The 72,089-nt window shown below is 44.5% G+C and overlaps 1 protein-coding gene and 1 long non-coding RNA gene across 3 annotated transcripts; one reads left to right on the top strand and one right to left on the bottom strand.

Moving 5' to 3' along the window:
- The first annotated feature begins 36,649 nt into the window (after nucleotides 1–36,649).
- On the top strand, nucleotides 36,650–64,393 carry wif1 (wnt inhibitory factor 1). Its single transcript, XM_070901606.1, has 10 exons — nucleotides 36,650–36,821; nucleotides 37,663–37,802; nucleotides 46,362–46,470; nucleotides 50,673–50,813; nucleotides 51,952–52,047; nucleotides 54,046–54,141; nucleotides 56,673–56,768; nucleotides 59,594–59,689; nucleotides 62,738–62,833; nucleotides 63,335–64,393. Exons 1-10 carry the CDS (start codon nucleotides 36,683–36,685, stop codon nucleotides 63,454–63,456), a joined length of 1,131 nt encoding a protein of 376 aa, XP_070757707.1. The 5' UTR covers nucleotides 36,650–36,682; the 3' UTR covers nucleotides 63,457–64,393.
- A 3,772-nt stretch (nucleotides 64,394–68,165) lies between these two features.
- On the bottom strand, nucleotides 68,166–70,664 carry LOC139281444 (uncharacterized). 2 transcript variants are annotated; one of them, XR_011596878.1, is made up of 3 exons: nucleotides 70,588–70,664; nucleotides 69,354–69,514; nucleotides 68,166–69,091 (listed from the first exon to the last, which is right to left on the bottom strand). It is a non-coding gene; the product is annotated as an uncharacterized lncRNA (long non-coding RNA). The 2 variants fall into 2 exon arrangements; XR_011596877.1 differs by having other exon boundaries at nucleotides 70,543–70,629.
- Nucleotides 70,665–72,089: the final 1,425 nt, after the last annotated feature.

Genomic DNA, 72,089 nt, shown 5'->3' with positions numbered 1-72,089 from the left:
TGGAGGCTCAAGACAGCACAAAACATCCTGAAATATAATTTGTCATACTATATCAGGGGGGCAATTTTGGCCGAATACTTTAGGCACTAAAGAGGTAAAGAGGTGGCCAAGATGGGGTCTTAAGATATGGTTTAGCCCACGTTTGGCCATCTGCGCAAAAGAGTTAAAGCCAGCGCCAGTAACAGCTGCCCAGAGGATGGTTAAGGGGCGGATTGACAATTAAATTGCCTGCTGGTGCTCATTAAAGAGGCGGCATGCCATTTTGGTGGCTAACGCTTCATTTTACGACCTCTCCTAACAGCGACCAGCTAAACAGGAGTAAACAAGTCGTTGCTGAAAATTTCGAGTGCTACTTAAAGGTATACACCTTTTATTGTTCATTTGCCGCTGAAGGTTTGAAGAGGACTTTTGAAACACATCGGGAGACTTTCTGGGACACATTGTCAAGACTTCAACAATATTCTATCAACATTTATTCTGGAAATTCTCTGAGGACTTCACCAAAAAGAACAAGTGCTGTGCTACTCAACCTTATTGGACATCTTATGGGAGTCACCAGGAGAAAGGGAGTGCTTCGTCACCAGCATCTTGTAAGGGGACACTTGTGGTCTGCAGGAGGAATGGGAGGAGGAGATGAGGCCAGGCAGAGCAGCACCAACTGCTGCAGAAGAAGGAGACAAGTGGGCGAGGTGGCCTGCATCCAGCCTGCAGGTACAGGACATCCCTACTCCTCTGGACTTCATCTACCAGGACCTCCAGTGCTGCGTCCGAGAACCCATGCGTCCTCTCACTCGGTCCCTGAGCCACCCTGAAACCTGCCGCTGTATGTCAGCCAGCCCATTCTACATCTTCAGTAGAAATAGATGCATGGAGCCGACATATTTTGCTGCTCTAAAATTTTGTCTAATCAGCACTTGAGTGCTAAATCTGCAGGTGTCTGATTTAGCGCCTCCAGGCAAGTCCAAATTATGGTAATCAGCAATTAGGAGCAAAATTGCGTGTTAAAACCAGACCTTCAAACAGGCGTGTTTTATTAGCACAGCATCCCTTAAGCGCCTGTTTTCATCCTTTGACCAATATCCTTTGACCCTGATATCTTTTTAGAGAGGAACAGTATGCAATGGCATAGCATTTCCTGTTCAGGCATAAACAAGGCAGGAGTCGGGCAGCATAGTAATCTGCTGACATATGGATGGGCTAATTCCACCAGAAATTCTGAAATCAGCCTAATTATGGGCTCAATTTTGGCCCACCCCTTTTTTCGGCACACTTACCGGAGATGTGCTGCTTTTCTCCGTTCAGAAGTGAGCTGAAAAAATTCCTCCCTACTTTGGCCGCTGTCCGGCCTCCTCCCTGTGGTCGCACAACGTGGCCAGTCAAGTCGCAGGTGGAGCCAGCGTCTTGCGCTGAAAACAGTGCCGGGACGTCTGCACATGTGCATTGGAGTCAGGTCGCGATGTCCGCACTTGCGCAGTAGCACTGAAAGTTGGCAATCAACCATTTTTAAAGAGTTACGTAGCTGCTTGTGTTTTGGTGCCAGAAGAAGTGCTGTGGAATGAAATTAACTGCTGAATTCAAGAAGCAAAGCTCTGTTTGTTAATATCAGTGCTGCATGCCTGCAAAAGTTCCAGAAGGAGTGCTGTATTTCTGAAAATCATTGCATCATGCAAAATAAGGACTGTGTGTTTGGAAAAATCACTGTGTGTCTAAGGGCATTGGAAAAGTGCTGTGAGTGTCAATACAGCAATGCAACAACGTGCACCAAAAATGAAGAATTTCTTGCTTGAGATACTAGTTAAAGTCATTGAGAACAGATGGCAGGAGCGGGATACCAGCAGAGGTCGCACAAAAATGCCACCCAAAGAAATGAAGAAACGCTGGAATCAAGTTGCAGTAGATTTCTGCGCAATGGTGAACACCAAGAAATCTGGAAGCCAGTGTAAAAATAAATGGCAGGACCTTGGCCAAGTAGTTAGTGTAAGTAATATTTTCATTTATTCAATGCAATTGCAATTGCAATTGTAAGTGTGACCAGCAGGATGTCCGCACTTGCGCAGTAGTGTCCCACCCAGCAGAAAGACATCCTCTCTAAAAAGTTGCATTTTCATCTTTGCAGAAGAAATTGTCCCACAACAAAAGGGAAAGAACTCGAACAGGAGGAGGCCCGCCAAATCTGCACCCACTGACACCCTTGGAAGAGAGGGTCGCTGCTTTGATGGGTCCTACCTGGAGAAAAGCAATCAGTACAGCACAAGCTGGACCCACATGCGAGGGAGAGGGTAAGTCCTGAAAATTCATCGTGGCCCTTCAAATCTACCTGCTGCCTGGCCTGCGATGTGTGAGCCAACTCATGCCACCCATCCTGCCCCCTCCTCTGCTGCTAACCATTTGACTGTTCTGTTATATTTTGCAGAACCTGATGCCAATCGTGAAGATCCAGAAGAAGATTCAGACACAGACGAGTCTGAGCACAAGAGCATCTTCCAAACCAACCCTGCAGACCAACATTGGGGGGAGGGGATGGAGATGGATGAAGTGGACTCTGTTGTACTGAATATGGAGGAGGTCGCGTTAATGGAGTTCATGTTGGGAGCCCCTTCCATGACTAGTGGTTTGAGTTCTGGTGCGACATTCCTTGGTTTCAGCCAATCCATGATTAGTGGTTTGAGTTCTGGTGTGACATTCCATGGTTTCCCAGTGTCCGAGGTTGAGGGTCCCAGTGGCAGTGGGATGCAGCATGGAACACGCAGGGCCCCAGTGTCCCAGCCTGCACCTTCCACTGGCGGGGGTGCCACGAGGCAGACCCAGGGTGAGGGAAAGGAGAAATCGACCACATTCTCCTGAGATACAGATGTGGTTCAGATCATGGCATTGAGTGGGGAGAGCATTGACCTTACCCGATCACTCGTGGACACCATGAGTGGGGTGAGTAATGAGGTAGCGGGATTGTCGGGAGAAGTAACAGTAATGGCACGGAAAATGGGAACGATGTCTGGGAACATCAGTGAAGGAATAGTGTCCATGAGGGAGGGAATGTTGGAGATAGTGGAAAGGACGACACTGGCAATGACACAGGCCATGAGGGAGGGCATGTATGAGTCAGCTGCTGCAATAAGGGAACACACCCAGGCCATGCACCATTGACAGAATCAACTGCCACTCCCACTACAATCCCCGCACCAGCCCCTGAAGAGACCCAAGCCGGATCTTCCACATTAACACCTACCCGCCCCCCCAACCCCCCCACCACCCATGAAGAAGTGCACATTCACCGAGGTGTTAAACTAAGGGGGATGAGAGTTGGGTGCAGCCTTTCTTTGCTGTTGTTGTTGTTGTTGATGTTGCTGTTGTAAATGTTTTCAAATTGAGTTTTTTGTAAGTTATGTAACTTTACAAGTTTATAAGTGATCTTAAAGTTTTTAAGGGATCTTAAAGAGTCATATTAAAGTAAAGTTTGATACAAGAATAATTTTATTACACTAAAGTTAAGTACATTGTAAACTTTTGAATAAAATATATTTTACATTAAAACTGAATCATGTTCCATTAACATAGAAACATAGAAAATAAGTGCAGGAGTAGGCCATTTGGCCCTTCGAGTCTGCATCAATAAGATCATGTCTGATCATTTACCTCAGTATCCCTTTCCTGCTTTCTCTCCCAACCCCTTGATCCCCTTAGCCGTAAGGGCCATATCTAACTCCCTCTTGAATATATCCAATGAATTGGCATCAACAACTATAATTAACACAACACAACATTTAGGAACAGCTCCAAAAAGTAAACATGTCCCTCAGGCATCAGTAAAGTGTTCACGGATGAGCTGCTGGCGCAAGGCTCGAGCAATCATTAATGGAGCACGATGGACGGCCCTCCTCCGCTGTCGTGCTCCGGCCTCAGGCACTTGCATGGTTTCCTGATCGTCGTCATCATCCTCCTCCAGCTCCTCCTCTTCCTGCTCATCACCTGCATCTTCCACATCATTATCATCAGCCACTCTCACCGCAGGTGGGTCTTCTTCCACTATCAGTTGCTGCTGTCTCATGATGGCTAAGTTATGCAACATGCAGCACACAACAGTGAACTGACCGACAATCTCAGGGGAGTATTGCAAGTAATCTCCGGAATGGTCCAGGCATCGGAAATGCTGTTTCAAGATGCCAATGGTCCTCTCTATGATGCTGTGCATCGTAATGTGCGACATGTTGTATTGATGGTCAGCTTCCGTCCGGGTTACGCGTAGGGGTGTCAAGAGCCAGGTGGTCAGGCCGTACCCTTTGTCTCCCAGTAGCCAGCTCTGCCCCTCAGGCTGTTGCTCAAACATGTCAGATATAACGCTGTCGCGTAGGATGAACGGATCATGGATGCTGCCAGGGTATCTTGCATTGACTGACATGATGCGATGCATGTTGGCACACACAAGCTGCACATTCACGGAGTGAAAGCCTTTTCTATTCCTGAACAGCTCGACATTCTCCAAAGGTGCTCGCAAGGCGATGTGGGTACAATCAATGCAATCCTGTACCTTTGGGAAGCCAGCAATCCTTGAGAACCCCACAGCCCTGTCATGGATTACTTGGGCGGTCATTGGGAACTTGATGAAGTAATTCCTTTGCGCATACAGTGCAGTTATGACCTGGCAAATGGAGACATGTATTGCATGTTGAGAAATGGCGCACACATCTCCAGTTGTAGCTTGAAATGATCCCGAGGCATAGAAGGAAAGTGCAGCTGTAACCTTCACTTCAATTGACAAAGCAGTCGGCGTTCTGCTTCTCAGCTGTAAATCTGGTCTCAGCAACTCACAGATCTCACGGACAAATTCTCTGCAGAAACGCAGCCTTCTGACACAATCTGCATCACTCAGGTCCAGGTACGAACGCCTAACTCGAAATTGCCGAGGTGGGTAAGGCCTCCTGCCCAGCAACCTACGGACTCTGATGTTCCTGATGTGATGAGCTCTAATCAATTGTCTCCTACGTAGCACAATGCAGAACGCTCACAAAAGGTATGGCATTGATAGCATTGCCCCAATAGTTAAAGTTAAACTTTCAAAGAAGGTCAAAACAGCAGGAAACCAGACAGCACAGGTTCACAGTTCTCTCTCTCTCTCTCTCTCTCGCCCCCCAAGGTATGTATATGGACCACACCCAAAGGTCTTTTGTCCTCTCCTTTCCCCCCTTGAGTCTCTCCCCCTCCCCCCCTCCCCCCCAGCCTCTCTGTTTGCTTGCTGCAGCCTGTCCGGTGATTTTGTTTGCTGCAGCCACTCTGTGTGCTCCGATGTCAGCAGTTCAATCGCTCCCGCCCCTAGCCCAGGCCGAGTGGCCTCCCAGTGCGTTGTTGTCCCGCCCCTAGCCCAGGCCAAGTGGCCTCCCGCAACGGCCGCCCGCTGCCTTCCCGGGCTGAGTTTTAAGATGAAGGTGGGCCTTACTTCTATTTTTTATTTGTTATTGAATGCTTATTACTTTTTGTACTTTGTTTAGTGCTTTGTAAGTCTTGGTGCTTTAGGTGCAGGTCCTCTCCGCTTCCCTCCCTCCCCTATCCCAGGCCGAATGTACCTACCTGCGCTGATTTCTTAACTCTCTGCAAGGGTTTCCTGAAGTGGCCACATACGCTGGTCTAAATAGATTTGGATTAACTATTAGCTGGCCTAAATGGGCAGAACTGGCGTAGGTGGCTGGTAACGTCCCCTTTTGAGAGAAAAAAAACTAAACTAAAAAAATCGTAACTAACTCACTTACACTAGTGCAAATTGAATGTGCAAAATGGGGATTTTTAAGATATTCCAGAAAAATGAAGTTACTCCCCAAAAAAACAGAGCAACTTCTGGCCAAAATTGAGCCCTATAATACTATCTGTGAGCTCTAGACCTGAGTAGCATTTGCTACTGGGAGCTCACTGAGTTGTAGGCTGGAAATCCGGTGCCACTGCATAATTTAAAGGCATACAGCAGACTACATTTGCTGCCAGTAAAATTCAATTGTGAGAGCCTCTGACCCAGTAAAAGACAGCTGAAAGAAATTGAGCAAGTCCCAGAATGCCTTGTTTTACAGATGTAGCTATAGAAATGTTTTTGAAACAAATGAGCCAGAGGAGGGGCCCCTTATTAGCAATAAGAAGTCCAAGTTCACATTCAAGCTGCATTTAGTGCATGGGAGGAGGTAGCAATGCATGTGAATGTGCCATTCAACATTCAGCTGCCTTGGAAGCAATGCGGCACAAATCGTAATGCCCTCATCAGATTAGCCAAAGTACCATTAACCATCATTACATTGCATTCAGTCAAACATGCATGTAACATAGAGTTTTCTCCCTTCACACTATCTTACAATATTTTGAATGCTTACCATCAATGTCCTGCACCAACTACTTATACCTATAGATATTCCTTCATTCATATCCTTAAATGCACTTGTCCAAAACAAATCCTTCCATCCAATGTAGCTGCATAACACATGTACACGTAAGCACACCTACTGTGGACTACATGGTGGCAAATGATTATTACTTTATGTTTTCCTGACAATTTAAATGTTTCACCTCTGCTACTGTTTGCGGGAGAAGATTGAACGTAACAAGAGGGAGAAAACTCACACCAGAAGAGAGTTCCCCAACCTATGAAGTCTTACCCTATATAGGGAAGCAACTATTGAGCTAATAAGCCAAGAGGCCACTGGCAACTCAGGATTTGGGGAGGTTGGAGGACTACCCCTAGCTCAGGGTTAGAAACATAGAAAATAGGTGCAGGAGTAGGCCATTCGGCCCTTCGAGCCTGCACTAACATTCAATAAGATCATGGCTGATCATTCACCTTAGTACCCCTTTCCTGTTTTCTCTCCATACCCCTTGTTCCCTTTAGCCGTAAGGGCCATATCTAACTCCCTCTTGAATGAACTGGCATCAACAACTCTCCGCGGTAGGGAATTCCACAGGTTAACAACTCTCTGAAGAAGTTTCTCCTCATCTCAGTCCTAAATGGCTTACCCCTTATCCTTAGAGTGTGTCCCCTGGTTCTGGACTTCCCCAACATCGGGAACATTCTTCCTGCAGCTAACCTGTCCAGTCCCATCAGAATTTTTTATGTTTCTATGAGATCCCCTCTCATCCTTCTAAACTCCAGTGAATACAGGCCCAGTCGATCCAGTCTCTCCTCATATGTCAGTCCTGCCCTCCGGGGAATCAGTCTGGTGAACCTTCGCTGCACTCCCTTCCTCAGATTAGGAGACCCAAAACTGAACACAATATTCCAGTTCTCTTCTCATGCCCCTTCTTCTTGCCCTATTCGCTCACTTATTAACTAGCACCATGTGCCTCACTTAACTGTGATCTGTATCTGTAGGGTCCTCATTGTGACAGCCATTGTAAGCTTAGCTCCTTTTCTCTTTCTCTAGGCATGGCAGCGGAAGCAGAGTCAGGGTACCAATGACACTGAAATAACCGGCACCTCACAGCATGCAGCGTCACTTACTCCAGTCCTCCAAAGCCGATGCTCGGACTCATCAGCCTGGGAGATTTTGATATCAGATAGAGGAGGGCACACTGGCTGATACACAGTGCATGAACAGAAAGGAATGATAGTGTTCGAGGAGCAGGAACCTGCAGGCTGGAGGGCAGCTTACGTCTGTCCTCAGCAGATGAAGCCAGAAACTTGCTTAAAAAAAAATGATGCTCTGTGAACATCAAAATATCGCTACTATCATTAGAGAATGTGCCAAGCAACCTGCAACAGATTATGGATAGTGTGGAGGAGTCCCCAACATGCATCTGTACATTGTTGAATGATGAATGTGCAACATTGCAATCCACAAAATATAGTGTGGCAACTCCTGGGGCATCTGCAGTGCACCACATCATGACAGAAACCCACTGCATTGCTTGTTAATGTTCAGACTGTCTGCCAAAGAGGACTTAGGCTCGAATGCACAACAGGCTATCTCCTCCAGCAGGTTTGAGGATTGGATTGAGAGAATCATTGATCACAGCTTCATCAATGTCATTGGTACTTTCAGAACTGCTGTCACACAAATCAATGTGCATGGTGAGACAGTGCCCAGCAGCAAGGGCATGGCTGCAATGGGCAGGGATGAAGATGCTGCTGTCTCTGAAGACAACAGCACTTCTGGACATCCTCTGAAGACTCTGTGTGTAACAGAAACCATGATCTTATTGAATGGCAGAGCCGGCTCGAGGGGCCGTATGGCCCAACTGCTGCTCCTAATTCTTTTGTTCAGGCGTGATCAGGTAACCCATAACTGTAGAATTGACAGAGGCAGTAGCTTGGCCATGTGAAGAAACCATGACATTCCCAAAAGCACAGTGATCTCACATATTCCTGCCACTGCTGGAGCACCTAGAAGAAGCAATGGATTAGATTGTAAAGCATTTCAATTGTACACTGGCAGCAAGGGAAGCACCAAGATGCTAAACACTAGACACACGCATATCACTTTTAGAGGAATAAAATGTGGTTTTACAGAAGTTATGCTGGTCTTGAATTTCCACGGGTCTTCTAGTACACTTGTACCAGAGGTCAGGCAGGGGTATGGCAATAGGCCTGCGAAACCGGATGGAACCTAGATACATCGGGTCCTGATCTGTGCATCTAATGCACATAATGGGGGTCTTCTTTAGGCAGAACTTCCATCTGCTCCAAACATGGTACCCTGCATCAGAGGGGTGTGCGGCCGGGAAGGGGGGAGGGGGAGGATTTCCAGGTCAGGAGGTTCCTTTGCTGCAGCCCAGTGAGTGGCTGGTACATTGTTTGAAAGGAGGTGTACTTGCCTCTCGACCGGTGTAAATGTGGGCCCCTTTGGGGTCCATGCTTTGATCTTGGCATGTATCCCTGAAGTCAGAACTACAACACTAAGGAAATCAGCCCCCTTTACAGGGGAAGGGGATGGGGGCGGGCGGGGGGGGAGGATGTTGGTAAGCCTCATCCAACTAGGATGGTGTGTCTGGGCATTCAAGTGTATTTTCAAACAGTTGGCCTCCCCCTCTTCTTCCACTCTGGTGGATTCCTGTGATATAACCGCAGCTAGCATTATGTTAAAAAAAAGAGAACTTTCTGCTGATCTCACATACTCGAGCAGGATCAGAGGCAGAGATTTCCAGCAGGCAGATCAAGACACTTTGAACAGGATCAAAAACCATGAGTATTTGAACCCACAGTCTCCTGAGCATGGTCTTGTTATGATGTTGGATAATGTTATTCTTCACCTCGAACAGATTGATTATAGAACCTGGTAAACAAAGGAAACAAATAGCCAGCATTACCAGTTTCAACCGGAATCCTGTTGTCAATTTAATTAGGTTATAATTCAGTTCTGGCAAATCTAAACAGCCTACCTTGTAACATCATTAATGGCCACTCACTCCTGCAGTACAGTTAGCACTCTCTTTTGACTAAACGTAAATACGTTGAATGCTAGACAAGATTATCGTGTACAAAAGTAATTTTCTTCTTTCATGTCCTTTTCACTGATTGCAAAAGCCACTTGGAAGATAGTCTTGACCACTGACTCACCCCCAACCACTGTTAATAACAAGTGATTAACTGGTAGAAGGTATGATTTAGGCAAACAAAGTTGGACAATATCAGTTTCCCCATCTCACGTATTTCCATGTGGCAAACTTGACCAAGGTGTGGTGAAAGGCTCAACTGATCCAAATGGGTCTGACTGCCAAACCGCAAACTTGGACCCTTGACTTTTTGCTTGGGAGGAAAAATGCTCACACATGTGAGCTACTTGGGTGATGGTTAAAGTCAATGTTTGAAAGATAATGAATGTTGGCTTCTTTAACCTAATAAAACAAACATTACCTGTACTTCTGAAAACACTGGTGTCCTGCAGAGGGCTCCCTCAGACCAGAAGCACGTTCAGTTAGCATTACTGCTCCTGACCAATGGCATTGCAAGGCTGTTCTTTTAATAGTTTCAGTTTGATCCACATACTTTAAAACATAATACTATACAAGACAGTTCTTTCATTTGATAACAACTCAGTTGATTACCGTCATAAATTTGAACATTTTTGATGTGTTTATATAATTTTTCAACACATCATAAATATTAAGCTGAAGGTTTTGTGGCAGGCTGAATAATCCCATTGTGGTTTGAATCAAGTCCACATAAAACATTCAGTTCTTTGATGCTGACAAATGCAGTAGCGTGTTTGACATTGAATACTTTGGGGTAATTTAATCTTCTCACATGGCTCTTGTGGAAAATAATTGTTTTTGAATGTTCTTTAAAAGGGGCAGTCTCAGTATATCAGGAAGTTATCAGGTAAATGCATCTCCTGGAACAGCTTTCGCTGAAAAGGCTGCTGCAGGGGCATCGGATTGAGTACTGTAGCAAACCTGCACTACAAAAGGCATTGAGGGCAAAACTGGTCTTTTAACAAGGTGTTGTGCCTTGTTTCCTCCATAATTAGCATTTGGTAAAGAAATCGCTTTCACAGAAATCACACATTTCAAAGCTACGTGTTTCTGCAATTTTGGTAATGGGCCGTTAATTATGAACAACAACAAATTACATTTATATTGCATTTTAATGTATAAAAACATCCTGGGATGCTTAAAATTTGTACTCAACAACATTTGGAAAATAAGGGGCTGAAATTAGCCCCCGACTAAGAGTAGGCGCTCTCACTGTTTGTGAAGATTTTTCTCCGCTCCAATCCATGGTGCGGAGAATCGAACAATGTTCAGGTTTTGGTATATTTGTTTTGGCCAGGGCGGGTGCCGGGTCGTCAGCGGGGTGGAAGTGCCATTGGATCAGGTCGGCCGTCGCACCGAGTCATGAATGCTGCGCTGATGATGTCAGCGTGATGCGGATGTGCCGCTTCGAGCTAACGCATCACAAAACGTCCCTCCCCTTCAGTTAAAGGGGCGGGCCGCTGCAAACTCTACACTGAGTTTCGTTAGGCCACCAGGGAGGGTTTCCGCCGGGCCAGTGGCCAGGCACCCAAGAGTGGGTGCCGGGCTGCCTGTTTGTGGCCCGGCCGAACTCATGGCCACTATGGTCAAGCCGACCTCAGAGTCCGCGGCAGCGCGCCCTCTACTTTAAGGGCGGACACGCAGCCCAGGCACACACAGCTTCCCGCAGGGGAAACCTGTTAGTGGCACCGACTGGCAGCGGCTCCGCTCCCATGGGATGATTTCCAATGGGGCAATTTCCCGCGCGGGACGTAAAGCAGTTGCCACCGGTCGGAATTTTTTCTTCAAAAGGGGGCGTGTCCAGCCACTGACGCCTGATTTCAAAGTTTCCACAGTGAAAACGTACTCCAAACTAAAGTAGAATGGAGCAAGTGAAGATTTTTGTAGAACTGAAAAAACCTGTTCTACACATTAAAAAATCAGGCGCAGGTTACAAATTAGGCGTCCAGAACGAGGTGGGGGGGGAGGGGGGGGAAGGGAACTCATTAAATTCTACAATAAATCTTTATTTATACTTCTACAAATATTATACAAATAAATCCAATCTGAATAAACATTTATGAGCAAAGAAAAGATTAAATAAACCATCTTCCTACCTGTGTGAAAGTGCTTCAGCCAGGGAGAATTCTGCAGTCAGCCTGAGGCGCCCGTTCTTTCCGCGGCGGGGGGGGGGGGAGGGGAGAGGAGGCGCCCGTTCTTTCCCACGGTGGGGGGGAGGTGCCCGTTCTTCCCGCAGGGGGGGTAGGAGGCGCCCGTTCTTCCCGCAGGGGGGGTAGGAGGTACCCGTTCTTCCCGCGGGGGGGGTAGGAGGCGCCCGTTCTTCCCGCGGGGGGGATAGGATGCGCCCGTTCTTCCCGCGGGGGGGAGGGGAGAGGAGGCGCCCGTGCTTTCCCGCGGGAGGGGGGGGAGGCGCCCGTTCTTCCCACGGGGGGGGTAGGAGGCGCCCATTCTTCCCGCGGGGGGGTAGGAGGCGCCTGTTCTTCCCGCGGGGGGGGGGGGAGGGGAAGGAGACAGTGAGAAGGCTGCAAGTGCTGATGCGCTGATGTGCTGATGGCAATGTGCTTTTATTTTTTAAAATTTCAAAAATTAAACAGCTACAAAGCACTACAAAAATGGCTGAGTGCCAATGTTTTTTTCACACCGAGCATGCGCGAACGCTCCAACGCGCACGCGCAGCGTTGCCGGCAGGAAAAAACTAATTTAAATAGTACCCGCCCCCTCCCACTTACAAAATCGGGGCGAGTGTAGGCTCCGCCCCCCTGCACGCCGCGCCAGGCAGACAAGGAGCTGCAGAACGCTCCAGAATCGCAATTTTTTTTTTTAGGCGCCATTTTAGGCGCGAAAAATGGGCGCCCAGCTCGGAGGGGCGCCCGTTTTTTATCGTGTGGAAACTTGGGCCCTAAGTGTCTAAATGAGGTAGAGGTACAGATACAAATCAGTAAAAGTATCTACGCAGGTTAATAAGGCCCTAGCAAAAGCAAATCACAGAATCATAGAATGGTTACAGCACAGAAGAAGGCCATTCGACCCATTGAGCCCGTGCCGGCTCTCTGCAAAGGCACCTCCGCTAGTCCCACTCCCCCACCTTTTCCGCGTAGCCCTGCCAATTTTTTTCTTTCAGTACTTATCCAACTCCCTTTTGAAAGACATGATTGAGTCTGTCTCCACCACCCTTTCAGGTAGTGCATTCCAGATACTTACCATTCACTGTGTAAAAAAGTTTTTTTTATGTCGCCTCTGGTTCTTTTGCCAATCACCTTAAATCTATGTCCTCTGGTTCTCGACCCTTCTGCCAATGGGAACAGTTTCTCTCTATCTACTCTGTCCAGACCCCTCATGATTTTGAAACTCCTCATGACGCCTCATTAAACAAAGTACTGAGGTTCATTTATAGAGGGATAGTACTGAAAAGCAGAGAAGTTACATTAAACTTATATAAAACCTCCGTTAGACCACACTTGGAGTACTGTGAACCTGTTATATATGTAAACCTGTAAATACCTTGTGTAACCATTAGAGGCCTCATCCCCTGGAGTCCCAAGGGATCCCACAATCCCTTGGGAGCACCTGTACTTAAGGAGACCTCACAGGCTGGAGAGGCACTCTGGAGACTTGTAATAAAAGACTAAGGTCACACTTTACTTTGAGCTCACAGTATCTGGTCACACTCTTTAGTCATACATAACAACTGGCGATGAGATACAGATGATGAACCCAATGATGCAGAGAACAGTGGGCATCCTGGAGAAATTTTCGGAGGGAGATGATTGGGAAACCTTCGTGGAGTGACTCAACCAAAACTTCGTGGCCAATGAGCTGGAAGGAGAAGTGAATACTGCCAAACAAAGAGCGATTCTCCTTACCGTTTGCGGGGCACCAAAGTATGGTCTCATGAAAAATCTGCTTGCTCTAGCGAAACCCACAGAGAAATTGTACGATGATTTGTGCACACTGGTCTGGGAGCATCTGAACCCAAAGGAAAGCGTTCTGATGACGAGGTCCCGGTTCTACACGTACAAAAGGCCTGAAGGCCAGGAAGTAGCGAGCTATGTCGCTGAGCTAAGACGCCTTGCAGGACATTGCGAATTTGAAGGACATTTGGAGCACATGCTCAGGGACTTCTTTGTACTTGGCATTGGCCATGAAGTGATACTTCGCAAACTTTTGACTGTAGAGACCCCAACCTTGAGTAAAGCCAGAGCGATAGCCTAGGCGTTCATTGCCACCAGTGACAATACCAAGCAAATCTCTCAGCACACAAGTGCTGCTACTAGTACTGTGAACAAAGTAATGTTGTTTTTGAATCGCAACATACAGGGCAGGCCTCACATGCCTGCAGCTGCACGTCCGCAGATGTCTCAGAGTCCACCATCAAGGGTGATGAATGCTAGGCCATTAACACCTTGTTGGCACTGTGGGGGTGATCATTGTTTCCATTCATGCCGCCTCAAAGGATACGTTTGCAAGGGCTGTGGAACAATGGGACATCTCCAACGTATGTGCAGGCGAGCTGCAAACCCTGCTGATCGTGCAAATCACCATGTTGCAGAGGAGGACAGATCCACGGTGGATCACGACGAACCAGAGCCTCAGACCGAGGAGACAGAGGTATATGGAGTGCACACATTTACCACAAAATGTCCCCCGATAATGCTGAAGATTGAATTAAATGGACTCCCGGTGTCAATGGAGCTGGACATGGGCGCGAGCTAATCCATTATGAGCAAAAAGACTTTCGATAAATTGTGGTGCTGCAAGGCCTCAAGGCTAGTCCTGACTCCCATTTGCACTAAACTGAGAACTTACACAAAGGAGCTGATTCCTATAATCGGCAGTGCTACCGTAAAGGTCTCCTACGATGGAGCGATGCACAAGCTACCACTCTGGGTGGTACCGGGACATGGCCCCACGCTGCTCGGCAGGAGCTGGCTGGGAAAGATACGCTGGAACTGGGACGACGTCCGTCAACGACACTTCGTGTGCCCAGGTCTTAAACAAGTTCTCCTTGCTGTTCGAACTGGGCATCGGGAAGTTCCAAGGAGCAAAAGTGCAGATCCACCTAATTCCGGGGGCGCGACCCATCCATCACAAGGCGAGAGCAGTACCGTACATGATGAGAGAGAGGGTGGAGATCGAGCTGAACCAGCTGCAACAAGAGGGCATCATTTAGTTGATTTAATTCAATGAGTGGGCCAGTCCAATTGTTTCAGTCCTCAAGGGAGACGGCACCGTCAGAATCTGTGGTGATTAGAAGGTAACTATCAATCGTTTCTCCCTGCAGGATCAATACCCACTACCAAAGGCAGACGACCTTTTTGCGACGCTGACTGGAGAAAGACGTTCACGAAGCTGGACTTGACCTCGGCCTACATGACGCAGGAGCTGGAGGAATCATCGAAGGGCCTCACCTGCATCACACACACAAAGGCCTCTTCATTTACAACAGATGCCCATTTGAGATTCGATCAGCCGTGGTGATGTTCCAGAGAAACATTGAAAGCTTACTGAAGTTGGTCCCGTGCACGGTGGTCTTCCAGGACAACATCTTAGTTACAGGTCGGGACACAATCAAGCATCTTGGAGGAGGTTCTTAGTCGGCTCAATCGCGTGGGGCTCGGGTTAAAATGTTCGAAGTTCGTTTTCCTGGCACCTGAAATGGAGTTCCTGGGGAGAAGAATCGCAGCGGATGGCATCAGGCCCACCGATTCGAAGACGGAGGCAATCGAGAACGCACCGAGGCCACAGAATGTGACGGAGCTGCGGTCATTTCTAGGACTCCTGAACTACTTTGGTAACTTCTTACCAGGTCTCAGCACACTGTTAGAACGACTGCACATCTTACTGCGTAAAGGAGACGAATGGGTTTGGGGCAAAAGCCAAGAAAATGCCTTTGTAAAAGCTAGAAAACTGTTATGCTCAAACAAATTGCTTGTGTTGTATGATCCATGTAAGTGTTTGGTACTAGCATGTGATGCACCATCATACGGTGTCGGGTGTGTATTGCAACAAGCTAATGAATCTGGGAAATTGCAACCGGTTGCTTATGCATCCAGAAGTCTGTCTAAGGCTAAGAGGGCCTACAGCATGATTGAAAAAGAAGCGTTAGCGTGTGTTTATGGGGTAAAGAAAATGCATCAATATCTGTTTGGGCTCAAATTTGAATTGGAAACTGACCATAAGCCACTAATATCACTCTTTTTCGAAAGTAAGGGGATAAATACGAATGCATCGGCCCTCATCCAGAGATGGGCGTTCACATTGTCTGCATACAACTACGCCATCCGCCACAGGCCAGGCACAGAAAACTGTGCCGATGCTCTCAGTAGGCTGCCATTGCCCACCACGGGGTAGAAATGGCACAGCCCGCAGATTTAGTCATGGTAATGGAAGCATTCGAGAGTGAGCAATCACCCGTCACAGCCCGACAGATTAGAACCTGGACGAGCCAGGACCCCCTACTGTCCTTAGTAAAAAACTGTGCGCTTCACGGGAGCTGGTCCAGTGTCCCATTAGAAATGCAGGAAGAGATAAAGCCGTAAAGATGAAATGTCTATACAGGCAGACTGCCTTCTGTGGGGCAATCGGGTAGTGGTACCCAACAAGGGCAGAGACACTTTCATTAGTGATCCCCACAGTACTCACCCAGGCATTGTAATGATGAAAGCGATAGCCAGATCCCACGTGTGGTGGCCCGGTATCGATGTGGACTTAGAGTCCTGCGTGCAAAAAGTTAACACATGTTCATAGTTAAGCAATGCACCCAGGGAGGTGCCACTAAGTTTATGGTCTTGGCCCTCCAAACCGTGGTCTAGGGTTCATGTCGACTATGCAGGCCCGTTCTTGGGTAAAATGTTCCTCGTGATTTTAGATGTGTATTCCAAATGGATTGAATGTGAGATAATGATGGCAAGCTTGTCCGCTGCCACCACTGAAAGCCTGCGGTCATGTTTGCCATACACGGCCTGCATGATGTCCTTGTGAGCGACAACGGGCCGTGTTTCACCAGTGCCGAGTTCAAAGAGTTCATGACCCACAATGGGATCAAACATGTTACATCTGCCCTGTTCAAACCAGCATCTAATGGTCAGGCAGAGAGAGCAGTGTAAACAATCAAGCAGAGCTTGAAGAGGGTAACTGAAGGCTCACTGCAGACTTGCCTATCCCGAGTCCTGCTTAGTTACCGCATGAGACCCCACTCGCTCACAGGGATTCCACCAGCTGAACTGCTCATGAAAAGGGCACTTAAAACAAGGCTCTCGTTAGTTCACTCTGATCTACGTGAACAGGTAGAGAGCAGGCTGCTTCAACAAAGTACATATCATGATAGCGCAAATGTGTCACTCGAAATTGAAATCAATGATCCTGTATTTTTGTTGAACTATGGACAAGGTCCCAAGTGGCTTCCTGGCACTGTTGTGGCCAAAGAGGGGAGTAGGATGTTTCGGGTCAAACTTTCAAATGGACTCATCTACAGGAAACACTTGGACCAAATCAAACTCAGATTCACGGACTATCCAGAGCAACCCACATTAGACCCTATCTTTTTTGACCCCCCAACACACACACCAGTGGCAACCGACACAGCGGTTGACCACAAAACAGAACCCATCACCTGCAGCAGCCCAGCAGGACTCACCACACCAAGCAGCCCAGCAAGGCCAGCTGCACAGCAGCCCAGCGAGGGCCCAACAAACAACTCACCAAAACCAGCATTTGCACCGAGACGATCAACCAGGGAAAGGAAGACCCCAGATCGACTCACCTTGTAAATAGTTACACTATTGACTTTGTGCGGGGGGGGGGGGGGGGAGGGGGGGAGTGTTGTTATATATGTAAACCTGTAAATACCTTGTGTAACCACCAGAGGGCTCATCCCCTGGAGTCCCAAGGGATCCCACAATCCGTTGGGAGCACCTGTATTTATGGAGGCCTCACAGGCTGGAGAGGCACTCTGGAGACCTGCAATAAAAGACTAAGGTCACACTTTACTTTGAGCTCACAGCATCTGATCAGACTCTTTATTCATACATAACAGTGAACAGTTCTGGTCTTCATATTATAAAAAGGGATGTAGAGGCACTGGAGAAGATGCAAAAAATATTTACTAAGATGATACCAGAACTGAGAGGTTATACCTATCAGGAAAGATTGGCCAGGCTGGGGCTCGTTTCTCCAGAAAAGAGAAGTCTGAGGGGGAAGCTGATAGAGGTCTTTAAGATTATGAAAGGATTTGACATAGAGAAGGGTAGACATAGAGAAAATGTTTCCACTTGTGGGGGAGACCAGAACTTGGGGCTATAAATATATGATAGCCACTAATGAATTAAATAGGGAATTTTGGAGAAACTTCTTTACCCAGAGAGTGGTTAGAATGTGGAACTCACTTCCACAAGGAGTAGTTGAAATGACTGGCATAGACGCAGTTAAGGGAAAGCTAAATAAACACATGAGGGAAAAAGGAATGGAAGGATATGTTGATGGGGTTAGATGAAGAGGAGTGGGAGGCAACGTTCCCTTTAAGCTGCGCGGCTTGCTAGCTTTTCAATGCAAAAACCGCGCATGTGTGGTATTTTGAATGGCCCGCGCAGCCTCTTTAACAGAATTAGAGGCATGTGTGGAGCATAAACACCAGCATGGACCTATTGAGTCAAATGTCCTGTTTCTGTGTTGTAAATACCATGGGCCCAAGTTTCCACATGATTCGCGCCTGATTTTCAGGAGCAACTGGTGGAGAACGGACTATTTTAGAAATCGCAATTCTCCACATTTTGTTTTCTGCAGTTCTAGTCAGGTAGAACAGTTCGAGTTTAGAACAGAATTTTTTCTTCAAAAGGGGGCGTGTCCGGCCACTGACGCCTGATTTGAAAGTTTCCACAGTGAAAACGTACTCCAAACTAAAGTAGAATGGCGCCAGTGAAGATTTTTGTAGAACTGAAAAAACCTGTTCTACACATTAAAAAATCAGGCGCAGGTTACAAATTAGGCGCCCAGAACGAGGTGGGGGGGAAGGGAAGTCATTAAATTCGACAATAAATCCTTATTTATACTTCGACAAATATTATACAAATAAATCCAACCTGAATAAACATTTATAAGCCAAGAAAAGATTAAATAAACCATCTTCCTACCTGTGTGAAAGTGCTTCAGCCAGGGAGAATTCTGCAGCTGTTTGTGCCGCTGAGCGAGAGAGGGAGGGAGAGAGAGAGAGAGGGGAGAGAGAGAAGGAGAGAGAGAAGGGGAGAGGGAGGGGGAGAGGGGGGAGGGGAGGGGGAGAGGGGGGGAGGGGAGGGGGAGAGGGGGGAGGGGAGGAGAGGGGTGGGTCGGGGAAGAGGGGGGGGTCGGGGAAGAGGGGGGGGGTCGGGGAACAGGAGCAGGTGTCGGGTCGGGGGGGGAAGCGGGCCTCGGGTCGGTGGGGGGAGCGGGTCTCGGGTCGGGGGGGGAGCGGGTCTCGGGGCGGGGGGGGAGAGCTGGTCTCGGTCGGGGCGGGGGGGAGTGGGTCTCGGGGGGATGGGGGAGAGCGGGTGTCAGGTCGGGAAGGGGGGGGGAGCAGATGTCGGGTCTGGGGCGGGGGGGGGGGGAGCGGGTCTCGGGGCGGGGGGGGGAGAGCGGGTCTCGGGGCGGGGGGGGGAGAGCTGGTCTCGGTCGGGGCGGGGGGGAGTGGGTCTCGGGTGTCGGGGGGGGTGGGGGAGAGCGGGTGTCAGGTCGGGAAGGGGGGGGAGCAGATGTCGGGTCTGGGGCGGGGGGGGGGGAGCGGGTCTCGGGTCGGGTCTCGGCGGTCGGGGGGGGGGGAGCGGGTGTCGGGTCTGGTCGGATGGGGAGCAGGAGCTGGCCGTGGGAGGAGCCTCATTCACGCAGCCCCAGTGAGGCCATTGGGCCAGGGCTAGGGGCTGCGTGCTTCGGGCCCCTCCCACACAGTTCGGCGCCTGGAGCTACTGCACTTGCGTGCCGACTGTAGCGCGCATGTGCAGAGGTCCCGGCACTGTTTTCAGCCCAGGGACCTGGCTCCGCCCCCCCCCCCACTGCTCGTGCCGGCTGCGCCGAGTGCCACAGCACCTGAAAGTCGGTGGAGAATACCGAGGATTTTTTTAGGCGCCGTTTTAGGCGCGAAAAACGGGCGCCCAGCTCGGAGGGGCGCCCGTTTTTTTTCTTGTGGAAACTTGGGCCCTATGTAGTGGAGAGAAAAATAAGCAGATGCCAACCTTTGTGGAAATGTTAGGAAAAGTGGCCAAGAGGTTGCTTGAAGAGATTGATTTTGAGAAGGTTTTAAAGGCAACAAGAGGGAGGAAGAGAGGGATTTAGGAAGGGGGTTAAAATGAAAGGGGCCAAGACAGCTGAAGGCTCTGCCACCAACAGTGGAATAGAGATCGGAGGGACACACACAGAAGGCCAGTGACAAAGGACCAAAAGACAAGATAGGGGATGTAAGGCTGCAGACGGTTGAAGAAGCAGGGTGATGTGAGGCCATGGAGGAAGTTGTAGATGGGGATTTTTAATTCAATCTAGTAGAGGTTAGGGCCAGTGTAGGTTAGCAAGAATGGGCTTGTTGGGCAAATGGGGCTCAGTGTATACAGGATGTGGGTGGCAGAGTAAACCACTTACAGTTTATGGAATGTGGCAGTTTGGTGTCAGGCAAGGAGGGCATTGGACAATTTAAGTGTAGAGGTGAGAAAGGTGGTTTTGGTGGCACTGAAAGAGGCAGAAGCAAGAAAAGTTGCAACAGTGAAAGTAAGTGGACTTGGGGATGGATAAGATATGGGGTTTGAAGCTCCATTCTGGGTTGAATAGAATTTCCCGGTTGTATAATGCCAGGTTCAGTCATTGTGACAGTCAGAGAAAGGGAGAGAATTGGTAGCAAGTGTGGTGTCCCTGCACCGTACTACAAACTCACACGAGGCATGTACTGCAGACACAGTCACTACGTGACCTTAACCTTTATTCCCAGGACCAAGGAGTGCTGACCCTGGATGGGACCTCCCCTTTTATACCTGGCAACCCAGGTGAGGAGTGTCTCCCACAAGTTCACCCCCTGTGGTCAGGGTGTGCATTTCTAGGGTATAAGTACAGTGTACAGGAGTTGCATGAAGGTTACAGTTACATGAAGATTACTGTTACATGATGGTTACATACATGACATCACCTCCCCCCTTACATCTTTTTGTGTCAAAGGTTAAGTCTTTCAGGTAGTCGACGCTCTCTCGTGGAGCGCTGCAGTTGTGGCCCTGGTGGCTGAGCCTTGGCATGCGCCTCTGTCACCTGAGGTGATTCCGGCCTGTCCGGGCTGGCCGCAGGGACTGTGCATGCTGTGGATTGTCCTTGTTGCTCGTCCACTGGCAGTGGTGTGGGTGACATCTCATGGCCTTCTTTAGGTTCCTCCGTGTCTATGCTGAACCTTTTCTTTACTTGGTCCAAGTGTTTGCGGCATATCTGCCCATTGTTTAGTCTGACCACTATGACCCTATTCCCTTTTTTGCCAATTACTGTGCCCTCAAGCCACTTGGGTCCCAAAGCGTTAAGAACAAATACCGGGTCATCCATTTCTATGCACCTCCCCCTTGAGTTTCGATCATGGAACTCGGTTTGGGACTGGTGCTTTCCCTCAACAATGTCTGCCAGGGCTGGGTGAATGAGGGACAGCCATGTTTTAAGCGTGCGTTTCATGAGGAGTTCCGCTGGCGGGACTCCCATGAGCGAGTGCAGGCGGGACCTGTAGGCCAGCAAGAGGCGCGATAGGCGGTACTGAAGGGTGGGTCCTTGGAATCGTAGCATGCCCTGTTTTATGACTTGGATCGCACGTTCAGCCTGGCCATTGGAAGCCGGCTTGAACGGCGCTGTCCAGACGTGTTTGATACCATTGCCCGACATAAACTCCTGGAATTCATGGCTGGTGAAACACGGGCCATTGTCACTGACCAGGATGTCCGGCAAGCCGTGGGTCGCAAAAACCGTACACAGAATCTCCACGGTGATGGATGTCGTGCACGAGTTTAATATGATGCACTCGATCCATTTCGAGTATGCATCGACAACGATCAGGAACATTTTCCCCATGAACGGGCCCGCATAGTCTACGTGAATGCGTGACCATTGTCTGGTGGGCCAGGACCACGGGTTGAGTGGGGCCTCTCTGGGGGCATTGCCCAGCTGGGCACACGTCGTGCATCTGCGAACCCAGTGTTCCAGGTCTGAGTCAATCCCCAGCCACCATACATGTGACCGGGCAATGGCCTTCATTAACACGATGCCAGGGTGCTTGCTGTGGAGTTCCCTGATGAACGCTTCCCTTCCTTTCTGGAGCATGACTACCCGGCTACCTCATAGCAGGCAGTCGGTTTGGATGGAGAGCTCATCCATCCGTCTCTGAAACGGTCTGACTTCCTCGGGGCACGCCCTGTGTGCGGGTGCCCAATCCCCAATCAGAACACATTTCTTTATCATGGATAGGAGGGGGTCTCTGTTGGTCCAGAGTTTGATCTGGCGGGCTGTGATGGGGGAGCCTGCGGTGTCAAAAGCCTCAACGGCCATGACCATCTCAGCGCTCTGCTCCGACGCCCCCTCGGTGGTGGCCAGTGGGAGCCTGCTGAGCGCGTTAGCACAATTTTCGGTGCCTGGCTGGTGCCGTATGGTGTAGTCATACTCAGCCAGCGTGAGAGCCCATCGCTGTATGTGAGCTGACGCATTGGCATTGACAGCCTTGCTGTCGGACAACAGGGATGTTAACGGCTTGTGGTCCGTTTCTAACTTGAACCGTCTACCGAAAAGGTACTGGTGCATCTTTTTCACACCATAAACACAAGCGAGTGCTTCCTTTTCGACCATGCCGTATCCACGCTCTGCCTGGGAGAGTGACCTGGAGGCGTAAGCCACCGGTTGGAGTCGGCCGTCATCATTACCCTGCTGCAACACACACCCAACCCTGTAGGATGATGCATCGCACGTTAAAACCAGTTCTTTACAGGGGTCATACAAAGTCAACAGTTTGTTAGAACACAGCAGGTTCCTCGCCTTATTGAAAGCCCGTTCTTGACAGTCCCCCCCAAAGCCATTCACAACCTTTACGCTGGAGCATGTGTAACGGCTCCAACAATGTGCTTAAGTTCGGCAGAAAGTTCCCAAAATAGTTCAAAAGTCCCAGGAATGATCGCAACTCCGACGTGTTGCCGGGCCTGGGCGCCCGGCGGATCGCCTCCGTTTTTGATTCAGTGGGCCGGATCCCGTCTGTGGCAACCCTCCTGCCCAAAAACTCGACCTCTGGGGCCAAAAACACACACTTGGCCTTTTTCAGCCGCAAGCCTACCCGGTCCAGTCGGTGTAGCACATCCTCCAGATTGTGGAGGTGTTTCACGGTGTCTCAACCCGTTATAAGGATGTCGTCTTGGAATACGATTGTTGCAGGAATGGATTTGAGCAAGCTTTCCATGTTTCTCTGAAAGATAGCTGCCGCCAAACGAATGCCAAACGGACACCTGTTGTAGATAAATAATCCCTTGTGCGTCGTGATGGTGGTCAGAAGCTTGGATTCTTCAGCCAGCTCCTGAGTCATGTAGGCCGAAGTGAGGTCCAGCTTCGTGAACAGCTTGCCACCTGCCAGCGTGGCAAAAAGGTCCTCCGCTCTCAGGAGCGGGTATTGGTCTTGCAGCAACACTCGGTTGATGGTGGCTTTGTAGTCACCACAAATCCTGACTGAGCCATCTGCTTTAAGGACAGGAACGATGGGACTTGCCCAGTCGCTGAATTCAACGGCCGAAATTATGCCCGCTCTGAGCAGCCTGTCCAATTCACTTTCAATTTTCTCATGCATCACATATGGCATGGCTCTGGCTTTGTGGTGCACTGGTCTGGCGTCCGGAGTGATGCGTATCACTACTTTAGTGCCCTTGAACGTTCTGACACCGGGTTGAAACAGTGACCCGAATTTTTGTAGGACCTGTAAGCATGAACTTCGCACCACAGATGAAATGGCGTGCACATCCCCCCATTTCCAATTCATCTCGGTTAGCCAACTCCTCCCCAAGAGCGCAGGGCCATTTCCCGGGACAATCCAGAGTGGCAGCTGGTTCTGTGATCCATTATGTGTTACCACCAAGTTTGCACTGCCTAGCACTGGGATGATCTCTTTGGTGTACGTCCGTAGCTGCGTGTCAATGTGTTCCAGTTTGGGCCTGCTAGCTCTGCATGGCCATAGTCTCTCACATTGTTGGGTGCTCATAAGTGACTGGCTAGCTCCCGTATCCAGCTCCATGCACACTGGGATGCTATTCAATAAAACTTTCATTATCTTGGGTGGCGTTTTAGTGTATGAGCTGTGGACGTCAGCCACTTGAACCCGCTGAACTTCAGCATCCATGACTTTTCCCCAGGCATCATCCTGCATTGCAGACCCCTTGTCTGGTTCCTCTGTCTCGCAGATTAGCCTCGCTACAGCCTTTTTGCACATCCTGGCCAAGTGTCCACTGCCGTTACAAATCCTACAGGTATATTGTTGAAACCTGCAGCTTTTCGCAGTATGTCTACCCCCGCTCCTCCAGCATGAGCTGAAATTGTTGTTACCAAAAGGACTGTTACCAGGCATTCCTCTCTGATTGCCCATTTGGTTGTTTCTAGGCACTCTGATGGTGGGTGTTAATGGTCCCATCGCGGGACGCATTGTTCCTTGTGATGGCGTGAATTGCCGATCCCCTTTCCATTGTCCCTGTTGCAGGCCCACCCTGGAGTCTGTTGCTGCCTGGGCGGTTTTGAAATGCCCTTGCCTGCCTGTGGGATCCCGAGCCGCGTTCACCATGTTAACTCCCTGGTCCATCGCCACGTTGGGACCAGGGCTGCGCGCTTAAATTAGCTTGGTCTCCTCTTCCCCTGCCATGAAGGTCTGAGCTATCAACGTCGCCCCTTCTAACATCAAGTTCTTGGTCTCTATGAGCTTCCTGAAAATCCTGGCATAATTAATGCCCTCAATGAAGAAATCCCTTAACATCCCCCCCTGCAGGCGTCTGTGAACTTACAGAGACTGGCCAAGCGCCGCAGGTCCGCAACGAAGTCCGAGATGTTTTGACCCTCCCGACGCTGGTGTGTGTAGAACCGGTGCCGGGCCATGTGTACGCTATCCGCCGGCTTGAGATGCTCACTGATCAGCTGGCTGAGCTCTTCAAAGGACTTGTTCGCTGGCTTTTGGGGTGCGAGCAGGTCTTTCATCAGCGCATACGTCTGTGGTCTGCAGCTGGTCAGTAGATGCGCCCTTCGCTTGTCAGCCGCTGCCGCTCCCAGCCAGTCCTTCGTGACAAAGCTCTGCTGGAGTCTTTCCACGAAGTCATCCCAGTCCTCACCCACACAGTAACGTTCCTCTGTGCTACCAGTGGCCATCCTCGTGGTTCGGTAATTCCTGTTTCTCGTCGCCAAATGTGGTGTCCCTGCACCGCGCTACAAATTCACATGAGGCATGTACTGCAGACACAGTCACTACATGACCTTAACCTTTATTCCCAGGACCAAGGAGTGCTGAACCAGGGTGGGACCTCCCCTTTTATACCTGGAAACCCAGGTGAGGAATGTCTCCCACAAGTTCACCCCCTGTGGTCAGGGTGTGCATTTCTAGGGTATAAGTACAGTGTACAGGAGTTGCATGAAGGTTACAGTTACATGAAGATTACCGTTGCATGATGGTTACATACATGACAGCAAGGGTGCAGAGATTTTGGCGTGGGCTGAGAACTTCCATCTTCTTAATGCTCAATTGGAGGAAATTCTGGCCCATTCTGGCAGCAGAGAGGTGGGTGAGGGAAATTGTGGAAGGTAGAGCTAGGTGTCATCAGCACTCAGTTAGAAATTGACCCTTTCTTGTGCATGATGTCACTGAGAGGCAGCTTCCGGATGAGGAAGGGAAGGAGGCCGAGGATGGATCCTTGAGGCACATCAGAGATGACCATACAGGGATGGGAGGAGACACCATCACTGCTGATGTCTGGCTGGGATGGGACAGCTGGCAGTGTAAGATAGTCCCATGGTAAGGCGTAACAGGAGAATGCCATGGATGACTATGTTAACTGTTGTGGAAATGCCAAGGAGAAGAAAGAAATAAAGACTTGAATTTCTATAGCACCTTTCACGACCATATCTTGGTCATAGTCACAGATAATCATTGATTATGAAAAAAAAAGACATTATCCTGTTTTTTGGTGAAAGAGAAGTTTCAGATGCATACTCTTGTGATCTAATTAGCAAGACATGAATTAAAGAGTAATCCATTCTTTCTTTTTTACTAAACCAGAATTTTTGCCTAGTCTGGTCCTGAGATACAAAAACTAGGAAGCATCCACTTTCAATCCTGATCTAGGCTGAGTTAGTTGATCTCAATGTCCCTGATCTAGGGAGGTGCAAATATTAAAGTTTCAGCTGCTACTTGCTGTCCAGTGACTCCTGCTGGAAATGATGCATGCCAAGTGAAGACAAGATTGTACTTGGCTGCGATGTTTTCCTGCCTCTGCAACCCTGCCCATCCCGACAAGTTGAGTAGTCTGCTAGCATTAATTTACAAGCTCACAATTCGTACAAATTGGCCAAGTGGGTGAAATATTGGCAAGCTGCTGTTATTCCTAGAACTATATTCCAGCACCTCCAGGACAGGTTAGCACAAAACACTGGAACAACGAAGATATTTTAAACACCTTCAATTACTCTTTATATTATGAATTTATTTGAAAGGTAATTTAAAAAGGTTACATTTTGTGGAAGATTTTGTTACAGCTCAGCATCAACTATATCCTGTATTTGAATGATGCATTTTTATGAAAAGAGAATAAAGATACAGGTACCAGTAAATATTATGCCATTGAGAGTGGAATTTATGTCACAAGTAAACGGGACTGAAAATCTCACAAGGACTGCAGGTGACAGTGAGCTGTGAAAGTCTCTCTAGAAGTGCAATTATTTTTTATTTAATAGTATAACATTGATAATTATGCTTATACCACAATCGTAATTTGTTAAAAGAAAATTAGATGACATTATTATTTTATCAATAGTACTTTAGTCTGGACTAATTGCCACTGTGAAGCACACTTTAATTATTGTTGTTCTCTGGATGTGGCGAGACATTTAATGCTCATGTCTTATTGTCCTGAAAAGGTGGTGGTGGGCCCTCTTCTTGAACCGCTGCAGTTCTTGCAGTGATGGTGCTCTCATAATGGTCTTATTTAGGGAATCCCAGGATATTGACACAGCAATGATGAAAGAATAGCAACATATATCCAAATCAGAATGGTATTTGACTTGGAGGGAAATTTAGAGGTAATGGCATTCCCATGTTATTGCTGCTGTTTTCCTTCTTGGTGATAGAGGTTACAAAGGAGGGACATGCTATTGAAGTAATGTTGGTGAGTTGCTGCAGTGCATCCTGTAGATAGTACATAGAGCGAGTGTGGCTGTGATGAAGGAGATGGTTGTTGTGTCAAGTGGCAGAGGTGCTGATCAAGTGAACTACCCTGCCTGGATGTAGTTGGGCTACTGGAGTGTTATTGCAGCTGTGTCTATCCAGTTGAGTGGTGGGTATTCCATCACACCTCTGACGAGACCTTTGTAGATTGTGGAAAGGTTTTGAATGGTCAGGCGGTGAGCCACTCATCAAAGATTACCCAGCTTCTTCCCTCCTCCTGTATCCATAATGTGGATATTACTTGTCCAGTTAAGCTTCTGTATAGGACTATAATGATGGGTAACTCCGTGATGGTTATGTTGTTGAAGGTCAGGAGGTTGGTAGTTGGGCCCTGTTGGAGATGGTCATTGCGTGGTGCTTATATGGTGCAAATGTTACCTGCCCAAACATGGATCAGTACCCTCTAAAGTCTTTATTTGAAACAAATTTCCAGAATTTGCCTGTTATTTTGAAATCCTTTTAGTGGGCATTAAAATCAGAAATTATGGGTAGATACCTCTAGATAGCCTCAAGAACTGTATGTTTTAATCATTTATAATGGACCTAGTTTAAATGTTGATGTCCCTGATTTTTACTACTCTAAATATACCAACAATATAAATGTATAATAATCTTACATCTGCATGCATTTCCTGTCAACTTTTTCCGTTATAAATTCTTATGTCCACATCTATAATTAAACCTCCTACCGAAAACTTGTTCTATTGTAATTCTACCCTCGTATCAGTGGTGGCGTTGGAGTGCCTCAGTGTCATGTTTTCCAGCTCCTCAACCTGTACTGTAGAGAAACTCCTGTGCTCCGACCAATTCTGTTTATCTACTTCCCAAACTACTGTACATTTTGCTATTTAATTATAAATAATAATATAAAATCAAAGTATTATAGAAAAATAAAGACAGAATATATGACTTAAAAGTGGGTCTGAATTATGCCTGTGTGGCTGGGTCCAATTATCCACTGCCCTCTAATCCTGCTGCACCTGAAGGATACATTTGGGCTTGTCTCCACATGTGAAATGCTACAGCAGATCAATTATACACATTAAATATGAAGATTAAAAATAAGTATCAGTGCCAGCACTGTGAACTGCCATTAACAGGAGCATCCTCCCTCAGTTTCTTCTATTTTAATTAAAAAATATATATTTACGTTTCCATCTTTTAAAATACACCTATGTTTACCATCTGCTGATTTTAAAATTATACTTTTGTTTATCCTCTTTGGATGAGACATTAAACTGAGGTCCTGTCTGCTCTCTCAGGTGCATGTAAAAGATCCCATGGCATTATTCAAAGAGCAGGGAAGCTCTCCTGGTGTCCTGGCCAATAATTATCCCTCAATTAACATCACTAATAAAAGATTATCTGATGATTTACCTAATTTCTATTTGTGGGAATTTGCTGTGCGAAAATTAGGTGCTACATTTTCCTATATAATCACAGTAACTACACTTCAAAAGCACTTAATTGGCTGTGAAGCACTTGGGATATCCTGAGGTCATGAAAGGTGCTATATAATGCCAAAAGCAATTCGCCAAGGCTTCTTCAACAGCACCTCCCAAACCCATGACCTCTACCACCTAGAAGGACAGGTGCATGGGAACGTCACCACTTGCAAGCTCCCCTCCATGTCACACACCATACTGACTTGGGAATATATCACTTCATCGTCACTGGGTCAAAATCCTGGTATTCCCTCCCTAACAGCACTGTGGGAGTACCTTCACCTCACGGACTGCAGGGGTTCAAGAAGGCGGCTCACCACCACCTTCTCAAGGGCATTAGGGATGGGCAATAAATACTGGCCTTACCAGCGACACCCACATCCCATGAATGAATGAAAAGTTTATTTTTTCTTACAGTGTCACCGTGTCAAAGAAATTTCACTTTAGACAAGCATTCAGATAAATTATTGAAATATTTTGTTTTCAGCTTCAAGGCTATTGAGAAAACTGAATGGAACAGAAAGTTACTTGTAGCTAAATAACCTGAATAAATCATATAATTAATAAACTATAAGATGTGTTTGAACATGTGTATCTGCGCAGGAGCATATGTAATAGACAATGCTTGCTTATATCACCTGAAGATTCTGACTCTGAAAGCTATTTTACTTACCTTGTATTTAGACCAACATTGCCTTGGGATAAAAGCAGAAAATGCTGGAAATCTAAGCGGATCAGGCAGCATCTGTGGAGAGAAAAACAGAGTTAACGTTTCGGGTCAACAGCCCTTCATCAGAACTGGCCAACAAGGTAAGAGACAAATGGAAATCCCGTCTGAGGGAAGAGCAGAACTTCTTCAAGGTGAACATTCCTAGGAGAGAAGTGGCAGTGAATTAAACACTAACACAAAAGCAAAATACTGCAGATGCTGGAATATGAAATAAAAACAGAAAATGCTGGAAATCACAGCGGGTCAGGCAGCATCTGTGGAGAGAAAAACAGAGTTAACGTTTCGGGTCGCCGACCCTTTGTCAGAATGGTGAAGAGTCGTCGGCTCGAAACGTTAACTCTGTTTTTACACAACAGTACTGTGGGTGCAAGGCCGGCATAGTGTAAATCTAGTCAGTGCTGACTTCGAACTGAAGCAGAGAAGTGAGAAGATGTCTCACTCTGCTTTACTGTAGAGTCAGGTTGGGCCCTAATTGAGCGTACAATACAAACTGTAGGATTCATGCAAGATGAAACTGCTCAGCACCAATGCTACTGTTGCAGTTATAACAAAAGATTGCACACATTTAAGCGCAAAATACTCCATAATTAAGGTAAAAAGGTGAGATTTATCAAGTTAAATCTGTGGGACTTGTCATGCCTGTTACAAGATCTCTTTTCCAATCTCCCAGGTAAAGAAACTATTTGATCACTACATGCATTTCTGCATGGACCAAATCACCTTTCCCCATCTTGCACTCCAAACACTGAAGGGGAGGAATTATTACTTCTAGGTAAGTTTAGAAAACTGGGAGAAGTCTGTTACAATGCTTTTGTTTGTTTTCCTGCACATTGCATATTCCTTAATAATTGCACGAGACTGCACATGGGCAGAGATGAGGGAGGTGGGGTGAGGGAGTACTTAGGGTGGTCATAGAAATATCCTGGAACGAGAGACGCAGCCGGAGAGCGGGGGACGCAGCCAGAGAGCGGGACGCCAAGTGGGGCGCAGGGGAGTAAGGCACTCGGCAGCGGGATGTCCGGAGGTCAGCGGGGCGCGGGAGGCCCGGAGGTTGGCCGGGAGCGGGAGGCCGGCGAGCAGTTGATTGATAAGTATCTCCCTTTCTCTTTTATAACAGATAAGTCTAATTAGAGGGATGGCAGGACAGCTCAGTCCTGTGGAGTGCATGTCCTGCGACATGCGGGAAGTCATGGATGCTTCGCACAGCCTAGAAACCATGTGTGCAGGAGGTGTCTCCAGCTTCAACAATTGAGCTCCGCGTTTCGGAGCTTAAGCAGCGGCTGGAATCACTACGGTGCATCCGCGAGGCTGAGAACGACGTGGGTAGCACATTTCAGGAGGTGGTCACCCCGCAGCGTAAAAGCATGCAGGCAGAGGGGAAGTGGGTGAACACCAGACGGAGGAAGAACACTAAGCAGGTAGTGCAAGAGTCCCCCCGCTGAGTCCATCTCACGTTCCAACCGATATTCTCTTCTGAGCACTAGTGGGAATGATGGCGCCTCTGGGGAGTGCAGTCAGAGCCAAGTCCAAGGCATCACGGGTGGTTCAGCTGCACAGGGGGGTGGCACAAAGAATAAAAGAGCTGTAGTAGTAGGGGATTCAATAGGGGAATAGAGAGGCGTTCCATGGAGTAGACGTGACTCCATGGTGCCAGGGTCAAGGATGTCACAGAGCGGAAGCAGGGCATTCTGGGGGAGAGGGTGAACAGCTAGAGGTCATGGTCCATATTGGGACCAATGACATAGATAGAAAGAGAGATGAGGTCCTGCAGGCAGAATTTAGGGAGTTAGGAGAAAAATTAAAGGGTAGGACCTCAAAGGTAGTATCTCCGGGTTACTGCCGGTGCCACGTGCTAATGAGTACAAGAATAGGATAAAGAGGATGAACTCATGGCTGGAGATTTGGTGCAGGGCTTTAAATTCCTGAGGCATTGGGACTACTTCCGGGGGAGATGGGACCTGTACAAACTGGATGGGTTACACCTCAACGACGCCGGGACCAATATCCTCATGGGGAGTTTTGCTAGTGCTGTTGGGGAGAGTTTAAACTAGCTTGGTAGGGGGATGGAAACCTGAGAACAAATTCAATAGGGAAGGAAGTAAAGATGAAATTGGAAAGCAAAAATGTAGAAAGTGAATCTGCAAGACAGAGGAAACAAGGGTTAGTAAGGAGTAATCAAGGAATTCTTCCTGTGTTAAATGGTATATACTTCAATGTAAGGAGTATAGCGAATAAGGTAGATGAGCTGAGAGCACAGATAGGCACTTGAGAGTATGATATTATAGCCATTACAGAGACATTGCTGAAAAAGGGGCAAGTTTGGCAGCTCAATATTCCTGATTGCAGGATTTTTAGACAGGACAGAGAGGGGGGTAAAAAAGAGGGGGGGGGTCGCAGTATTGATTAAAGAAACTATTACAGCTGTGAGGAGGGATGATATGTTACAGGGATCTTCAAATGAGGCCACATGGGTCGAACGTAAAAATAAAAAAGGGGCGATCACAATGCTGGACGTGTATTATAGACCCCCAAACAGTGGGAGGGAGACAGAAGAGAAATTTTTTGGCAAATTTCTGTGAAGTCCAAAATCCATAGGGCAGTAATAGTAGGGGAATTCAACTATCCTAATATTGATCGGGACAAATATAGTGTGAAGGGTATAGAGGGTGCGGAATTCCTAAAATGCATTCAAGAGAACATTTTTAGTCAGTATGTAACAAGCCCAACACGGGAAGGGGTGGTTCTGGATTTCGTTTGGGGGAATGAAGTTGGGCAAGTGGAAAGGGGTATCAGTGGAAGAGCACTTGGGTGCCAGTGACCATAATTCAGTCAGATTCAAGGTAATTATGGATAAGGACAAGGATAGACTAGGAATAAAAGTCCTAAAATTGCAGCAAGGCTAACTTTGCTAAGTTGAGACGTGATTTGGCCAAAGTGAACTGGAAACAGTTACTTGAAGGTAAATCGGTGTCAGAGCAGTGGGAGGCATTCAAGGAGGAGATCCAGAGAGTTCAGGCCAAACATGTGCCCTTAAAGAAAAAGGGTGGGAATAACAATTCTAGAACCCCCTGGATGTCTAAGGACTTACAGGGGAGGATAAAGAAAAAAGGAAAGCTTATGTCATATATCGACGACTAAATACTGTAGAATCTCTGGAGGAATATAGAAAGCCTAGGGGTGAAATTAAAAAGGATATTAGGAATGCTAAGAGGGGGCATGAAAAATTCTTGGTAAGTAAAATCAAGGAAAACCCAAAGATGTTCTATAAATATATTAAGAACAAGAGGATAACTAACAAAAGGATAGGACCTATTAGAGACCATGAGGCTAATCTGTGTGTGGAGGCGGTAGATGTAGTTCTTAGTGAATACTTCACGTCTGTTTTCACAAAGGAAAGGGGCAATACAGATACTGCTATCGAGGAGGAGTGTGAAATTCTGGATGAAATAAACATAGTGAGAGAGGAGGTATTAAGGGGTTTAGCAGCTTTGAAAGTGGATTTGTTAAGGGAAGATCATGTCTGACTAACTTGATTGAATTTTTCGAGGAGGTAACCAGGAGGGTCGATGAAGGTAAAGTGTATGATGTAGTGTATATGGATTTTAGCAAAGCTTTTGATAAGGTCCCACATGGCAGACTGGTCACAAAAGCCCATGGAATTCAGGGCAAAGTGGCAAATTGGATCCAAAATTGGCTCAGAGGCAGGAAGCAAAGGGTAATGGTTGATGGATGTTTTTGTGACTGGAAGGATGTTTCCAGTGGGGTTCCGCAGGGCTCAGTACTAAGTCCCTTGCTTTTTGTGATATACATCAATGATCTAGACTTGAATATAGGGGGTATGATTAAGAATGCAGATGACACTAAAATAGGCTGTGTGGTTGATAATGAAGAAGAAAGTTGGGACTGCAGGAAGATATCAATCAACTGGTCAGGTTGGCAGAACAGTGGCAAATGGAATTTAATCCAGAGAAGTGTGAGGTAATACATTTTGGAAGGCTAACAAGGAAAGTGGATACACATTAAATGGTAAGATACTGAAGAGTGTAGAGGAACAAAGGGAACTTGGAGTGCAAGTTAACAGATCCCTGAAAGTAGCAGGCCAGGTAGATAAGGTGGTTAAGAAGGCATACGGAATGCTTGCCTTTATTAGCCGAGGCATAGAATATAAGAGCAGGGGGTTATGCTTGAACTGTATAAAACACTGGTTAGGCCACAGCTGGAGTACGGCATGCAGTTCCGGTCACCGCATTACAGGAAGGACGTGATTACAGTGGAGAGGGTACAGAAGAGATTTACGATGATGTTGCTGGGAGTGGAGAACCTAGGCTATGAGGACAGATTGGATAGGCTGGATTTGTTTTCATTGGAACAGCCGAGGCTGAGGGGAGATCTCACTGAGGTGTATAAAATTATGACTAGCCTGGATATAGTGGATAGAAAGGGCCTAGTTCCCTTAGCAGAGGGGTCAACAACCAGGAGGCATAAATTTAAAGTAATTGGTAAAAGGTTTAGAGGGGATTTGAGGGAAAATTTCTTCATGCAGAGGGTTGTGGGGGGTCTGGAACTCACTGTTTGAAAGGGTGGTAGAGGCAGAAACCCTCACCACATTTAAAAAGTACTTGGATATGCGCCTGCAGGATTATGGACCTAGCGCTGGAAAGTGGGATTAGGCTGGATACCCTCTTGCTGGCCGGCATGGACATGATGAGCCGAAATGGCCTCATTCCATGCTGTAACCTTCTATGATTCTATGATAAGTCCCCAGGCCCAGTGAAAAATGCATCCCAGGCTGCTGAGTGAAGCAAAAGAGGAAATAGCAGAGGCCTTAACCATTATTTTCCAGTTCTCTTTGGATTCAAGCATGGTGCCGGAGGATTGGAGAACTGCTAATGTGGTACCCTTATTTAAGAAGGGAGAAAGGGATAGGCTGAGTAATTACAGGCCTGTCAGCCTAAGCTCAGTGGTGTGAAAATTATTGGAAAAAAGCCTGAAGGACAGGATAAATCTACATTTAGAAAGGCAGGGATTAATCAGGGACAGACAGCACAGATTTGTTAAGGAATTCGCAGAGGTAACCAGGAGGATTGATGAGAGTAGTGTGTAAGATATAGTGTATATGGATTTTAGCAAAGCTTTTGATAAGGTCCCACATGGCAGACTGATCGCGAAGGTAAAAGCCCATGGTATCCAGGGCGAAGTGGCAAGTTGGATCCAAAATTGACTTAGAGGTAGGAAGCAAAGGGTAATGGTTGATGGATGTTTTTGTGACTGGAAGAAAGTTTCTCGTTGGGTTCTGCAGGGCTCAGTATTGGGTCCCTTGCTTTTTGTGGTATACATCAATGATCTAGATTTGAATATAGGGGGTATGATTAAGAATGCAGATGACACTAAAATTGGCTGTGTGGTCGATCATGAAGAGGAAAGTCATGACTGCAGGAGGATATCAATCAGCTGGGCAGAACAGTGGCAAATGAAATGTAAGTCAGAGAAGTGTGAGGTAATGCCCTTGAGGAGGTCTACTAAAGAAAGGGTGTACACATTAAATGGTAAGCCACTTAGAAGTCTAGATGAACAAAAGAACCTTGGAGTGCTTGTCCAGAGATCCCTGAAAGCTGCAGGCCAGGTGGATAAGGTGGTTATGAAGGCATACGGAATGCTTGCCTTCCTTGGCCGAGGCATAGAATACAAGAGCAGGGAGGTTATGCTTAAATTGTATAATACTCTGGTTAGGCCACAGCTGGAATACTGCATGCAGTTCTGGTCGCCGAATTATAGGAAGGACGTGATTGCACTAGACAGGGTGCAGGGGATATTTACTAGGATGCTGCCTGAAATGGAGAATCTTAGCTATGAGGACAGATTGGGTAGGCTTGGTTTGTTCCCCTTGGAACAGAGGAGGCTAAGGGGAGACTTCATTGAAGTGTGTAAACGTTTGAGGGGTCTGGATATAGTGGATAGCAAGAGCCTATTTTCCTTGGTGGAGGGGGTCAATTACAAGGGGGCATAGGTTTAAGGTGGTTGGTGGAAGGTTTAGAGGGGATTTGAGGGGAAGCTTCTTCACGCAGAGGGTTGTGGGGGTCTGGAACTCACTGCCTGGAAGGGTGGTAGAGGCAGAAACCCTCACCACATTTAAAAGGTGCTTGGATGGGCACTTGAAGTGCTGTAACCTGCAGGGTTACAGACCTAGAGCTGCTAAGTGGGATTAAACTTGATAACCTCTTGTTGGCTGACGCAGACACGATGTTAAGTACTTCAGGGAATAAAATACGGCCAGAGTGATTTCCTGGAGTAGTTTTGATCGCTTGGATGGGTCGGAGAGGAATTTTCCCAGATTTTTTCCCCAATTGGCCTGGGTCATCTGTTTTTTTTGCCTCTCCCAGGAGATTGCATGGCTCTGTGTGGGGTGGAGTGTAAAATGTTGCGATGCATGGGGTCGGACTGGTTGGGCTGGGTGTTCTTTACCTTTCCGCCATTGTTCATTGTTCATAGGTTTATATGTAACCTTCAGGGCTGCTGACTGAGGACCATGGGGCTCTTTGTCGGCCGGCGGGGACACAATGAGCCGAAATGGCCTCCTTCTACGCTGTAAATTTCTATGTTTCTATCTTTCTAAATTTATACATTTTTATTGGATCACACCTTCTTTCAAAGGAATGTGCCCAACTCACTTGATAGAACACTGATACAAAGGGTGTTCCGCCAGAAGTGCTCAGTTCCGCCATTCAACCAGTGAAAATTGATTATTTGGGGCTTGCCCTTCGCTCAATGCTCACTGGGGTATTGCCGCGAATTGCAGTGACATTATTAATAGAAGTGACCGGGGCCCAGGAGAGGCATGAGTCTGAAGCCCAGAAGAGGCGTGGGCAGCACGAGCCAGCCCACACTGCTATATGTGTGCGCGCTCGGTCCGTGCAGCAGAGCTGGTCTCCACTAGTCTTGGGTAATCCTTGCCATTGGACCAAGAGTAAAAAAATCCAAGCACAGGCATCATCCACTCTCCAAGATGTAGTTCAGGACCTGGAATATTAGGTCCTTCATTGAAACACCTGTGAACTCATTCTTTTTTTGGCGTGGAAGCAAGTTATCCTCACTTCGAGGGACCGTCTATGATGATGATGGATTAGCGGCAAATAACTGGCGCTTGAACTTTGTGCTTTAGAGTTTTTGTCCAAGACAATATATTGTTTTTCTTTTCATTTGCTTGAGTTGAATTGTTTAGAATAATGGAAGTACTATGTGGACCTTATTGTGACATTTCCATTTGGGGCGGGGGGGGGGGGGGGGGGAGGAGATTTTTAAAGTCGTTTTGGATCTGGCTAGCTGATCCAAAGCCCCTCCGCCCCAGGAAAGAAATCCTGTCTCTTGCCACTAACCGGCTACAGCGCAGCGGCGGCGCTCTGGAGCCCGGCGGGAGCGCGCGGCGCGGCGCTCGTGCGTCCCTAACCCGGCGGCGGGGGGTGGTGCGCGGAGCGCGTGCCCTGACACAGTCACGTTCAGTCGGACGCCGAGCAACACGCAGCCGAGAGAGGAGTGAAGCGAAGTGCATCAGTGAGAGCACCGAGCGGCAAAGGAGGAGGGGAGGAGGAGGAGGAGGAGGAAGTAAGAATACACACACACACACAGACAGGGTGAAGGGACGCCTCGAGCATGGGCTGCTCCAGGACATTGGTGCGAATGGTCAACCTCTGCATTTCGGTCAAACTTCTCATCTCTCTGACTGAAGCCACTCAACCTGAAGGCAGCCTCAACATGTGGATAGATGCTCACCAAGCCCGCGTTTTGATAGGTGAGCACAATTCTTAACCAGCCGCTGCCAGGTAATGTTTCGGAAACCTTTCCTCCACTTAAAGTGAAAGCTTTTTAAAGGCGATGGGAGCGAGTTAGACGCCTGCTGTTCCCTTTTTAAATTTTAATTCCAAACCTCACTTGTGCTGTCTTTGGCAGTGTTTGGTGTTACGTGCGGGCGGTCCCACCAAACAGGTTAGCCAGCGTCTGAAGATGGGACCAGAGAGTGTGAAGTTCATTTTGCTAAAATGTTAAGTGCACAGTTATGTTGAATGAATGGAAATTGAGTGAAAACTTTTTCTTTTGCACACCCAGTGTCTCCGGTGCTTCCCCCGAAAGTTGCTTTAGCTGCTTATTTTTCTATTACCCTCCACCTCAACCCTGGAGTTACATCTCATGGCTTGTGTGCATCATGTTGTGAAGCACTCATTCCCGCTTCTTAGCAAAATCTAACATTCCGTTTCAGAATACGTAGCTCGGTGTTGATCTTGAATGTTAAGATTGCATGTGCTATCCACAAATGTGTGTTGAACCGATGGGGCAACAGACGGGATGAAACTTTCTATGAGTGATTTATGTTCCTAATAGTTTTATGAAACTGAAGCGGTCTTTGTTACAGGCTGTGATTGCTTCATAATGTCAATACTGTGCTTAAGCATCTGGGAAATGGTGTTATTCAATTATTAAAATGATCCACCATATCGAAATTCGTGAAATCTATCGAATTGACAAATGACAAGTTTGACGATTTGGTATCCAGCTGATTTGCCGGGGTGGAGAACACGTCAAACTGATGTCACCATATCAAGCCTAAGTTCTTAATCGTCCTGAAATGATTTCAGGTTTTGAAGAGGATATTCTTATCGTTTCCGACGGTAAAATGGCTCCGTTCACTCATGATTTCAGGAAAGCCCAACAGACAATGCCAGCGATTCCAGTCAACATCCAGGCCATCAATTTCACCTGGCAGGCGATGGGACAGGTAAGGATCGGAAGCCAACACGATTTCACAACAATTGTTCCAGTGCAAGACTTAATTATGTCTGCAAGTTTTGCCTGCGAGCTTTGCATTTTCTTGGGGGCGGAAACTTTATCATTCTGTAATTTAAGCAGTGGTGAAAATGTGACTACTTAATAACACACGAAGGTGGCAAAACATTGATCTGTTGCGAGAAATTTGAAAAATGTGCGGCATGCATTACTAATGGTGTGTTTTACAACGGCACCATATTAGCACCAGTAAAGATTGTAAACACAATCTTTAGCATCAGTAAAGATTGCATTTCATTTTTACATAACTTTTTGAGAGGATTTGGAGTGATTTTTAGTGCATCAGCAGTTGAATACAAATCTGAAGCATCTTCAACTTTAGACTTTATTCTCGATACTGACACTGATTCTGCATAGTGAAAACTGTACCACACATTTATGGATGTAAAGGCAGTCACACAGATATTGTCGGAGTGTTTTAGATAATTAGTATTGTTGAAAATAAAATTCCTAACTTGTTAGTTATTGCAAGAAAAAATATTATTCGGTAGTTTGAAAACAATATGAAATTGTAAATAAATATTCACAATATGTTATTGACAGTTGCTCAAGTTTTATTTTACTACAAATTGTTCTTTAACATTGTCATTGTATCTGTCAGGTATGAATAATCAGTATGAAAAATTATGAATTCTGGTATTTATTACATACAGTATATAATTTTGTTTTGTTTTCGATTCATGTTTTATTTGTGGATGCGATTTGCCCCAGTGCTGTTATGTAATTGTATCATTTCCCCTCCCCACCCCCCACCAAAGAATCTTGTCCTTTCAGCTGTAATGTCACCAAACATAAGAAATACCTTGTTTGTGGCTTATATCCAGTGCAGCTTGAATGTGGATGTGAATTTTGCCTGTAGCTTGTAAGCTGTTTTACAGAAAGTGGTTCTTGTTGAAAATGAACTCCTTTAAAGTCTTAATATTTTTATCATGTTCCACTGTGGTATTTTGCATCCTAGTGTTGTGCATGCCAACCAAGATTAAAGCAATGGGCCCAGGAGATACCACTTTATTCAGTACAATATGCATGTGGCAGCCATCTGTTCCATCTACTAACAGAAAATAACAGTGATAAACTTCTCAGACTTCTGCCAAACTTAGAGTTTATTGCCTACAGAAGAAGGTTTGATAGTTATCTTGTGGTCTACATCTGGTTTCACTGGAACTGTACATCATACAGACACAAACTTGGTGTTTATATGGCAAACATTATAGCTGGGTTATAGGGTATCAAAAACAGAAAACATGCACTCTAAAGGAAAGGAAAATGTAGCGAAGAATTAGAATTCTCTTTTATTTATGTGGTAATAGAATTTTTATGACATTTTCACAGCTTAACAATGTTCAAAGGTTGGGGCTGATTTGATTTAGTATAGAAGTTAAGTAATAATATACTAATTTTATTATTTCCAGGTAATCGCTTAATTATCACGTGACAAACTTTCAATAATTACAACACAATCATATTTCTTCAGTCTAAATGCCATCATGCATGAATAACATGAAGCAAGGTGATCATTGGCATTTACTATGATAGCCCTGCTGGAAACCAGCAGTTTGAAAACAAAGTAAAATCAGACTATTAAATGGCTACACGCACACCACACACATACACATACACATACACACACACACACACACACACACACACACTATATAACAACACTGTGGTGATTACTTTTTACATATATATAATATATAGAAATATTTGTGTATTATGTTATATATACGTATGTTTAATATATATATATATGTATTTTAAATGATTTCAAGGGTATAATCTTCTTTCAGGAGAAAGTGTTTCATAAATTTACAAAATAGTAACACAGTAGTAAAATGACTCCAAAACTAAAATGTTAAATTATACATCAGGCAACAATTAGTGAATTATTTTAAGTTTTATTTTACTACAAATTCTGACCAAGAAGTAAATACATCCCGTGTTTAACTGTTGGTCTTAAAATAAATACTGTATTCCATTTTATGTTTATTTTAGCAGAAGTTATGCAAAGAACTGCTTTCAGTTTCAAAAATAATACTCAAAGCAACCCACAAAGAGGAATGCTGTTTCTTTAACTTTCAAACTCATTTGAGGTGGTCCAATATTGTAACCGGATAGTAGATAAATCCCATCGCTACTCTGCTGTTTTTGACTGGGTTTTGGGATTTCATGCCATGGCTCAAGGAATACGTAAAGAACCAGGTATCCAGGGTCATTAAGCTCAACAAAAAAGGAAGTAACCCATGGCTTTACCTTTGACTGGATGTGTGCTCTAGTGAAGGAAAGGAGTACTCTGGGATTAGAGGTAGGCTGTTACCTTCTGGGAGCTTTATGGTCCAACTACATCCTAGGAACAAACTGAAATTTGATGTCCATTTTCTGTTTTATTAAAATGCATTTTATAGGTATTCAGTAATGCGTGTTAAATTCTATTGGATTAGTTGACTCTAAATGGCTGAAGATTTATTAAGAAAGTTATTTTTTCTCTTGGCCAAAAATTTACAAGTGACCGATTATTGTTCCATATGATCATAATCAGAAAATAAAGCAGCTTGGGGGTAATGGCATATTAGGATGTTTTCGTCATGAACTTCAAAGCTATCTTTAGGGGCTTAAGAACAAAGACTTTGAGACATGAAACATGGCCTACTTCAGCCTTATGACTTATCCGTGATGATTACTATTCAACAGCTGGATTAACCTTTCCACATGATGTGAACTTTCTCTCATCACAGATTCATGTGGCTCATTAGGATAAGCGAATGAGTGATTTTGAAAAACTTTTTAAAATCGCTAACTTCAGTTAAACTGGCAGAAATGCATTCATGGCATCATCACAGTAGAAAGATATAGATCAGGCTTCTAATCAGCACTTGTACTGGCACACGGCAATAATTAAAATTTCCAAAATACTTCTTGGGACATATAAACAAAATCAGATAAACATGGCTTAAACATAATGGTAAGTGCTAAGTATTTCCATAACCAAATATAGCGACTTTGCAGCCATGTAGCTCTTGGCATCACCTGATGAAATCAGATAGAGTAAGACTAATGATCTGGATCATGCTGTAACCATAGAGCAAGTTGTCTCTAATTCTAGGGATTAAACAGCAGTACATTCCGATCTTTACTTCAGATTTATACAAATCAGAAGAGAATCGTAATTGTATCTCATCCATATTTCCATAAATAGAAATTAAGCCTAAGCACCAATTCTTTGAGTATGTGCCATTTATTTTTGCTCCTCTCAGCTATTTTAACTGCCATTGAATTCCTCCTCCACTTCTCATACTTCTTCCCAATAATCTTCTCACTCCATGCTGCTGATCTTCTTGCCTTCACTCATACCTGTTGAACCACTGCTTACTGTCTGAGTTACATCACAACTCCCTCTCTGTGATTAATGTATCTGTTTATTCTCTTCACCCACCCCGTTCGCATTTCAATTTTTCCAACTTTAGTAAAATGCCTGTTGATGTTTCAGTCTTCAGTTCTAATAAAGGGTTGCATTCCTGTAATGTCATAACCTGTTTTCTCTTCAGTTACTGACTTGCCTACTGTGTATTTCCAACCTTTTCTTTTTCTATTAGAGAATATTTTCAATATGTGTGAGATTTTGCCAAAACATAGTAACCAGAAGGGCAAAGATCCATCTTATTGAGGGGAATGGAGTGGGTAGACCGATACAATGGCACATCTGTTGAAAAGGAAGAGGACTGGGAAATGTGGAGCAAGTGTAAAAATGGCATGTGCATACCTATTAATGGCTGAAATTAGGAATTTAGTCTGTATGGAATGAGCATCGATGCTCTAACATGCTGTGCCGCCCCCCCCCCCTCACCCCAAAAGAGCATATATTTTAAAAAAAATAATGGACATATGAAATTACCTTTCAGACAGTAATCTCATCAAGGGGTTCATAGAAAAGTTCAAATAGATTACAATTGTTATCTAAATGACTTAATAGACTAATGCTTGGTAATTTTGCCTCATTATTCTCTATATAGGGATACATTTTACAATTTATTGCTCCTGCTGTAGAGCTCCATGCGATGTAGCAGATAGCAGGAATTTGGCTGCAAGGTTCAGCATGTCCTGTTCAAGACCACACAATTTCCTAAATGTTCAAATTGATGCTAGATATGCTCTAAATTGTAAAATTTACCTCCAAATATAAAGTAGCTGTAAAACATTCTGGTAATCAACTATTAATTACTTCTTGATAAACCGGCAGTGACAATGTCCCAATCATTAATCTTTCAGTATGGCTTCCTCCTGTATCAGCTACACGGAGTATATCTGCCATCTGAGACCAACTGTCTGGAAAGCAAAAATACGGACATTGATCATCCAGAATCAGAACAATATATAATTAGTAGATCTCCTGTGCTGTTGCTAATAGTGAGTCCTCTGCTCACCTAATGTTTGGATCTTCTTAATTGGGTCGCTGTGAGCTCTCTGTGTCTATGCCTTTCATTCTCGAAGATGTACTTTCTCTTAAATCGTTTTTTTTGGTGAAGTGTGACTCTCCCTGATCGTTGTTTTATTGCTCTTTGTCCCTATTGTAGTTGGATCTATTCTGGGAGGTTACATTACATAACCACCATTTCGCCTGTCCCCACATTCCCACCATTGCTCGCCCGACACATCCGTCCTATGCCACGCTGCCTTCCTGCGCCAATTGCAAAAAGCAAATCGACTCTTCGTTACCCGATTGGACAATTCTTGACTGTCAGTCAAACAGCCGTTTTTCCCATCTCCAATATTTTTATAACAGAAAATGGAAAAAAAATGTATTTTTCTCCCGGGTTGTCTTCAATCCCTGGAGATTCCAGGACTATCCAGTAGGGTTGGCAACCATAGTCTCTTCTGTGTCTCCTTATTTCAGTGTCCTAGAATAGATTTAATGAATCTTATCTATTTATATTTTTGCTCCTACCTTTCTGTCTGTGCCCTGATCTATTTTTTGTCTGTCAACTTGCCGGTCTTTCATTGTAATCTCTTCCTTTGTCCCAGAATATTTATTTTTCTCGCTGCCACATCTCTCCTCTTGCACCTCATCTATATTGCTGCCCTACTAATTTCTCTCTGTCCTCAAATCTTTCAGACTTTTTTTCTGTCCGTGCAAATTGTGTCTTTGTTTCCCAAGCAACCCAGAGGTCTTGAGTTCAAATCCCACCATGGCAAATTGTAATAAATCTGGTAATTTGTAGGCTCATCATTAAAAGCTGCTAGCTTGTCATAAAAGCCCAACTGGTTCACAAATGTCACTCCTACCTGGTCTGGCCTACATATGACTCCAGTCCCACATTATGTGGGCATCTAGGGATGGGCAATACATGCTGACTACCCAGTATTGTCCACATCCCGAGAACAAATAACAAGACTAATCTGCATCACTGTGCTGACAGTCTCACTTTCTCCTATCAGTTTCTCTCTCTGCCCTTCTTAATTACCCTCTCTATACTTGCCCCTCCCCCCAATCTCTCACTGTGCAATATCACTTTCTCGTTTTTTTTCCCCAATCTGTCTTTTTCTGGCTCCCAATGTCTGTTTCATTGTTTCATGAATCTATCTGTGCTCCCCTAATACCTTTATCTGCCCTCTCTCTGGCCCTTAAATCATCTCACTGGTCCTAGAGCACCGGTGGAGCTAAAGACCAGCCCGAGTTTGGCCCATAGATCAGCAGAGTGTCATTGACCTAAAACTTCCCTTCCCTAGAGCCCCCAAAATCTTCAGTGGAAGGGTTAGGGGTAAGGGTGAGTTTTTTTGTTAACGGAGGGTGGGTGCAGAAGGAATGTGAAAACCCATATTAATGGAAGCCTCGTTGACACACAAGTAGCCGGGGGGGTGGGGGAATGGGGGCAGGGGCTCATCACCCATCATAATTTTCTATGTTTTTTTTGGGGGGTGGGGGTGGAGAGGAAGAGGAGGTATCTAGCCCCCATTCATCTCAGTGAGGGGCTGAGGTGCGGGGGGGGGCGGGGGGGGGAAGGAAATCACCTTTTGCCAAATGTATTAATTCATGAGTGAGTCAAGGTGAAGTCTTCCAGGTGGCCAGTATGTGGCAGCACAGAACAATTCAGAGTAATGGGTTTTTCATATCAAGTACTGCCTTTGGCATCCTATCGTTACCATTAACAGATTTAATATGAAAATCAGCCATTTTGTAAGGCTACCTGCAGGCGTAACTGGTACTGTAGGTACACATCAAAACTTCTTTTTTTTTCAAAGGACAGAGTCTGGCTTTGGAGTTGTCAATCTATTTTGAAATAGAATATTGCGACCCACTTAGCATTTGTGTATATAATATACAAAATAGAGATATCCAGGGGATCAAGGGTTATGGCGAGAAAGCAGGAATGGCGTACTGAAGTTGCATGTTCAGCCATGAACTCATTGAATGGCAGTGCAGGTTCGAAGGGCCGAATGGCCTACTCCTGCACTTATTTTCTATGTTTCTATTATGAGCCAGAAATGATGTTGGGATGCATATGGCATTGTAAAGCATCCAAGTTTTACTTCTAGTTTATGATTTCACCTGAACCCCAATGGGAGTTTACTACCTGTAAACACTTCAGGGTGTTAATCGTCCTCTGATTTTTTTTTTAAATTTCACGAGAAAAAACATATAATCATCTGATTTATAAAGGAAACCTGAAACTGATATCTCATACGACTGTTCTATCAAAAGCAATGCCATTTGGTATTTCTTTCTTCAGACTTCAATTTTTAAAAAAAATGCATATCACTTCCAAGTATTTCTGTAAGAATTTAAATGTGTGAATTATTGTATTTCCATAGATGATTAAGAATTTGAAATAGAAAGACCATCTACAACCATAATACAGAATTTCTGATAATCATACCTTTCCCCATCAAAATTTAGCAGGAGGACCAATGTCAACATGATCATAAATGCTCTGCATCAATATATGATGAAAATTCAGTGGCCTCACTATAAGCATTCATCTTAGGTTTAATAAAGTTGTGGATTGGGTCTGTGGTGGATCCGTTGGTTAGGATCGCGGCTTGCATGTCGTCGTGGAGCAGGCGGAGGGTGGCGACAAACTTTTGGGGTAAGCAGCCGAAACGGAGGAGGACGCTCCATAGTCCCTCGCGATTAACCGTGTCAAAAGCCTTTCTGAGGTCAAACTCAGAACTCCTACATGGCAGGCGACCCCTAAGTGGGCAGAGGAAACGTTTCAAGGACCCGCTCAAAGCCTCCTTGATAAAGTGCAACATCCCCACCAACGTCTGGGAATCCCTGGCCAAAGAGCGCCCTAAGTGGAGGAAGAGCATCCGGGAGGGCGCTGAGCTCCTCGAGACTCATCGCCGAGAACATTCAGAAAGCAAGCGCAGGCAGTGGAAGGAGCGTGCGGCAAACCCACCCTTTCCTTCAACCACTGTCTGTCCACCTGTGACAAAGACTGTAATTCCCGTATTGGACTGTACAGTCACCTGAGAACTCCCTTTTAGAGTGGAAGCAAGTCTTCCTTGATTTCGAGGGACTGCCTATGATGATGAATAAAGTTGTGCCCTATAGTACATAACTTGATTTTTAATGCAGAATTCATGCATCTTCTCTTTCAGACTTCTTAATGAATAGTTTGATTCTTTTGTTGAGATTTGTTGAGCCATTCCAGTGAAAAAAATATAATCGATCCTGATGTATAACTAGTAAATTATTTTTAAAAAATCATTTTAACCTAACCTTTATTTTAATCTTTCCTGTTCTAAATGATTAAAAGTTTTATAATCAATAACTGTGATCTTTGTGTTTTGGAATGTATTATTTGCAGAAAAGTCCTGTTCAAATCTGAATTGGATTTCAGATGTTTGAATCCAAACCTTGAATTTGGATCCCCTCACACATTTTTCACCAGTTTTTCCCCTCTTCTGATGAAAGTGGTGGCTCTTGCTGGGGTACAGTACAACAGGCACAAGTACCCTCTAAAATCTTACTCATATGCGACCCTAGACGGTGAGTGTGGTGAGCTATTCAACTGTAAAGGGCATCACGTTCCACCTAACTCTGTCTTTAATATATACACCTGTGCGAGTTCCAGCAGGAGTCTCAATAGCAGTTAGGAGGGAGACACTGACTCTCTTATTTCCTCCCTCCCTAGCCCTATACTACCCAGGATAAGGTCAGCTAAATTAGCACAGATTGGGGTTTCAACCTGGGACAATACTACAGCAGGCACTACATTCTCTCACTGGGCCATCTAGAACCTCAGCTTCATGTTTTTGTAAGGCCCATGCATATTCATAACCACAAAAATGCACTTACCTGAAAGAAACAGAGGGAACATTCAGAATCTGAATTTGCACAAACTGGACGTGTTTTGAAATTCTCAGTTGTGCTCCCTTTTAGATTTGAAAATTACTGAAGAATTCATTTGCAAAGTCTTGAAAAAAAGTAAAGTTCACATAAAAATGAACCATCGGTAAACATTAATTTTAGCTCTATAAATGATCATTACAGGCTCTGTACTTTTATGAATTTCAATCACTTCGGTCATTGGATAAAGATGTTATGGGAGATCCAACTGTGAACATTCCATTGCGAGCTACAATCTCTCACAAGGCCACAGGTCAGTAAATCTTGTGTTCCTCACTTCCTTTCAGTATTAAGTACATTGTTTGTTTTTAAATGTCTGAACTTTTGAACTACCACCTGCCTGCTTTACTTGTACGATAAAGAACCATTTTGGAAAACAAAACCATAAAGCAGCTTTCTCGTGCTTTAGTTGGTAAAAAGATGTTCACGTGAGCATAATTAACAATGAAACAAGGTAAACTGAATGCAGGTAGATTTAAAAGGTCAAATAAAAAATGTGGGGGGGGGGGAATAAACACACTGCTTGGCGTGGTATTGAGCCATAAGATTGGAGGAGATTAAAGTCTGATCCCCTGGTCTGTGCTGAGTTAGATGATCTTAGTCTGGGCAACAGCTGAGCACAACAATTGGCCCCAGCATTGCTGGCAAAGAAGGGAGAGTAAATTTGGCCACAGCTCCTGTACAGTGACCCCTGCTGGATTAAACATAGATATAGAAACATAGAAAATAGGTGCAGGAGTAGGCCATTCGGCCCTTCGAGCCTGCACTGCCATTCAATGAGTTCATGGCTGAACATGCAACTTCAGTACCCCATTCCTGCTTTCTCGCCATACCCCTTGATCCCCCGAGTAGTAAGGACTACATCTAACTCCTTTTTGAATATATTTAGTGAATTGGCCTCAACAACTTTCTGTGGTAGAGAATTCCACAGGTTCACCACTCTCTGGGTGAAGAAGTTTCTCCTCATCTCAGTCCTAAATGGCTTACCCCTTATCCTTAGACTGTGACCCCTGGTTCTGGACTTCCCCAACATTGGGAACATTCTTCCTGCATCTAACCTGTCGAAATCCATCAGAATTTTAAATGTTTCTATGAGATCCCCTCTCATTCTTCTGAACTCCAGTGAATACAAGCCCAGTTGATCCAGTCTTTCTTGATATGTCAGTCCCGCCATCCCGGGAATCAGTCTGGTGAACCTTCGCTGCACTCCCTCAATAGCAAGAATGTCCTTCCTCAAGTTAGGAGACCAAAACTGTACACAATACTTCAGGTGTGGCCTCACCAAGGCCCTGTACAACTGTAGCAACACCTCCCTGCCCCTGTACTCCAATCCCCTCGCTATGAAGGCCAACATGCCACTTGCTTTCTTAACTGCCTGCTGTACCTGCATGCCAACCTACAATGACTGATGACACCCAGGTCTCGTTGCACCTCCCCTTTTCCTAATCTGTCACCATTCGGATAATAGTCTGTCTCTCTGTTTTTACCACCAAAGTGGATAACCTCACATTTAACCACATTATACTTCATCTGCCATGCATTTGCCCACTCACCTAACCTATCCAAGTCACTCTGCAGCCTCATAGCATCCTCCTCGCAGCTCACACTGCCACCCAACTTAGTGTCATCTGCAAATTTGGAGATACTACATTTAATCCCCTCGTCTAAATCATTAATGTACAATGTAAACAGCTGGGGCCCCAGCATGTAACCTTGCGGTACCCCACTAATCACTGCCTGCCATTCTGAAAAGTACCCATTTACTCCTACTCTTTGCTTCCTGTCTGCCAACCAATTCTCAATCCACGTCAGCACACTAACCCCAATCCCATATGCTTTAACTTTGCACATTAATCTCTTGTGTGGGACCATTTCGAAAGCCTTCTGAAAGTCCAAATATACCACATCAACTGGTTCTCCCTTGTCCACTCTACTGGAAACATCCTCAAAAAATTCCAGAAGATTTGTCAAGCATGATTTCCCTTTCACAAAGCCATGCTGACTTGGACCTATCATGTCACCTCTTTCCAAATGCGCTGCTATGACATCCTTAATAATTGATTCCATCATTTTACCCACTACCGATGTCAGGCTGACCGGTCTATAATTCCCTGCTTTCTCTCTCCCTCCTTTTTTAAAAAGTGGGGTCACATTGGCTACCCTCCACTCCATAGGAACTGATCCAGAGTCTATGGAATGTTGGAAAATGACTGTCAATGCATCCGCTATTTCCAAGGCCACCTCCTTAAGTACTCTGGGATGCAGTCCATCAGGCCCTGGGGATTTATCGGCCTTCAATCCCATCAATTTCCCCAACACAATTTCCCGACTAATAAGGATTTCCCTCGGTTCCTCCTTCTTACTAGACCCTCTGACCCCTTTTATATCCGGAAGGTTGTTTGTGCATGTGAAGACAGGATCAGGCTTGACTGTGATGCCCCCTTACCCCCAGCCCCCATGCTTCACATTACCTGACAGCACTCACTGTTAAGCTCGCACACAGAATGGTGCAAGGCACCAAAGGGTGGTTTGTCTGCACTAATCAGCATCGTCAGAAGGAGAGAGAAAATCTGTAATTTAAAAATAAAAGTATTCCCCCCCCCCCCCCCCCCCCCGCCAATTTTCTTCCCATTTCTCCCGAAGTCATTGAACCTTACAGCACTTTCCTAATGTTTACTAGATTTTTTTTCTTCATTTTGCTGAGTTTAAAAAATACTTTGAAACAAACTTCAATGAAATATAGCTTGCATGGATTAAGCAGTTCAGGATGACGTTATGTTTATAAATGTTTTGAACTTATTGATTAAATTGAATAAATCCCAGGTAATTTAAATGATAGAGTTCTTCAAGATGATCTATAATAAAATGACTTCTCTTATCACAGCAGTATACTTTACTGATCTATTGTGTTACTGGTAAAATCACTTTACTATAAAGATCACTTTACTGGGTGGTGGAAATTCACTTGATCCTGTACAGTTGGGACTGTAAAATAGTACTTGTTCAACAGTGCAGTTCTGTACTAAAGTTACTGAACCCTTGTGTTTCATCCTATGATCTGGAAATGTGTCAAAAAAAATCAAAAGCCATGTTGTCTGAAAGAAAATACTGATGTAGAAATTTCAAGGAGGAGGTTAAAGTATATCCAGAACTAAATACCAGTGAGGTCCTGTATAATACAATGTAGAATAGTTTGGTAACCTTTGAGGCTAGTTCGGTAATAAAGTCAGGCTTATTTCTCAATGTTTTCAGTGGAATTAAAGAGGAAGTAAAGTCTGGCAAGAGTATTTTGTGTTTAAAATGTTGCCCTTTTTCATAGGAGAAAATGATGTATATTATCTGAAATTGCTTTGACGCTTTAGTTAAAAAATATAACTGTTCTTAATGGCCCGGAACCTCTTTAGCTTGACTGCTGTAGTAATATTGCTGATGAAATCCATGCCCAGCAGCTACTGCACAAGCAACACAGGGGGCCATGACAGAACAGGCTGAGTACTTCTCTGTAGTCAAGGGGTTAGAAATTGGCAAACCAGTTTAGCAGTGGGATAGACTGCGCTCATTCTGCACAAGCATGGCTCCCACTACTAAATTTGTGGGGACTATTTTTTAGGTGTGTCGGGCGGATGTCTGAAACAGGCGTTTGGCCCCTTAAATATGTTAAGGGGTTAATGAGGGGTTAACGCCTGTTGAAAGACCCCTCTACAAAATTTATTCCCAATGAGCAGCTCAGGATTCTTCAGCAGTCCCCATGGCCGCATGCTAAATGTAACTGCTTCAAATTTAAAAATAAACTTTCTGTAGATCCTGGAGGAGTAGGAGCCCCCCAGATTCCACAGTCCTGGCGATCAGCAACCCCCCCACACACAGATGCCCGCTCCAATACCCTTCCCAGAACTTACCTGAAATCATTTTTCTCATGTGGCAATCTGCCTTTGGAGGCATGGAAAATGTAGATGGCACTTGAGCTCCACTTTCAGAACAGCCTCGAGCATCACTGATCGGGTAAACGCTGCTCGTGTGGTATGGACGCAGACTAATTTTTAACACAAGCTACCCTGGGAGATGGGTTGTCTAGGTCCCGTGGATCAGGAGGAGATCGGAAGCCAGTCGGAAGTTACAGTGCCCACTGTTTCCAATGCAGTCATTCTGGGACACGTCCCATAAATGTCATCTGCAGAGTGGGCTAAGAGGGGCAAAGAGATGATGCCCTATTTCAGGGACTCTATCCTTGCAACAAAATTACTTTTTCAACTAAACCATCAGTGATTTCTGGGTAGGTAGGGTGTATATATTAAATAGGACGGAAGCGCCCTGAGCAGAGTACTTCACCTCAACATTCCTTCTCAACATTTGGAATGTTGTCAAATATTAATATATTAAATGTGCAAATGCAGATCATGAAAAGGAATGGTTTTGTAATTTTCAGTACTGATATAAGCTGTTGTGACATGTTAGTTGTACAGATTGGATTTCCTTGCCTTGGCAGCCAGGATGGGGTAGCAGCTTTTGAGGTCACTGTGGTCATTATGGATGTTGAAGGGAATGTTGTTCTTCGAACACCTCATAATGCAATATTCTTCAAAACTTGTCAAAGAGGTAAACAAGGCTTTTCTTGATTATTATGCTGCTTTTGTCATTCAGATACATTTGCTATAAAACATTGAAACATGTAAGTTTATAAAATTCATTCTTTTCTGATTCAGATGAGTGGTTATGTAAGATAACCTTGCTAAATATTTGAATACATGAATAAAAAGTAACAAAACAAATGCAGCACATGATAAATGTAAAAAAATATTCACTATAGAAACCTAAATACTTCAAACAGAGATATGCCTTGACTATGAATAAATTGATGCTTATTTTAACAATGTATAATCCATAATCTGATTTTGATTAGAACTATAGTCCTGAAGGATGATTTTAATCTGTAATTTATCATTTTAAATTGAGGTTTCTCACTGAAACATAGGCCCTGATTTTAAGTCCCCTGGCCTGGCAGAAACTGGACAGGGAGGCTGTTAAAATGAGGCCAGTCACTTACCCCCCAACCCCCCCGCCGAATCCCACTGCCTTCCCGCCATATCCCAATCTTAACCTGCTCTTTTGAGCAGGACATCCACAGGAAGGAAATGGGGTCCTTCTTTTAAATATGCGGATTGGGGCCCAGTGATGTCATTATGCCTATCAACTAGTTGTGTTTCAGCTAATCAGTTTTACTCTTCTAGTACAAGATTATAGAGGGTAAGATTCCTTGCTGCTATTCGCCACTCCAGTCAGGAAATGTATAGGCTTTCCTGTTGTGGGAATGTTTGCTTTTCTGAATTTGAATTTGTGTAAATTGTGAATGTTTTGTGCTTAGAATTTTTAAAAACTGACCAGAAAGGTTAGCAGTAACAAAAGTCTATAAATATAAATTTAAAATTAAAATTAAAACTTCATTATTTCAGCCTAAATAGACATTCAGTTGAAAACCCCCCCCCCCACAAATTATGGAACCATTTATTAAGTACAGGAAAATACCTCGGCTAGATGCAATTTTGGAAAAAAAATACAATTAAACTGAATCTGTGCTTACATAAATTGGTGTAGAGCAAATTGTTTGCTCTTATTGCTACATATTTGTCATCCATCAGAAATTATGTATTTATGAATTATGTAAATAAGGCAGCAAGAATTATACGTGCATTAGTTAGTGAATATTTACAGGCATTTTTTTTTCTTGTGTGCCAAGCCAAATGCCCAGGGGGTTGTCGCAATGGAGGTTACTGTACAGAGAGACAGATCTGTGAGTGCCCCGATGGATTCTATGGACCTCATTGTGAGAAAGGTAACATTTAAAACGGAAGCGCACAGACTATCATTTAACTGTGTGAATTTTTTTTTAAACCCAGTTTAATCAGATGAACAAATTTTTATGCACATATCAAAGATTGATCAGTTCTGTAACTGATGTACGTTTTCTGTTCAATCAGACAGTATGCCTTTTTTCTCGAGTTGTTGCTTCAAGTGGCCCTGGGGAACGGAAGGAAAGTTGGCAGGCAAATCACCTGGCGGCGCTCTCTCACCGTCGACCAGCCAGTCACAGAGCTGTATTGTCAGGCCTCTTGGCAGAGTTGTGGTGCAGACAATCTACAGAAGGGAGAAGATTGAAGGAGCACGGGAATAAATTTAGGAATGAACGAATAAATAAATAAATAAATAAAACTAAAACTAGTTATTTTTTAAGCTAAAATAGCAGATTAAATAAAGTATTATGTTAAAAATATGAAAATATTTCCAGTTCACCTGTGTCCTATAACAAAAAAAAGCCAGCCCTATTACTTTGAATGAACCATAGATGTCTCAAGATTATTCCTGTTCTGTTGGTCTAAAGAACCTTAACCAAATGTATCAAATCAGGACAATTATCACAGATTTCTACAGCTTACCTCAAGTTCATACCAATGATTACTTTGGCATATTGTGGCCGCCTTTGTCCACATTTACTAAAAATACATTCACTACAAGAAAAATTCTAGGCATACATAAAAGTTAAATGTTGTGTAAGTTTAATTTTTGATAGTGCAGAGGATAAAGTGAATTAAAATGTTAAACGATTGTCAATATTTTCCACTTAATTATCAGAATCTTATAAAAATTGCCCAGTTGGTCTGTTCATCTTTACCTGGTTTGTGGTGTTTTTAACTTTACGTAGGCCAACAAAAGGAACATTTTATATTCTTTTAATCATCTGAAGTAATCTAGACATTACAGGTTGAATTCCCCCCGCCTCCCCCCAGCACTAAACAGCAGCAGTGCTCCTGATTGTGTGTTACTGTTGTCTAGCCCCAAGATCCTTGACATTTCCTGCCCTTTCCACAGGCCTGTCCCCTGGCAGGACTTGGTGCTGGTAGAAAGGGCTGGAAAATGAGGTGCAGTCACAGACCTCTCAAGCCTGCTGCTGCGTTTGATGGGACTGTCCATGTTCTTTGTGCACTTCTGCCCCGGGGTATCCCACCCAGCGATGGGAGGCTGGGAATACCACCTCATTTACATTGGATATGTACTTTCTGCAGCTGCAAACCAAGCTTCATCCCGCAGGAATCCTGGAGTAATGTTACAGGTGCCTGATGTTCCAAACCTCTGCCTCTCTCCCCTGACTTTTACATGGAGGTGCAACAAGCAGCGGGAGAAAAGTGTATCTTTTTTTTTGATGGATTCTTTTGAGATGAACAATTAATTAATTAGTAAAACGTTTCTAGGACATGCTATTCTGAAAATCAATGCATTTCCACAAGTTCATTAAAATTTCTCTCTCGTTTTATTTTATGTTGTACAAGTGTCCGAAATAACAGTCCTTTCAATTTTTACTTTTAAGATGTGCAACATAAAATAAGATGTGCAAAGTCGGCCTGAAAGTACACCAGCCAATGAGCTCCGTGATTATATCGGGACTGAGCTCGCCACTCTCCCCACCAGAGTATGTGGGCTCAGGCTGACTGTCGGGCAAGTTCGCACGGTTTTCAATTTTTTTTAATTGGAGAAGCATCACACTGAGAGTAAATTTACCCTCGTGTTTTAAGGTATTTCAGGCTGCTCCTGCCCACTTTCTAGCCTCATTGGCAGAGTCCTGGGAGCAGGTTGCCTGCTGTCTCCATTAGGATGGCAGGGCAAACGGAGGTGGAACAAGCAGCGGGAGAAAAGTGAATCTTTTATTTTTTTTTAAATGGATTCTTTTGAGATGAACAATGAATGAATTAGTAAAACATTTCTAGGACACGCTATTCTGAGAATCAGTGCATTTCCACAAGTTCATTAAAACTTCCCTTTTGTTTCATGTTGTTAGCTCTGTGTGCTCCCAGATGTCTGAATGGAGGACTCTGTGTCAGTCCAGGGTTGTGCATCTGTCCCCCTGGATACTTTGGTATTAACTGCGATAAAGGTAAAAGAAGAACATGGCTAAGAAACTGCACTTCCTTTATTTCATTCAGATATATTTTGGTGTATTTTTGTGCTGGGGAGTAGAACACCACCTGGTCAGACACACACACACACACACACACACACACACACACACTCCTTCCGCTGTTTTCACTTGGCTTCTGCGTGCTCCTGGCGAAGAGGTTCGGCATCTTCCCGGATGCTTCTTCTCCACTTTGAGCAGTTTTGGGCCAGGGCTTCCCAGGTGTCGGTGGGGATGTTGCAATATTTCAAGGTGGCTTTGAGGGTGTCCTTGAAGCATTTCCTCTGCCCACCTGGCACTCGTTTGCTGTGTCAGAGCTCTGAGTAGAGCGCTTGTTTTGGGAGTCTAGCATCAGGCATGTGGACGATCTTCCAAAATGCGTTGCTCTCAACTGACTATTGTCAGCTTTTCCAGCACTGTGATATTTAAATAACAGCTTTCTTTCCCGTTCCTAATTTCAGTCGAGACGCCTGTTACTGATTTAAAGATGGCAACATTCCTCGCAGAATAGATACAGGGAGAGGTGATTTAAAGTCAGTAGCAGGAACCTGGACTGGAGTCATGACGGAGTTGGCATTTTCCGAGTATTGAAGAAGCCAAGCACGTTCCAATCAGCTGTTGCTGCACTCCCTTTGGAACTTGTTAAAAGGAAAATGTAACGGTTATCATGCTTCATGATTGTATAATTCAGATTGTAACTTTATCACATACATATGAAGCAGTGTAGGGTGCTCTGTATGCTACAAATGCAGACAAAATTTCCTCAACTCAATAATGTGCTGTCACCCAGGCTGCCAATCAGTTGCCAGGTTGTGGGCAATTTTGTGAAATTGCCAGACGCATTATACCTATTTCACCAAGGATCTTTAGCCAGCAGAGAAAGAAGACTTTCGACCTATCTGTCTGAGCAAATTTAAACCCATGTCCCAGAGGTGAAACAACAGTGTGCTGAATCACTGAGCTATCCAAGCCCTTGGAAACCACGTTTAACACGCGACCAAGAATTTTCTCGGAGCTGCTCCCATTCCGCGACAGTAATTTTACTGGGAGTGCAGGTTTCCACCACATTTTCATCAAAGTTACGCCGGGGTGTGGAGTCAGCTCCAAGGAAATTCATTGTCAGTCATTTGTCCCTATTCGTTCACATATATTGGAAGTATACTCATTGCAGCCCTACATTCACCCACAAAGGGCTACTTTATTATTAAATGAACAATGTCAGTGCTATTATTGGTACCTATGCTTATTATTTACAAATAATAATGATTTACATTACACAATCAGTGGGGCAATTTTAAAGTACACACAAAATAACGCTCGCTATACTCCTCCGTGCGCAGTTTTTGCTGCAAAATAATCACATTATGTATGACAGACACACACAAACTTGGAAATTACAAAAATTGCCTACAATCTGGCAACTGATTAGCAGCCTCACTCAAAGCTGATATACTCGTATAAATCCTAAACATACAATAAGTGCCTTGCAAAAAATAAACAGGTTGACGTTTCTTTTAAGTATAAGCGTCTATATAGCAACATTGCCGGCAATGACTTCAGCCTTTAGTTATTCAGCATAAATTGTACAGGTGTTTTAAGGAATCACTTCTTTTCTCCCGACAGTAAAATAGAATTAGTTATAATATATTGTCTGCATCAAATTGACATTTAGTGGTGTTGATTAGAATCTTTGACCTAGAAATGCTATCACAAGGCACCCATTTTTCAGGCATAAAGTTGCCATCTATTGGACAAATATGATGGAGAGCGTGCACGCGCTCATTCCACACCGGAAATGCACCACCTGCCATATTAGATTGGGCTCCTCTGTAGGCATCCAGGGCTGCACCGGAAATATTAGAACCTCATTAGAATATTTAAATAAGGATCCTACGCTTGTTTCGGAACACTTTTGTGACATTTGTCTGCCCAAGCGCCTGACCTGCTACGAGATAAACTCGCCCAACAAATTGTGGTAATGGGCAGCAAGAACCCTACAGCAGTGCTATTTTGTTGCTGGTTAGGCTACTGGTTAACCTCTGCGGGGTTTTCCTTGCCTATTTTCTGCCTTCTACAACTGAATAGTGCGATCAAGATTTTCCTGGCGTTGGACTGCTTTTGTCTGCCTTTAAAACAGTTTTATTGCAGTCACTGATGGTCTGGTAGGCCTGCTTTTGGGGCTGGAGGGTGAGGGGGAGCAGCGAAGAATACGGGGAAGAGGGGTGAGGAGACCACTGCCACTGCAGGTCTTCAGGGAACACTTTGCATGCCTTAACTTCACTGAGAACCAATGTGTCAGGCGCCTGCACTTCACCAGTGGGGTTATCAGAGTTATGTCACCTGCTGCAGCCACAACTGGAGCCTCAGAAAATAATAATTATGCAGCCATGGATTGACTTTAAAGAAAGACATTAATTCAAGTTATTTTATGGGTAGTCTTTTGAGAAGTACATTTCTTGTGTTCTAATATTTGTTGTTGAGAATTGTAATGCAACTTAATTTTATTTCAGCAAACTGCACCACGACCTGTTACAATGGTGGAACTTGCTTCCACCCAGCCAAATGCATTTGCCCACCAGGCTATGAAGGGGATCAGTGTGAAATCAGTCAGTATCAACCTTGTACATTTACCTTGACTAGTTTCTATTTAGTTATTTTTATTTGCCAGAAGTAATGTGTTTGACAAAAATGGTTTCTTTGTGATACTGACCAAATGATTTACAACTTTTACTCTTCAGCTTGATGCTGTTATCTGCAGTTGTAAACTCAACTGCCAGATGATTAAATAGATCACATGGTGGCGAAAGGCATAAATTCAATCTGATTAACCAAATAAAAACAATTAAGCATTGCATCTTTAAAAGAAAGTATCAAATATGAATATGTAAACACTTAAGTGTTTAAATGACTTTAATGCTGTAGCTCTAATAATTAACAAACCAATGGGCTAAAATCATATTATGCAAAGTTAGTAATTAATGCGTTAACATATTTGTATTCTGACATTACTCCATATAAAAGGAATTGTATATGAATATGGTAATCTATTTCTTACTGATATCACAGTGTGGTTTCAACTTCCAGCTATGAATGTAATCTTTTCATTGAAATGCTAGATTTTAAATGATCAAATATCTTGAAGTTCATTTGAAAAATTCATATCAGCGATTAATATGTGGAATTTATCAAGAAATCTTAAATGAAAAGGCTCTCTCTAATCGCCCCATACCAAATATTGCACCTTGCATCTACTTGCATGTATACATTTGGCTGCCACTCTGGACCCAAGCTACTTTCCCTCTCTGTACAACCATCTCTCATTCCTGTTCTGCCCATCTGTGTTCCTCACCCCTACCTCATTTCCTTTCCTAATCTCTTCCTAATATTCTCCACTCTCCCCCCCAAATTGACTGCATGCTCCTTTCAGCCTTTTCCCACAGTTATTGTTAGTCCCCCACGGACCAGTCCTGCCACCACCCCAGGCTTGAGTCCGTGCTGGGAGCTCACCACTTTCTCTGTTCCATACTAGACATCCACCATCACACCAACTGTCTCTCAGACAGTAGCAACACAAACTACCTTATTCTTCTCTCCTGATACATATCCTATCAATTTCATTCTTTGAGTGATAAAACCTCCACATCCCTCACTCTACTCTCGCTGCTTCTCCCTTTCCAACCCCTCAGGATTTCCTATTGATTGTCCATTGCCTTGTAAAATGTTCATTTCCCATCCATGACTTTATTTCAAAGGAACCTATCAACATCCTAGGCTTAACTAAAACCTGGTGACTCCGTTCCCCGTCACTTCAATTGCACCACCTGCTGCTAATTCACTGTTTCCTGCCCAAATTAGCGTGGCTTTTGACTCCAAATCCCATCTCAACCTGGTCCCTTAATCCTCCAGTAATCTTTCTCCTTTCAGCACCTCATCCTCTACTAGGCCTGTATTCACTAGAGTTTAGAAGAATGAGAGCGGATCTCATTGAAACGTATAAAATTCTGACAGGTTGGACAGACTGGATGCGGGGAGGATGTTTCCCCTCGTTGGGAAGTCTAGAACAAGGGGTCACAGTCTCAGGATATGGGGTAGGAAATTTAGGACCGAGATGAGAAATTTTTTCACTGAGGGTGGTGAACCTGTGGAATTCTCTACCACAAAAGGCTGTGGAGGTGAAGTTACTGAATATATTTAAGAAGGAGATAGATAGATTTCTACACACTAAAGGCATCAAGGGGTATGGGGAAAAAGCAGGAATATGGTGTTGAGATAGAGGATCAGCCATGATCATATTGAATGGCGGTGCAGGCTCGAAGGACCGAATGGCCAACTACTGCTCCTATTTTCTATGTTTCTATTCCTCCCAACTCTCCAAAGTTCTCATTGCCTTCCAGCCTCCCGAGCCTGCCAGCAATTTCTTGCTTACTTTTCTCACTTAGCCTCTGCACTAAGCAAGTCCTTGATCATTTTAACATGCACCTAAATTCTCCTACCAACTGTCCTGGTTTTCTATCCTCTGGCTCTCTATTAAATTCACTCTGCATGTTAACTCGCCCGACACAATCCTTTAACCTCAACATCACGCCTGGGTTAAAGAACAAAAAGTTCAGGAGATTTTTATGCAAGGTATTATTTTGTGTTTTTCTTGTGCACTTGTGTTATCATATCAAAAACACAATTTCATTTTTTATATTTTTGAGCGATAAGGGAATAAAGGGTTTTGGGGAGCAGGCAGGGAAGTGGAGCTGAGTCCATGATCGGATCAGCCATGATCGTATTAAATGGCAGAGCAGGCTCGAGGGGCCAAATGGCGGCCTCCTGCTCCTATTTTTATGTTCTTATGTTCTTAAGGTCGTGGCCAAATCCGATCACTCCTACAATTTCTTCTTCTTCTCTACCTGTATGGTCACTTCCAGCATGTTCCAAAGTACCATCCAGTGATTGATCTGTGATTCCTCATACATGCTGCTTCTATATAACATTATCCATAAGCGTTGAGTCAACTTGATGTGTTTGCCAGTGACATGCAACTTTATGTTGTCTGTATCAGCCTTGAGCCCAACTGCTTTGGATGAGTCTGCTTCTTCTAGCTAAATACTAGCAAGATCACACACAAGGTGCTGGAAATGAGGAACTCCCTCTCCAAAAGGCGGTGGACACTGATTCAGTTGAAATTTTCAAGGCTAAAATCGCTAGAGTTTAGTTAGGTAAGGATATCAAGAACTAGGCCATAACTCACTCATGGCTGTTAGCTGCTTAGTCCTGGGTCACTTGGGTAAAATAATTCCAGTGCTTCCTATATTGCATCCTGTATTTGAAATATTTTTCATAAACTGAGCATGTTGTAAAAATTATTGGAGTGACCAAAATATGTTGGGTAGTTAGAAATATGAAGCTCTCAATGCAGAACTCTATTCTTCCTTTTGTGCAGGTAAATGTCAGCAGCCATGCAGAAATGGAGGGAAATGCACTGGGAGAAACAAATGCAAATGCATTAAAGGTTACCAGGGTGATCTGTGCTCTAAGCGTAAGTATCTTGCTATTTTTATTTTTAAAGCCTTTCTCTTTTCAGACCTCTTAGCACGCCTTAGCCTGTGGTTTTTAGTTTCATTGGGCTAGAATTTCCAATAGGTTACCGCCCGGTTTCTGGGCGGTATTGGCCATTGTGGGCGATTAATCAGGTAAGCAAAAAATTCTCTACCCGAGTTATGCCGGTGGTTTCGAGGTACCGCTGAGGAGCAGACCGCCAGCATGCACCGGCCTTGGATCGCCCTGGCACGATATTTGGCTGAGTGGTGACCTGTAGGTAAGTATGGAAAAAAACAAGGATCAGCGGAGCTAGGCGGTAGGCGAGTAGCTCTTCAAGAAAAAGGTTAGTAATTGGTTTTTTACTCATGATTTTGAAATTCTGTTGTGGTGATTTCATTTAAAAGGGTCTTGAGAATGTTTTTTTGATTTTTTTTTTTTGTGATGTTTTTTGAACAATTATTTTTAGTGTTTTTCTGCTGATGGCCCAACCCGTAGCCTCAGGGTAAATTTTTAGTGATTTTTTTTCATTGATTGCCCATTTTCTTTAGGAACTGGCCAATCTACCCTAAATTCCACTTTTTTGACCAGATTGGGGGTGCAATACCCACGTTTTTTGCTCGGCGGATTTTTTTATTTTTTGAGGTGAAGTTTTCGCCGGTGATAATCTTGGGAATCGGGCGCTGGCAGGCTGTTAGGAAATTCTACCCCTTTATCTTTAAAATAATTCTGTAAGGAAGACAAATAAAATAATTGTGATCCTTCTCCTGGTATATAGCAGTTATTAAAGTCAAAATTATATTTAAATTTCTCTGGGTGATTGTTATCTTTTAATTCTCCAATAGTTGTGGTCCCTATTAGTATGATTGAACACGTTGGTGTTATTTCCGGAGTGCTTTGGTGTCTGAAAATGACATGGTGGTGCTGGAGATTGAGACCAGTGCTCAGAGGTGAACTGAACACTGATTTCAAATGGAATTTAATTCTAGGGTGTATTGTGCTTCCAAGACTCTCTAGGGGTGAAATTGGTCTTCGTCGAAAGCACAAAATGGGCGATAGCGAATCAGCAGAATTGAAGTAAGTGGAAAAGAAAATCTGGCACTGTGTGCAATGGGCTGCCGATTCGCTATTGCCCATTGTGCCTTTTTGCCAAAGACCAATTTCATCTATACAGAATGACAAAGCCTCAGGTTTTTAGATTATTATCTTCACTGCTTGGGATGTAATCTGGTGAGGTGGATCGTCCATCTGTTAAATTGTTTGTCTCAATACTTCTGTGAAGCGCCTTGGGACATTTCACTATGTTAATGGCGCTATAGAAATACATGTTGTTGTTATGAAACCCGCCTGATTTTCATTTCTTTGAAATTCCCCTGCTCTGTGCTGAGTCAGTCAGCCCTGGCTGGGGAGGTGGTGGGACAAATAATCCCAGCTCCTGATATCCAGTGACTCCATTGATCCAGTGCATGTATACAGACATTGGGCTGGATTTTCGGGTCCTTTGTGCTCCGGGTTTCACCCCCGAGCGGCGAGAAATGGGCGGCAAGGTCTTCTGCACCCCATCGCGATCCCCCGGTCCCCGTTTTGCGGCGGCACTTAGAAGCATCACGGGAAAGAGCTGCGCCGGGTGTGCAACGTCTCTCGTTGTGACACCGGCAGTAATTTGGACTCGCACTCGACCCGTACGCCCCGAAGCGCACCCTGCGATGACCGCCAGGGAAAACAGAGCAGTCCAGCCCTGTCGGCGGCAGTGAGGTAGATAAACTGCAAAAAAGGTAAGTTCCAAAGTTTTTTTTTATAGTGATTTGTGTTGTGGTGTGGGCAATTTTTTGGGGAATGCTTTTGTGATTTTTTTTTGGGGGGGGTGGGCTTTTTTTCCCCCTTCCAAGGCCCCTCTCGGAGCGCTCCCAGCCCCACACATTAATTGGCAAGGTTCCCATTTTTGCGGCGTGAAGGTTGTATAATGCCTCGCTTCGTGCTAGGTCCCTGGCGCAGGGCCCAGATGGTAAAAATGTCTTCACTCAGCGCAGGCATTACCCGGGCGGTAACTTTCCTGTTCCGCCTCCGCCCCGAAAATGGTAAAACCGAAAATACAGCCCATTGGATTGTGCTTGGCAGTGATCCTTCCAATGATAACCTGCAGATAGCTGTTGTCTGGATGCACACATGAAGAATGAACATGGGAAGGGTAATAAGCAACGTTCTCTCGAAGCTATCTGCTGGTCCAGCGCAGCCCAGGACTGGCTTTTCCAAAACTTTGAATGGGCCACGCAGCCTAAAAGAAAATTAGGCGGAACATTGTAACTAAGGGCTTCTTGTAACCATGAAACAATATCCCATGATGAGTCAATGCGAAGGAATGGAGGGGAGAAAAGCTGGAGGGGGAGGCGAGAAAGACATGAAACAGTTAATTTGTTACAACAGTGATAAACTATATTGGTACAAATGCTGTCTTGTGCTTGAAATGTTCTTTACATGCATGGGCACTGGAAACTTAAATTCGGCATGTTTAGCATAAGAAGAATTAAATAAATAGGGCAAGTAGCCTGTCTCCATGTCAAGGCTCACACATGCATTATCACCACTTGAGTGAGGTACTGGAGGGCACTTGTAGAAAAGTACTACAGCAAAAAGTCAACCCCTTCAAAGGGGGAGGTGGAGAGGAGAGAAAATTGACAGAAAAGAATAGTAAACTAATTAATAAATAAGAATGAATGACTTGATGCACAGCACGCAGCCCAAATGGTCATTCAGGACAACTGCCACTGATTTCTTCAAAAAATTTAAATACGCTAGTTGTAAGTGATGTAACAATATTGTCATTTTAACATCAGCCTAAAAAGCAAATCTGGCATAAAATAGATAGGTGAAGATGAATGGATATTTCTTTACTAAAGAAAATTCCATAACAATTTTGCAAACCAGAAGTTTACATCCATATTAACTGCAATTTTAACAGGCCCTCTATTCTGGTAGTGATGAGAAAGTCTTAAACCCTGGAAAAAACCAATTGAGAAAAATTAAACTTCCACATTTTGTTCTTTTGCAGCTGTTTGTGAACCCGACTGTGGACCACATGGATCCTGCATTGAGCCCAACAAATGTGAATGCAGGGAAGGCTGGCATGGAAGACACTGTAACAAGAGTAAGTGGGAACAGAAGGGCAAGCAGCAACCCTGACCTATTTCACAGCCTTTTTTGCCAAATAATCTTGACAATGTATTTGATCTTAAGAATGTATTAAATCCTAGGTAATTGAATAGCTTTCAACTAATTACTGTGGTTCTTTGTCTGCATTTAATAGAGACGTATCAAACCAATAAATCACCTCCAGAATAAATTTAATGCTTTAATGCTGGATTTGGTTTCCCTTGCAAATCAAACTTCAGTCGAACATCAAGTAATCATTATATGGAAAGCGTAGCTAGTTGCTGTAGCTAATTGAGACTGTAAATTGAATGCAGAACATATCTTTTGAAATCCTATCGGTTCAACATAGCTTTGTTGACATATTCCTGCTGTTTACTGCAAGAGTATTCTCTCACCAGGTCTGCACTGCAATTATTTCAAAATCACATGAATTGCACAGATGCTGGAGATGGATCAATTGGTTGTTTTTAGCTCTCTCTCTTGATTTTTTTTTAAGGATATGGAGCCAGCCTAATGAACACCCTGAGGTCAGCAGGCTTCAAGCACAGACAGTATACGCCTTTACCTAAGGAGAATGTTGAGAGTCACATACCACCCGAATCTAATTACATTTGGTAAAGGAAAACATCTGAAACCTTTTACTGTATGTACAGTTTACGACTCCACTGAGTACTAAGTTCAAAAAAAAAAGTCTGTAATGGAAAAACCACTTCTCTGTTTTGCCATGTTATCTTCAAAACTACACATATGTTAGAGCAAGAACCTCTCTAACTACATAAGAATATTCTTTCCGTCTTTTGCATTTTAACAGAATCACTGTACATTTTTAGCCCAATTATTTTAATATTTACACTTATGAATTTAAATTAATAAACTTAGACAATAGTTACATTTCATGCAACAATAAACATTAAAGAAGAATTATTTATACACAGCATCTACTACTTGTTGAAGCCAAGGTAGTTGGCACACCAGCCAACAAGGGGTGCCAGTTTATATATTTTAAATATGTATATACACATATGTTCACAAAAATACATATTGAACAAATTAAATATTCAGAATATCTTTGGTTTACATCAGCAGTGATACTGCCTGAAGATCAAGTAAAAAGGCCACTTAAAGCCAATTGTAGATTAATATTAGCCAGTTCTTAGCTGCAAGCATTCCAGTAGAAAGCAGATCTGTTTTTGTATTCTATTCTGCAGTCCAATAGACTTCAATGCAAACAACATAATCTGCAGTCTAGGCCTTTTGCTTTCTGACATGAATTCATGCAAATACATTTCTGTGGAATTCTTTGTAAGTGAAGGTAGACTGTAATATGTCACTGAAACTTCTTAAATAAAGCTGTTACATGACAACAAAGTAGACTTCTTGGTCTGAATAGTTACAAAACACAGCCACAAAATGGCTTTTGTAGATGAGTTGGAAAACTTATATTGGTATAAGTGTAATATTTTCTCATTTTCAGAGTAACGATATTAGCAATCCATATTAATCTAAATGTTTTCTTCACATTTCATGTTATGTATAATTTTTTCTTTTTAAAAATGCTATAAGACATAACTTTTTAATATGTTTAATTTACAAGGCAAATTAAAAACTGCTGTATGCATCTGTATAAATATGAACAAAATAAAGGCTTCATAACTCAAAGAATTGTGTTTTTAAAATATGGGCGCAGCATAAATACTAAGGGCTAGAATTTGCACTCTCTCCGCCCAGTTTCTCGGCGCTATTGGCCGTTTTGGCCGAGAACCGGGTCGGTGAAATTTTCCACAGCTGAGGCACGCGGGCGGTTTCGATGTACCACTGGGGAGCGGACCACCGGCGTGCAACATCCACAGATCGGCCTGACGCGAACTTTGGCTGAGCGGGACCCGTAGGTAAGTATAATTTTTTTTTAAACTGCCAATGAGGATCAGCGGAGCTGGTCGGTAGGTAAGTAGCTCTGCAAGAAAAAGGTAAGTGATTGGTTTTTTACTATTCATTTTCAAAATCTGTTGGGTTCATTTAATTTGAAAGTGTCTTGGAAATGTTTTTTGGATTTTTTTTGTTCGGTTTTTTAAAAAAATTATTTAAATTATTTTTTTGTTGTTAGGCCCAACCCACAGCCTCGGTGTAAATTTTTATAGATTTTTTTTTCATTTTCACCCATTTTCTTTAGGTACCGGCCAATCTAGCCGAAATTGCACTTTTTCGCCCAGATCGGGGGTGCAAGGCCCATATTTGTCACTGGCTGGATTTAAAAAAAAATTGGGGACGTTTTCACCGGCGAAAATCTTCCCAGTCTTAGCAGTTTTTGGATGGCAATCAGATGCTGGTGGTCTTTGAGGACATTCTAGCCCAAAGTGACAGATCACCCATTTAATGCCCAGTTACCGCCCGTTTTGGTCAAGAATGTAAAGCACCGCCCGTTTCACCTCCCAATTATCGCCGGCAGTAATTTCGGCCTATGATTACCGCCGGTGTTGCTGAAATGGTCCGCCCACATCTGCCACCCAGAAATCACCAAAAATTCCCCCCCTAGCATCAAAAAGAATTTTTTAAGGCCCGCTACTGCCTGTTATCACTCTGATCACAACCGCCCATTTTTAAAGTACCGACCTGACTTGGGCCCAGCGTTATGCACGATTAAGTATTGCCAGCTGGCACACAAACTTCATTCAGAGTGGGGATTACTAGAAACTTTTCACCATCATAACAGGCTGGCTGATCACTCCAGCTGTTCCGTCTTCTCCAATTTATTTTACATCGCAAAGCCAGAAACTTGAAAAGAGCAGTCAACTAGGCACTAATCTGACTGTAAATGGTCACCAAGCACCGTGACCTGCAACATCTCAGCTCAAACAAGGCACAGCTCCAGCGGGGAAACTTCAGATACTTTTGTGTTTTACTTCAATCTGCTATTGGCACTTGCAGGTCATTTCAAAATGAAGAGGGATTTTGATAGTAAAATAGGGAGAAGCTGTTTCCACTGGCAGAAGGGTCAGATTTAAGGTAATTGACCAAAGAGCCAGAGGGGATATGTAAAACGCAGCGACTGGTTAGTGGGTTAAACAACTAGATCAAGTTTAATTCTCAGTTTGTCGAGTTAGCTAATCGAGGTGAAACTGATGTCTTTGGAATTAGCCTCGACACCCACAATTTGGGAGAAGAGTATGAAAACCAGGGTTTGAGCTCCTGATCACTGTCCAATGACCCCTGCTGGAACTTGCATGGCACACTGATGCATGGATGGGCACGCATACACACTTTCGGGTGGCAAGTGACATGAGGGCTTCGGGCATCCTCCAGGGATACAAGGTGATTGGGCTTCGCCTGCCCTCAACTAAAGAGCTTGGCCCAACTCTGTATCGGATGCACATCTTTGCTCCAAATCATATTGTTGCCAAGTCTCGATTCTGGTACTTCATTTCTTTGATGAAATTGTCTATTGTGGACAGGTTTTTGAGAAGTCACCAGAAGAAGTGAAAAACTTTGGTATTTGACTGCGCAACAACTCTGTAGTGGAACCCATATGTACAGGGAGTACAGGGACCTGACCACTGCTGGTGCTGTCACCCAATGCTACCGTGACATGGGGGCTCGCCATTGTGCTCGTGCTCACTCCAAATCGTGACGGTAGAAGAGATTCCATCGAGCAAATGTCGCTGGCCTGCTATGATTTTAGATACAGAGTAAAGCTCCATCTACACTGTCCCATCAAACACTTCCAGGACAGGTACAGTATGGGTTACATACAGAGTAAAGCTCCCTTTAAACTCGGGCACCATAGGTCAAAGGTCAGTATCGATCCCACTCCATGTAAAAACCACGTCATTACCTCTCCTTCATGTCGGCACTGGTCTCGTCCTTGGTCTTCTCCATTTTGATGGGCGGCAGTCCCATCAGGCTGCAATACACCCATAGTGCCAAGAGCTGGAAAGTAGGATTAGGCTGGATAGTTATTGGTCGGCCGGCGTGGACACGATGGGCCGAGATGGCCTCCTTCCGTGCTGTAAATTTGATTCATAGCCAAATAGCCCAAAGTTCACTCGGCTCAAAGGGATAGCCACTTGGGTGAGGTGCTGGAGGGCTGCTGTGGATCAGAGCTCCAAGGAGATGCAGTACTTCCAGAGGAAAATAGGCTGCCACCCCTTTTCAATCTCACTCAGATGATATAACAGTCTGGGGAAATAGCTCCCACCTTCCCAACAACTTTTGCTCCCCATTACATCCAAGCAGAGATTTTTGAATTAGACTGACAAGGAGCAACCTTAGAATTTGTTCCATCAACAGCATGAGTTGAACTTCCATCAAGCTCCTGGGGCAGTTTGCATGGAGAGGAAGCAACATTTGCAGAGGCTGATACAAACATTTTGAGCTTGGGACGCATTGCAGCTCGTTAGCCTTTAGAAAGAAAAGCTGCATTTATTATCACGTTTCATATACAATAAAGTCATTTTTGGAGTACTTACAACTAGGCCTGAGCTGATCTAATTAAAGCCGGTCGCAGCAATCACCGGCAATGAAATATTTTATTCGTGGTTACACGTGTCCGGATGGGAAGAGGGAGAGGAGTGGTTCATTTTATTACTTGATCTTTTTTATAAACTGAGGAATGCAGGTTGACGAGGAATGATGCCTCACTACTGATCTCATGCCATGTCTTGCTAGCTGCCGTCAATTCAGGGACACACTGAACTCAGGATGTTTGCTGAGCGATGCTGCCTCGTGTACTTCTGGGTCCGTGGAAACAGACGCTCCCGATCAAAACATTATTTAAAAAATAAACCCAATTTGATTGCAGATGTTTCGCATCTGTTTGACTGGAGTAACTGACCAGTACATTTGTAACATGCTGAGGGGCTGATTTTGTGGGTGGCAGGAAAGGGATTTTGGAACATATGTAACACCACTCAGGAAAAAGTCATTGGAGTTAGTCCACTGAGCTATGCGTTGCTGAACATGAATTATTTGCTGGAAATTTTCTTTCCCCCCCGGGTCCTTTACTGGCTGTAGCAGGGCCAGGTAACCATTCTTCATGTAGTTTGACGGTGTGGTCTTGGGGCTGGTCAACTGCAGCAGGCATCACAACTGTAATGTATGCACCTGTGAGGATGTTCACAGGTTGGTAGAGCTGTTGCAGTGAGAGTGGCTAAGCCAGGTATGTGATATTCGCAAGATTGAAGAAAACCCCAGTTGGGTTTAGGTCATCCAGATGAGTTATGAGTTTGCAAGGGACACTGGCAATCACACATTTAAAGTTGTGTTTTCTAAAAGTTGTCAACTGGGACATTTTTCCCCTTCCCAGAAGTGAGTGAGACACAATACAAGAATGGTTTAATTGAATAAAATTTTATATAAAACTTGTCATTTGTATTAAACTTTAACAATGTAATAAAATAACAATTGTTCTTAATGAAAATTTTTACAAAAAAACCATTATGAACAACAAACAGCAACAGCATCAATAACATTATAAACACCACTGAAAACTACCCCTGCACCCTCCCACAATTCTACCTGCAGCCACCTTTCCCAACGTCTTTCCTCCCCAATTCCCCCCCCTCCCCCCCCGCATCCTTGGCCCTGACCACTTCCTCCTCCTCCCGTGATCAAGACCCCTGGCCCTGCCCACGTCGGGACCAGTACATCGTGCACCAGCAGAGCATCTCGAGCGTGTCTGCTGAGGAGGGCGACAATGGCAGCGTTATGTTTGGGGGTTCTGGGGAAGATGGAGGTGCTGAGGACCCATCTTCAAAGTAGGAAGAAACTGGTTCCTCCCGATGATCAGGTGCTGTCACCGTTGCTGGAATGGCACCGTGGCGTGCAGTACCATATCCCACGACTATCGATTGCCGCATGCCATTGGTGGTCTGGATGTTCTCCCTCACCGCGGCAATCAGCTCCACCATGTCCTCCAATTGACGGGCTGATAAAGCCGCAATGTTTTCGGACAACCCAGCAATGCCCCGGAGGAACTCTCGAATCAAGTCGATACTCATCCTGGACAGTCCCACCATGTCCAGGCGCTCATCGGGCTGGGAGTTGGATTCCGACGAGGAACCGGTGGCCGCCCGTGGAAAGGGCCCTTCAGGTTCCGCCACCCCTCCCTCCTCCTGCCCCACCACCATTGCAAAGCTTTGAGGAGCGGTCTCCTCCAGCTCCTGCAGCACTATCTCCTCTGTCTCTTCCACCATTTCTTCATTTGTTCTTCCCTGCAATGACTCCTCTCTGGTAGGAGCAGGAGGCTCCACCTGTGCAACTGTAAAAACATAACATTAATGGTTAGCGGCAGAGGAGGGGAGGGATCAGAGCAATTCACTTTGTGTAGGCTTATGTGGAGAACAAACATTTTTTACTGAGAATCATTACATGAAAGTATCATAAGCAAAGAATAGAGAAAGTACATAACATAAAACTTGAGTCCCAAACAGTTTGCTTTCCAAGTGGCAGAGTGTGATCAATCAATAAATCATGTTACAACTAACCACATTCTACATTATATTGCCATAAGATTGAATTACATGACTGTAGAACAGTCCAGGGATTATGCAGACACCCTCTGGGAGAACTGGTTCAGCACCAACACACGTGGCACGCGTTCCTTGAGGTCCGTCAGAGGAATAGTTTTTGACGGACCACTGCCCATTTTGCGGAGCTCCGCCCTATTTCCGGCTAGTTTTTTCTGCAAAAGGTGACAAAAAATGTGTGAACTAACTTGACACTAATACAGAACACACACAATATATAGGTACACATCCCCAATTAACTGTCCCCCGGTCTTTTCGTCAACGAGTGCACAATTTAAATTTTGTTAGCACGCAAATGTTGCCTGATGATCACCTGAAAATACAGAGGACTAACACAATGAGATCGATGATGGGAAATAAAAATGACACAAAGCTTTACTATATAATAAAACGTGGCACTGCTTAAGAGTCAATCGTCAATGCATGATAAAAGTTAGTACTTACTCTCGCAAAACCAGGGGTCACAGTCTAAGAATAAGTGGTAAGCCATTTAGGACTGAGATGAGGAGAAACTTCTTCACTCAGAGAGTGGTTAACCTGTGGAATTCTCTACCGCAGAAAGTTGTTGAGGCCAGTTTGTTAGATATAATTCAAAAGGGAGTTAGATATGGCACTTGCAGCCAAAGGGCTCAAGGGGTATGGAGAGAAAGCAGGAAAGGGGTACTGAGGTTAAATGATCAGTTATGATCTTATTGAATGGCGTTGCAGGCTCGAAGGGCTGAATGGCCTGCTCCTGCATCTAATTTCTATGTTTCTATATTTCTAGCCCAACAATGTCATTCCACCGTTTGCGGCACTGGTTCGGCGCCCGCATCACGGGCGCGACAGAGGACACCGTCTCAGCGATCTCTTGCCATAATCACTGATACAAGGATGGTGATGGTTTCCCTCACCCACCCTGTGTTAACTGATTCCAATGGGCCTCCACTTCCTCCACCAATGACTCCTGGGCTTCCTCCGAGAAACCTCCCAACTAATGCCCTCTCCACTTCCATGGCTTGATTTTCCATTTTCTTGATATTTATTTATACATATATTTGAATTTATTTATTATTATTACTATTTTTTAAGATTTTAAGATCTATTATTTTTATAATTACTACTAGTTATATTATTAATTATATTATTTTATATTATATAATTATAAATATACTGAATATAATCAATGTACTCCTCAAAACACCTCACAAGTCTTCTCTCAGCTCCTCGCTCACTGATCTCAACCAACCTCTGCAGCTTCAAGATGTCCAGTGCTGTGCTACTCTTTGCTGCGCAGGAGCAGGGTCACCCTTGACCCCGAAATCGCGGGAGAATGACCGCGCACGCACAGAGAAGATTTTCCGGACGTTTTCTGCAGTGGTTCTGCTTCCCTTACTAAAGATAAGGAGATTGCCGACCTTTCTCCCGTTCTCACCACCCGCTCCAGTCCGCCATCGCTGGGCTTCGCCACCACCGACATCGAGGACCCAAAAACCGCAGGAGCCGCACCAGCGGTATTCCAGCGGTTAAAAAGATGCAACTGCCAGAATCCGGGGCCAGTGATCGGAGGGGAAATTCTAGCCCTATATATCTTATTTTGTTTCCTTGCTGTATAATTGCATGCTCTAAGTCTGTTTTCAACATGCAGGAACATTCAGCTACTATCTTGCATCATTGACAGAGAATTGCACCCAAGTGAAAGTATTCTGGCTGTAAATATGCAACCTTTTATACCTTGCAATCACAGTGGTTCTTATAATATTCCCACATAGCACAGAAATTGTGATTGTAAGCAGTGGTTTTAAAAAATATATACTACATGTTGGCAATTATTTGTAAACCACTTTCAATTAATAGTCATTTGGACTATGAGTGCCTAGCCACCCTTGAAAGCTCAGGTATGCTTGTTGCAATAACCTTCACATTGCAGTACTTTCTGGTGTCCATGCATTAGGAACAAAATAAACCCTACGACAACGCATTACCAGATTTCAATATTTGAACATTGCTGACCCTGTTTTGCAAAGTACTCAAAAATTGTGTGCATCCAGATCTGGCTGTAATTGAAAATGAATGGCTGTAACAACACAAGAGGTTATTTTATATGCCTGTGTAGGAAGAAAAACTAACCAAAAGAAAGTGTTGTAGAATGTTTTCCCCCATTTAACTGCATAGATCATTTTAAAACTTTTGATGAGTGATCTTGTTTTGGTGTCAAGATTTTTGGAGTGCCTGTCTATTTGGGAACCCCCACAAATACATGTTGAAAGTAAGGCAGGAGCCTGGGAACGTCACCTCCCACCTCATTAGAATCCAAATGCTGGACCTATTGCAAGCACAGGCACAATGATGACATTTTGTGGAAATTGTGAGTTGTGGGAATGGAGTCCTACACAATGGACACTTTGCCACCACTTCCTCTTCACTGTACCAAAAAACTTTAGTGAAGGTTTTCAAACACACAATTCAATAAATAATGAAATATATCTCTGGCTACAGGTGTGGTGCCAGAGGACTGGAGGACTGCTAATGTTGCACCTTTGTTTAAAAAGGGAGAAAGGGATAGACCGTGTAATTACAGGCCAGTCAACCTAACTTCGGTGATGGGAAAATTATTGGAAAAAATACTGAGGGACAGGATAGATTTTCATTTGGAAAGACATGGATTAAATCAAGGACAGTCAGCATGGTTTTGTTAAGGGAAGGTTGTGTCTGACTAACTTGATTAAATTTTTCGAGGAGGTAACCAGG

Source organism: Pristiophorus japonicus, chromosome 15, assembly GCF_044704955.1.
Source record: "Pristiophorus japonicus isolate sPriJap1 chromosome 15, sPriJap1.hap1, whole genome shotgun sequence".
Classification (NCBI taxonomy): domain Eukaryota; kingdom Metazoa; phylum Chordata; class Chondrichthyes; family Pristiophoridae; genus Pristiophorus; species Pristiophorus japonicus.
The sequence above is the reverse complement of the archived record's forward strand: the minus strand, read 5'-3'. Positions and strand labels throughout refer to the sequence as shown.

What these genes read in the sequence shown, in the direction of transcription:
- wif1 (XM_070901606.1), top strand. Translation starts at nt 36,683, where the DNA reads ATGGGCTGCTCCAGGACATTGGTGCGAATGGTCAACCTCTGCATTTCG. An exon ending in TGGTATTAACTGCGATAAAG is followed by an intron (nt 54,142 to 56,672) that starts GTAAAAGAAGAA and finishes ATTTTATTTCAG; the next exon opens with CAAACTGCACCACGACCTGT. An exon ending in TGGAAGACACTGTAACAAGA is followed by an intron (nt 62,834 to 63,334) that starts GTAAGTGGGAAC and finishes TTTTTTTTTAAG; the next exon opens with GATATGGAGCCAGCCTAATG.